Below are 72,089 nucleotides of genomic sequence, written 5' to 3' on the forward strand. Positions count from 1 at the left end.
GGTTACCTTCTGGAGGAAGATAATGGTATATACTACCATCCTCTCAGAAATTGTGTTGCTGCTGAGGAGAAGCCCTTTGTGGATGAGATGGAACAGTTAAGACTGGCTGCTGCAATGGAAGCAAACCCATGCAGGGATATGGTTATCTGGATTCCTGAGTATCCTGTTCTGCTAGGAGACTTCAAGACTCTCTTTGACTATCTGAGGGAAAACCCGTCTGAGAAAGATCCAAACTTGGTCATTCCAGAAGTTGTTTACCCACCAGAAGTTGAAGGTCCTTCTGCTCCCAGGAATCTTGCTGCCATTCTTCAGGCACTAGAGAATGGAGACTCTGAAATTCCTGCTGCAGAGTATGGAGATGCTTCTATGCAAGAAGCAGATGCTGAAGATCATGTTGCTGAATCAGACCCTGTTGAGGATATCCCAGCAAATGATACTTCTATGGAAGCTGCAGATCAACATGCCATTCCTGTGGTTGAAAGCGGTGAAGCTTCTTCTGATGAACCTTCTCGTCTTGCAAGGACTCTAGAAGCGATTCAGAGGAGACAGGATGAGCAAAGCTCACTCAATGACAAATATGATGCTTTCATTGAAAGGCAAGAAGGACACAACAACGAGATGAAAGAGATGCTGGCCAAGATCTTGTCAAGACTAGGGCCATCTTAGATTGAGTCTATGCTGTTTCTTTCTTTTCTTTGCATCTGTTTTGTTTCTGTGCATCTGATCTTCTCATTTTGTACTTCTGTACCCAATGGTTGAACCTTAATGAAATCATCTTCTTCCTCCATGTGTTCTGTTTTATTCATCTGAATCTTTTCTATTTTTTGATGATATGACAAAAAGGGGGAGAAGATAAATGATAAATGATTTGATTAAATCTATCAGTTGCTGGGTAAAGGCTCCCACACATTCACTAACAAGAACTGCAAGTTCTATATGGTTTAAGTGTTTTGCAGGTACAGAGAAGTGAAGTGAATCTTCAGAAGCAAACACTAGAAGCAAAACCATAAGGAGCGTTATTCTGTAAAAGGAATAAGCTCTTGGAAACTGAAGCAAGCTGAGTGCTGTCAAGCTTCAGGAATCAGAAGCACGATCAGAAGCACTGATAATAGAATTTGAATATCATTGTCTATCTTGTTCTGACAAAATTCTATTTGCTCTGATACATATAATGTTATGGCTCTGATACATTATTTGCTCTGATACACGTTTTTAGCCTAAATGCTCTGATACATTTGGCTCTGATACATTTTATGTTCTAACTCGTTCATGCTGACTTTTGTCGTTTAGTTTTTGTTCTGTAACATTTCAGGATGTAGAGATGCTCTGATGATGCTCTGGTACATTCAACAATGTTCTGATACAAATCTAGCATGAAGTGATGTTGGTAGACATTCAAAGTTCTGAAGCTATCCGAGGGAAGCAGAAATCAGAAGATGTGAATGTTCTAGAAGATCCAGAAAACTCAAGTTCTGAAGCTGTCCTGAATGGAAGCAGAAATCAGAAGCTGTGAATGTTCTGAAGATCAAAGAAATTCAAGTTCTGAAGCTGTCCTGAATGGAAGCAGAAGTCAGAAGCTGTGAATGTTCTGAAGATCAAAGAAATTCAAGTTCTGAAGCTGTCCACGATGGAAGCAGGAATCAGAAGCTGTGAGTGTTCTAAGGATCCAAAGAAATTCAAGTTCTGAAGCTGTCCAATGGAAGCAGAAGTCAGAAGCTATGAATTCTCTGAAGGCAGAAGCTTATATGATCGTCTCTACCGAAATAATCAGGGAAGTCTTTTATTAAAGTTCTTCGAGTATTTATTTCAGGGGGAGATTATTTATCTCAGGGGGAGATTGTTAATCTCAGGGGGAGACATATTCATATGCTTATGCTATAGCTGTGTAATTTGTCTTTTGCCGTCTACTCTTTCTGATCGCAAATTCATATCATTTATATATGTTTTTGTCATCATCAAAAAGGGGGAGATTGTTAGAACAAGATTTGTTCTTATCAATTATCTCAGTTTTGATGATAACAATAATATGAATTTTGCTTAAGATAATATGGTACTCTAATCCAATGCAATTTCCCTTTCAGGAAATATATAAAGAGTATGCATAATTCAGCGCTCAGAAGTTGTGTCTCAAATGGTTCAGCATGCAACATCAGAACATGGTCTGGCAAGACATCAGAAGATGGTCGAAGCAGAATCAGAACATGGGTCTATGGAAGCATCAGAAGAACATGAGATCAGAAGCACTGAAGATCAGAAGATGGTATCACGCTCAGAAGCACTTCAAGATCAGAAGATGCTATGCACCAAGCTGTTTGACTCTGATGATATTCAAACGTCGTATTCACAAACATCAGATCAGAAGGAAGTACAGGTGGCAGACTACGCTGACTGACAAAAGGAACGTTAAAGCTACTAAAGGCTACGTCAGTAGACACAGCGTGAACAAGGCTCGAGGTAGTTGACAAAAGCGTATAACATTAAATGCAATGCTGTACGGAACACGCAAAGCATTAAATGCACTCAACGGTCATCTTCTCAACGCCTATAAATATGAAGTTCTGATGAGAAGCAAGGTTAACGATTCTGCACCAAAACAACTTATATCAAACTTGCTGAAACGCTGTTCAAATCTAAACTCAGAATCTTCATCTTCATCAAAGCTCACTACATTGCTTTTGTAATATCTTAGTGAGATTAAGCTTAAACGTTAAGAGAAATATCACAGTTGTGATTATCGCTTTTTAGAAGCATTTGTAAACTCTTGAATAGATTACATTAAGTTGTAAGGAACTAGAGTGATCGTGTTGATCAGAATACTCTAGGAAGTCTTAGGAGTGAACTAAGCAGATTGTAACTAGAGTGATCGTGTTGATCAGTAGACTCTAGAAAAGTCTTAGAGGGTATCTAAGCAATTGTTCCTGGAGTGATCAGTGTGTGATCAGAAGACTCTGGAAGACTTAGTTGCGGACTAAGTGGAGAACCATTGTAATCCGTGCGATTAGTGGATTAAATCCTCAGGTTGAGGTAAATCATCTCTGCGGGGGTGGACTGGAGTAGCTTCGTTAACAGCGAACCAGGATAAAAATAACTGTGCAATTTATTTTTATCGTCCAAGATTTAAAGTCACACTTATTCAATCCCCCCCTTTCTAAGTGTTTTTCTATCCTTCATGCTTTAGAAAATGGGGGATTTGAAATTGCATTGGCTGGTTTCGAAAATTGATAGGGGGTTGTTTGAAGGATCTGGTTTTGGAATCCTTTAGCTTGGATTCAATTAGTTTGGTAAGGCCAATAGCTTGGTAAAATGTGGTAGGTTTGAGAATGGCCATTTCATTCCTAATTTCTGAGTTTAAACCAAAAATAAAGCAATTCAAAATAGCATCCGAACTTAAGCCGAAGACTTGAGTACCTAATTTCTCAAATTGAGTTTGATAATCAACAACAGACCCAACTTGTTTTAACTTGAATAATTCAGCTTGATGATTTTCATAAGAAGAATGACCAAATCGTAATTCAAGCGCTTTAGTGAAAGAGTACCAATTAGTTAACAAATTAGTTTGATGCATCCACTTAAACCAAGATAATGCATCTCCCTTCATATAAAATGAGATTAATGACAACCTATGTTCAGGGGGTAAATTGTAAAAACTAAAGAATTGGTCAGCTTGAAATAACCAATCTAAAGGGTTGGACCCATCAAACAAAGGTAACTCAAGTTTAGGGCTTCTCAATGGGGGTAAAGGAGGAATATTAGGGTAAGGGGGCTGCTGTGTAAAGGAGGGTAAAAATTCTGGGCAGAGGGTGTACCGAGTGGGGTAGGGTTGAAGGGAGGGAAAGGGGGCGGTGGTGGTTCAGAGTGAAAGTGAGGTGCTACAGTAACAGTAGGTTGTGGGGGGTTAATAGTGACTGTAGAAGAATGTCTAAAAGGGGTGTGTGTGGGGGGTATAATTTTTGTAACAGGTGCTGTTACCATGGAGTGAAAAGGGGAAGTTTGTGTGATACCTGATGGTGTTGCTGCAGAAATTGCAGTGGCTGTGTGAGGCTGCTCCATTTGAGTAGTAATCTTGTTGAGGATTGACATGAGTGATTCATGTCTAGAGTCAGCAACACGCCTTTCTTTATCTATGAATTTTCCCTACTTGCTGAGCTAGTTCTTCGGCAACCAAGCCAAATCTTTCATCCATTTGTTGTTGAGTATCTTGCATTGCATTGTTCAAATGGAGATGAGCTAGTTGGACAACCTCTTCCACAATTTCTTTAGAAGAGGGGTTTGGGGATTTTGGGGGAGCCATGAGTGTAGGTTAAAGAAAGAACCAATGATAGGTTATGCTAAACTATAATTCTAGATCTATGTTGCATAAGAGATAAAAATGATAAAATAACTTTTCTTCATATCCTCTTTCAAACAGCATACATAATATATATATATAGCTAGGGTTTAAGGTGCTGCATAATAAAATGGGTCATGGGCCCTTACACACTAAAATTTAAATATTCAAAAGTTACTTATAAAAATTACTAATGCTGGCTGCACCCCTACTGCATAATAAAGTCTTTGAACAGTACCGATTTCTTCTTGTTCCTAGTGGGCCTAATTAACTTCTTAACAAATTATGGCCTTAGGTCATGAGATTGGTGAGAGAAAATTTGAGAAAGATTTTATTGAAAAATCATCATGAAACCTTACTATAATTGATTCAATCTCCTTTCAATCAAGATATTTTATTTATTTGAATCCCAAGGGTGACATTTGATTGAAAAAAATTAAATCATGCACCAATTAGATATTTATTTTTATTTTTTTAATTTAAATTGAATAAAATCAAGAAATAAATGAAATAAACATCCAAGCCTTGTTCCAACGAAATCCTTTGGTCCCAAAGTGTTTCTTGGGCTTTTATATGATCCAAAACAGAACCCCATGATTTAATTCATTATTTTACTATTTTATTTGATTTAATTTCGGTTTTAAATGAATAAAAATCCAAATTTAAAGAAATAATAATAATAATAAAAATAATGGAATGGGCATATGGACGTGGGATAGGCTTAAGATCATATTCCAAGACCAAACTTTAGGCCCATGGGTTTAAAAGATCAAAATTCTTCACTTTGCACTTCATGCATTTTCCTGAAATTTCCCAACTTTAGCAATGCGTATCTCTCTCAATTTTAACCCTATGAAGGCGTTATTGACCAATTTAAAAGCTTAGAGTGTCCTATAGATGACCCTTTTGGTTTCATCTCAATTGAGTTTCCCATTTGCAAGTTACGAGCCTTGACCCAAAAGGTGTTTTTGTTGACTTTTTGGAGGACCTATAATGTATTGGCTTATATCTTCCAAATGAAGAACTTTTGGACTTGGCATGTGAGAGACAAAGTTGTAGAGAATTCAATTTCCTTCAAAATGAGCTTTGTATGTGTAGCGGTAAAAATGTGACTCGACGCGTTTTCACGCGCTCGAAGTATCAACAGAGTCACCACCGAACTTTATTTATTCCAAAGAGGAAAGGGAAAATATCGATAAAACCCACAGATAGAAAAGGAAACGGATAAGATGGTCGTTCGTAACCAAATTAGGGTTCGGGAGTCGGTTAAGCAAGGGGAAGGTATTAGCACCCCTCACCTCCATCGTACTCGATGGGACCCATTTAGTTAGTTTCGTGTTTGAGTGTTAGCGTAATGTTTGTGTTCTTTAGCTTATTAACCGAGAAAAGATGAAAGAAATATTTTTTAGGGTTTTCTATTATTATGAAGAAAAAGAAAAGATTTTTTTATTATTATGCTCGCCAAGACGTTTGTATCTTGTGCCTACGTATTCCCTAGTGCAATGGGAAAGTCAGAGCAATCGTAGTTCGGGCGAAGAACCACGAAAAGTTTGTTGGTTGATTTTAGCGAGAGGTACTCGATCGCTTTCAAATGGAAATACTACGCGCACATGGATATGATATCACTACAAGAATGGATGACTAAATCAAGATAAGACATGATTTTGGCCATCATCGCATTCGAGTGGAAGATATTCGATCCTCACATGTGGAAGTATGTTCGCATTTGAAATTGGACAAGTGTCTCGTTTATGAAAAAAAGAGGTTTTAATATGAAAAGGCCATAAGGCAAGAAGGTTGAATGAAATTGAGGTTGTTTTGTTTACGAACGTTTAGCAAAGGATTGAGCATAGGTGTTCACCCAGCGCGTCTTTACCCAAGGTATTCAACAGGAGCGAGCCCCATTGTCACTTGTTGTCCTTGTTAATTAAAGTGTTTTAATTCAAAAGATCAAGGTATTCAAGAGGTGTGCACTTCTTGTCACTTGATCACTTTGATTTTATTAAAGTATTTTAATTCAAAAGATCAATGTATTCAAGAGGTGTGCACTTCTTGTCACTTGATCACTTTGATTTTATTAAGGTGTTTTGATTCAAAAGATCAAGGTATTCAAGAGGTGTGCACTTCTTGTCACTTGATCACTTTGATTTTATTAAGATGTTTTGATTCAAAGGATCAAGGTATTCAAGAGGTGTGCACTTCTTGTCACTTGATCACTTTGATTTTATTAAGGTGTTTTGATTCAAAGGATCAAGGTATTCAAGAGGTGTTCACTTCTTGTCACTTGATCACTTTGATTTTATTAAGGTATTTTAATTCAAAAGATCAAGGTATTCAAGAGGTGTCCACTTCTTGTCACTTGATCGTTTTGATTTGATTTAGAAAGGTTTAAAAAAAAGGTGTTAATCCAAAAGAATCGAGGTATTCAAGAGGTGTACACTTCTTGTCACTCGATCTTTCGGTATGGTTTTAAAAAGATTTTGTAAAAAAGAAACTCGACATTCGATCGAGAAGTTTATTTGTATCGACTTGGCGTTGGACCAAGGTTTATTTATTTTTGTATTGAAAGATTAATCTAATATTTTTTGTTTTATAATATAATATATAAAAAAAAAGAAACTATGATTAGATATTTTTGTATTTTGTTCAATTAACATAAAAAAACGATAACAAAAATAATCAAAACAAAACTAAATCACTAATGGGCTAAAAGAGAAAAAGTAAATAAAAAGGGGGTGGTAATAAAAAAAAACAATGGGGTTAAGGCCCAAGATATAAAAAAAATTACCAGTAAAAAGAATAAAATAATTTAAAAAAAAAAAACTAAACTAGTTAGGCCGAACCGGGTCGGGTCAAATGGAACCCGGGTCCGGCTCCAACTCTAGCAACAACAAAAACCTAAAAAAAACACAAAGCAGCGGCACCTATACCTTTCTCCCTCACTCACTCGGTTTCCATTTTTCTGCAGAAAGAACCGACTCTCATTCAGTCTACATCTCTTAAAATCTCTCAACGAAAATCCCCCTCTCTTGTTTCTAAAATCAAAAGCACAAGCTACAACTACCAAAACCCCAATCCTTACCTAAAGGCGAAGAACTCTATTTCACAAATTAGATCTAAAACAAGTGCAAATTCAGTGAATAATCATGAAGAAAATATTCAACATTATTACAGAATCATTATCATGTCAAACAGCGGTGAAACGTTGAGATTTTGAGGTTACCGTATGATGAAATTTCCGCCGAAGTCGACAATCAACTCAGGTAAGATGCTGGATTGCTTCGTTCATAAACTCTCCCTCGCTTCTTCTTTGTCTTTCTGAGATGCGTCGTTGTAACGAAGCTTCGGTGTTGACGAAGCTCGTACGCGTGGTGTTGCGTTTGGTGCGTTCGTCGGAGTTGTGAAGTTTGTGTGTTGCAGTTCGAGTGAGTGAGAGGGTCACGGTTTTGGGTGGGAATGGCTTGTGGACATGGTGTGTTGTGTTCAATGATTGTATGAAGGTTTTCTCTGTGAAGCTGAGATTTTTCGCTGTTGAAGCAATTTCAGCAGAGGTTTGGCTAAGAGTCTTCCCCTTTTTGTGCTGAATCTCCCCCTTTTATAGGTAAACTGAAATGAGTTTTAGGGGGAAAATGTTTGAGAATTTTGAACTTTTGTAGAAGCTGCTTCGATGCCTTTCTAATGCAGGAACATGTTTTGCCAAACTGGTGAAATTTTCAGACTGAAACATGGTTTTGTTTGCATATGCAGGGTGATAGCAGAGTTTTTGGACCGTTGCCATTGGAGTCTTGGAGACGTGGGAACAAACCTCTTTTTTTGACAGCAAGAATTTTGTTGTGAATTGCCTCAAAGTGGTCCCAACCTTTTTTCTATTTTTTGATTTATAAAAAATGCAATAAAATAATAATAATAATATAATAATAATAGTAATGAAAGAAGAAAAAAAAGGTTAGTAACAAATTAATATACAAAATAAAAAGAAGACAATTGTTAGTAATAACCAAATTAAAGAATATACAAATAAAAGAAGATATTAAAATTGATTTTAACTTTAATAATAATTCAAATTTAAAATTAAAATTAGAATCAAATCAAAATTAATATTAAAAGAAAGAAATTAAATTATGATGACTAAAAGAATTAAAATAAAAGAAATAATGATGAGTGCATATGAAATATGAATGCGACATGGTCAAATGAAAATGCGGGTCAAAAATTGGGGTGCGACAGTATGGGCAATTTTTGATGTTCCATGTGAAAGTTACGGCTGGTCAAAGTTCCGTTGACTTTTAGTTAGAAAACCCTAATTTAGAAACTTTGAGTTTTGTTGATTTCTGATCTTTCCTTGATGAATCATGATCAATTCTTGATCAAATGGTGAATGATACTTCATAATAAGGATGTTGACCAAAAATCAGAAGTTTTGACTGTGGTTTGACCATAGTTTGACTTATAGGTCAACCAGTCGATCGTTTGAGCAGTAGACTGAGCAATCTTGTGAATCAGAGCTTGAAACTTGGCATGAGGATACTTTGAATCATATGAGAGACCATGGAATCCACTTGAGGTATCAGAAGTTCAAATTCCTTTATTAAATCTGAAACCCTAATTTTGGAGGCTATTGTTTAGGAGAGATGTCTTTGAGTTTTGATCTTGACTTGAGTTTGAATAAGAGGAATGAGATGGGAAAATTTTGGGGTATGGCACACGCATAAGTTTCATTAAAAGTCAATTCGACCACTGCGTTTACTTCCGATTTCGACCTGGTAGTTCATTTTTTATTTTGTTGATTTATGTGGATGATATTCTCATAGCAAGCAACAATGTTAAAGATGTGATGAGGGTGAAGGCTGAACTCAATATGGAATTCAATATGAAGGATCTGGGAGCTGCTTCCAGAATTCTTGGAATTGACATTCGAAGAGATAGAAAAAATTCGAAGTTATGCTTATCTCAAGAGGCATATCTACGGAAGATTCTTGAAAAGTTTGGTATGTCAAATTCGAATCCAGTTGTGACTCCAACAAACCCTCAATTCAAGCTGAGTATTGATTAGTGTCCCAGTACTAATGTCGAAAGAGCCTATATGAATATCATCCCATATGCTAATATAGTTGGTTCACTCTCTAACATCTTCTGGAAAAACCTCAGGAAATTCACATACTACTGGTAATCCACTACCGGTTCACTTCCATAGATGCAATCAACATAAACACGGCAGCCCCGTCCTTCATTGCTTCATCCACTTGTCTAGCAGCCATCGCCAAGCCCTCCACACTCACATCTTCAGGAAAAATAACCGTCTTCGTGAAGCAGTTGATATGAACCTGATTGAATTGCAACTAGTTCATTCCCAGAATAATATCGAGTTGATCCAACGAAAGGCACACTAAGTCCATTCCGAACTCTCTACAAAAAATATCAATTGGACAGTTCAAACAAGCAAACGAAGTAGTCACTGAACCCGACACAGAAGTGTCAATAATTATACTTCCATTTTTATTAGATATTTCTAAATTCAACCTTTTAGCACAGTCCAAGTAAATCCAACACCAACAGCTTCCAGTTCGTCCCTACTAGCCATCCACCAATCACCAACTTCTTCAGACAACATGTGAGTACCATGTATCACCTTCAGATTTTCATCGCAATCAATCACCTGGAAGATCCTTTCAATTTCCTTCAGCCACTTTTGAGCGCCTTCAGGATCGATAAACCAAAATTATCCAGATAACATGTTAACACAGCGGAATATTCCTAACATCTGAATAATTAAACATCTGGAGTCGGAGACTCATAATTCAACCATAAAACAAATAGCCAAAAACAAGAGTTTATCAGGTAACTCTAAATAACGTTCCCAGTGTTACACGACCAGAGCATGACACAGACCCAACTAACTCAAATGAATTTACTCTACGAGCTAATCCTCACCACGCACAAAAGCTATTCCTCAATCTGAAAAATAGCAATAGTAAGGGTGAGTGTCATTCACATTTAACCAATGTTATAAGATATAGATAATAAAATATCAATCACATGTTATTCACCCAATTACAGCTATGATCAGATCCACAACAATGCAATTAGTCACAACAAATACACAATCAACATGTATTATAACATTGGACAATCTTCCATTCATGTCATAATAACACAAGTAGCTTAATGCAATGCAACTATATGCATGTGGTACCAAACATGGGATAACCCATCTCACCGATCCACCACCATAAATATTCGGCTACTTCTCTCACTAATTCCACACAATGGGAATTAGCTACCGATGTCCCACCACCATAAGGGATACACCCCATAACATGATTATGAAATGCATGCATCACATATAGCATGCTAATCACCAACATTATTCAACCGGATGTCATAATCATTAACCAACACAACGATCAATAGCCACACACAGTTATGCTATTTCTCAACCATAACAAACACATATTTTACATCAACAATATATGTTTATCAATCACCAGTTACAACCACGACATCATAACACATAAAACATTCATCAATGTACCTGTACGCATAAACCATCACGACCAAATAAAATTGAGTGTTTTAAAATAAAATCTAGTCACGACTCAAAACACCATTTTATTGTATAAATCATTTAATTAGCTTTGCTATGCTCGAAACGGCACCAAGATCTGATTTACGGTTTGAAAGTTAGGAGCTTTTGAAGTTAAGTGAAATTTAGGAAAATCTGTGGAACCCGGTTCCTCCCCATTTGGGAACCGGTTCCTACTGAACAAAATCACCTCGTTTCGAGTTTTTACTATGGGAACCCAGTTCCTCCCACCTGGGAACCGGTTCCTGGCGCTGCTGTAGCAGAAAAACTTCGATTTTACAGCATTGTAGCAACCCGAATCCATACCAATTCGCACCAGAATGTATTATAACATCAAACAGCAACAACAAACACAATTTGGCACATTTATAACACATTTCAAACATTCAATTAACACCATACATGATCAATACAAACAATATTAACCAATTCCCCAAAACCTAACATTCTACAACCTAAACATAACTCAATTGATACAACACATGTTCAATCCATCCTACTACCTATCATCCCATAATAGAAGATAAATGGAAGAGTCCCCCCTTACCTGAAGGTTGATTCTTCGCTCTTTCTCTCTTTGTTTCTTTGCTCTTTCACGTTCAGACTTCTATTCCTCTTTTTCTCACAATCCCTTTATTTTTTGAAAAATAAAACAATTCCAATTAGTAATAGGGCCTACCAACACACCCCCTTTCCTTACTAATCACAGCTTAAGCCCATTTGTTTAATTCTCACAATTCTCAATAAATCCAATAATTCCCATAATTCAATTAGAGTAAATTAAATTAAATTATGAAAAATACTGGGTGTTACAATGACACTAAATTAGTCAGATTTATCTGACTTCCTTGATTCAAAACAATACTACCCTTTCTGGATAACAACTAGGGCAGTACACATTCTTGACCATATTTCACTGTGGTAGAGACACAGTATTCAACTCTAACAACTGCTTTATGGTTATGAATGACAAAACACATATCTGGTTCCATTGATCAGAGGAAAGTACCAGATGTAAGGTCTTCTTAAATTTAATCACAAAGAATCAAAAAGGAATACCTTCATGAGTTTTCTTGTGGCACTGAGATTTTACTTCTAACAAACTTTGAGTAGAAGTACTTGTTAATCGTGTCCTAATTAACTTAAAGTCAGATGTCTCCTCTTCCAGGCCAGGAGTAGGTTCCAAACCAATGTTCTCACACACCATTAGTTTAGCACCAAAACATCTGTTCTTCAGCTGGTAGCTGCATACCAGTACTAATGTCCCAACATCCGATAGGACGTCTGTTCCTTCTTCTAGGAACACTTCAGCCTTGAAATTTTTAGGGCACACACTTGCAGATAATTATGAATATCATTGATCAGTTGACATTCATCAACTCTAATAAACCATGCCATTATGAGTGGACTTGAGAGATTACTCAAGTATCTTTGACACTTTAATTATAGATGTCAATATATGCCATACATTCTGTTGAATATAACTAACCCTAGGGTTTCGCAGAGACTATGCAACGGAAAATAGTCATACCTTAACAGAATTCACACAATGCTTACTTTAAGTGTTAGTTGTAAGCATGACAACTACAGATTGATTTGTTGCTCAATCTTGCACAATGCTTGCTTCTGCACCAAGCAACAGACTAGACCTAACCAATATCCTGACCTGATAAGCTTACATAAATACAGAGGTTACCTTATCAATATCTTCACTCCCGCATGAAGTTTTTAATGTGATTCTTCTCTGTCCATAGGTACCAGTCGAATTAGTTCTGAAATTCAAATTCGTTACTCCCACATGAAGTCTTTGGATTTAGTACGCCTTGTTCCAGTAGCACAGCTTCTAGGTCAGGTTGGTCTAGTCTTCCACCCATAAGTCCATCCTCCACTTCAAGAGACCATACAACCAGAATATATCCCTCATGGATCTCATCCAGAAACAGACAGGATGCCTGCTCTGATACCAATTGAAATTTCGATATAACAGACTCAGAATGTCAATCACAATGTCAAGACATATGATATGTTATTAATGTAGCAGAGGCCGAACAGGAAGATCCCCCAACTTTTGATTACTACTAAGAAGGAGTCATTGAGACCTGGGATCACATATATTCAGTCAACATAACCAGATTAAAGATTATATGGTTCTGTATAGGAACAACTAACACTTCTGAACCTGATGTTATACACGATGTCATAACATCCATGACTGAACAAAATAATGCAGAAGTGAATAATATAGTTAATTGTTAACTCAGTTCGGTCTAACTACCTACTCTAGGGGCTACCAAGCCAGGAAGAAGATTTCACTATCAATAGTACTATTTTATATAAACAACCTCAGGTTTACAGATAAACAAACTTTGGTTTACCTAGTCACTACCCAATGCAACCTTTACCTCAGACATCTATCCAAGACAAGAGAACCTCTACTCACTCCCTAGTGATACCTAACTATTACAACCCTACAACAGTTATTTACACAATTAACAATGCACAATAACTTGATCTTGCTTCACAGCTTCAATCAAGATTATAATACTCAACTCTTACCTATAGGTTTCGAGTGAGAACAATCACTTCTCTTACCTACAGGTTTCGAGAAGGACATAGCAGCCATCCCACAACCTGGGTGGTCTACCTATAGAAACCCTAATGACTACATCGTTTCTAAACAAGGTTTTCTATGTAAAACTAGGTTACAAAGATTTCTATTTATAACCTGATCCCAATTGGACTTGGGCTTACAAATCGCAACACTCCTTGCTGTTACAAATTTGCATAAATCTTCTGCTACAAATAAGGTCTTTTAATCATGAGTTTCCTAATTTATCTCCTAAATTAGAAACTATTGAATCTTCAATCTTCTGATCTGATTCTTCCTGAATCTTCAATCTTCTGATCTGATTCTTCAAATATTCTTTTGACCTTTAAATATGCGCCACATAGGATTACAAAATATTCCACGAATGTCCCGTATCTGTTGAGTACAAACTGAATCTTCCTTCCAGTTCTGCAGGCGCAATGTCATGAGTTGATGTCATGACATTCCATATAACATCTTGCTTGTACCTATTTTGTTCTTTTTATAATTGCAAGATTCACATACAAGTTATGTTTTGCTGTTATTATGTTTTAGCCAAACATAGATGTCAATCAGCCAATAAAAGCACTAACAGGAAACAAATACAAGTGGTAATCATTAAATTAACTTTCCTATGAAGATCCAAACAATGTAAATTAGTTTTTTATTTTATTTACATGTAAATTTTATCAAGACCTAAAAACAAGATGATATTGTTTTGGTTGCCTCAATAAAAATTGAATGTCAATATATGATTCTTAAAATGTTATAGAAATAATCCAACCATAAAATTTACATAAAATTAAAATAACTTTACTGAAATAATAGTTTTCAATCAGAACAAAAACTGAAATTTGACGTCGTTATTAAAAACTAGTAACAAAAATGTGTGTTCGCATGGGTTTTGTGTGTAACGCGCATTTGTTTCAGATGTATATATTTTAATAAACAATATCTGGTTATCCGTAAAAAAATAATAATGAATGTATAATTAGTAAAATAATATTTTGATCAGTAATTTCATATCCCGTTAATAATCAATATTTTGATGAATAACTTCATGTTTCTGTGTACAAATATTATTTTTGATTAGGTATTGTTATAAAAAATATCTGGATCAATATTAAATTTTCGTATATAAAAATTTAGATCAATAATAGATTTTTTTTCGTATACTATTTTTTTATCAAAAATATTTAGATAATAAATTCCATTTGAACGAAGCATAATCAAATAAAATTCTAAATTTTGCTTTTTCTAAAATATGAAACTTAATTAAAAAACCAATATAAAAAACATTTTGGATTGAAAAATAATATTTAATGTTGTAATTTCAAAAATAAATAGTATTTATTAGGATATAATTTGATTGTTTGAATTTTTGCTTGTATATTAGAAGAAATTTAAGTGGGAGGTAAAGTACAAAGAGAGTGGTGAGAGTATCGAGGAAAATTGCTGTACATTCAAACAATACAATTAAGCCAAAAAATATGCATATAATACAATTGAATAATATATGACAACTTCGTCCTATCCTTTAATCACTTTTATTATAGGTGTCTTCATTTTCCATTCATACACACTTGTCAAATCAGAGTTAATATTTGTACAATCAGTTAGGAATGGCAATTTGGCCCATCCCCAATGGATACCCCAAAATACCTCATACCGAGTAGGGTAAATACTCATAAAAATGGGTATGGACACAAGCACAGATAATTACCCGTTAAAATATGCGGGTATGAGTGCGGGTACAGATACCTTACTACCCAACCTGCCCCATATACACACTACATATTTCTATAATGTCATTTATATTATTATATAAAAATACATGATTCTAATTTTTTTTTAAAAATATATCGCTATTAAATCATTACACATTTTAATAAAAGTGTTTATTTGTTTCTTAACTCAACAATAACATACATAATTTTTTTAATATTGTTAAAAAGACTTAAATTATATGATATTTTGTAATTAAACAATTTAATTTTACTATAAATACGGGTAAACGGATACAAGTATGAGCATTGATGTACCCACAGGATACGGGCATGAATATTGATACCCACGCGAGTTTGGGCTCAGGTACAGGGATTTTTTTAAACTGCAGGTATGGGACGGATACAATAAGATCCTACCCAAACTCTGCCCATTGTCATCCCTACAATCACTCTATTTATTATTATTTAATATTTAATTTATACTATTTATAATAAATTTCTAGTTTAAAATCTATTTAACGTTTTAAATATTTTTGACGAATAATCATAATAAAATTGTAATTTTATTAATTTTAACTGATAAAATTAAAAAAAAAAGAAGAGTAGTAATCGTCCTTAAAAAAGATAAAATAAAGAAGAAACAAGAATAATACGCATCTATGTCTTTCTTTGTTATATATAAACAATTTTATGGTAAATAGTTTCTTGGGGACTGATACATTGTAATTGAATAATATTCAATTATTGTGCTTATTCTCACCGTCGCTTCATATTTCATTATCAATTGAGAGGAGTTTTATAATGAGAGTGTTAAATCTTAACCATTAGATTAAATCAAAAGTTTATAAGTAATAATATTTAATGTTTACAACTTTTTTTAATTGATTTCTCCATTTTCTACCAAGACTTTTGAATCTTCTTCTTACAAACATACTAATTTTTAATTAAGTTCTAATATTAACTTTGAAATATTAGATTTTCAAACAGGTTATAAAAATAAAATTTGGAATAATTATTTTTATAGTACGGTTGTTGCACGGTTCAACATTTGATTTTGAAATTGATTGTAAAAAAAAGTGAAATAGTCATTTAATTGTCCACGGAAAGGGAGGGTAAATATATATAAATGAAAGTTTTTTTTTTTGATGGCAACCAAATAACATTAAGAAGAAGAAACAGAAATACAGAGATGGTGATCAACACTTGGTATGTGGCCAGTCCAAATTCTAGAGCCTAAGGACTTGCCAAGACCAATCAAATTATGGGCATCACCATTGAGAGTTCTTCTAATAAACACGATGGTTACACTGTGAAGATCAGAAATTAAATTCCTACAATCAGCCACAACAGGATCTAGGTCCGCATTGAACACTATAACATTGATGCAATCCACCACAACCAGAGCATCCGATTGCAACACAAAGTCCTTGAGCCCCAAGCTCTTCGCAACCTGCAACGACCACCGAATGGCCAACAGTTCTGCAGTAGATGGGTCGGTAATACTATCAATTCTTTTAGTGGCAGCCAAAAAGATGTTTGAAGTAGGATCCCGAATAATACACCCAAAGGTTACGACGCCATCGTCAAAACAACCTGCATCAGTTTGCACGACCCAGCCATGGACGCTATTGGAACTAATCACAGAATTATTGTCCACATTCTCAACTATCAAACAACCACCTGTTTCTTATTGGACAGTGTTCCAAATCTCAGCAGCTACCGCACAAGGATTAGGCTTGATACCCTTAAAAGCGACACAATTGCAAACCTGCCATATTTTCCACAAGCAAACCGCAACAGATTGCAAGAGAAGAGTATCCTTCTTTGAGCAAATCTCACACAGCCAGTCCAAAAGGTCACCCTCGTCAGGAAGCCGAATACCCAGCGGACCAACAAAGAGTGCACTCTTAACGAAATTGCATCGGAGGAAAAGATGGGAAGTGCTTTCGGTATCAGAATTGCAAAGAGGACAAAGACCGTCAGAAGGCGTACCTTTTCGTAGCAGATTAACTTTTGTGGGCAGAATATCTTTTGTGAGCCTCCATAGAAAATTCTTAATCCTTGGATTTACCTTGAGTTTCCACAACTGTTTCCAAAGCTTGAGATTGCCATTAGATGAGGGACCCGGGGTATCATTGCGTCTCTGCTCTCTTAACCAATGATAGGCCGTTTTGACCGAATAGTTGTCGTCAGCTTCAAAATGCCACATTAGTTTGTCTGCTCTAGAACTTAAGGGCAGGGATATGCTGCTGATGTGGGTGACTTTAACAGGTCCAAAATTCTCCCGTAAAAGCTCCAGGTTCCAACGATTGGAGTCTGCATCGATAAGAGAGCTAACCATGGAAGACGGATCAAGAGCACGGGCTGGACAGGATGTTTGGAAGCCTGGCAATGTAGGAATCCATTTATCCCCCCCGATCCTCACTTTCTCACCATTACCAATTCGCCACCTAGATCCCTTTAGAACAACGTCCTTCGAGCTTAGAATGCTATGCCATGCAAAGCTTGGCCGAAAACCACTCTGAGCCTCAGCAATAGAGCACCGGGGATAATAACGCCCTTTGAAAAATCTCTCCATCAGTGAGCCATCCGCTTGCAGCAGCCGCCAAAACTGTTTTCCCAAGAGACTAGTGTTAAAATCACGAATACCCCGGAAACCAATACCTCCATCACCTTTGGAATGCGCCATCCGGTCCCAACTCATCCAATGAATCTTCCGCTCACCTTCTTTGGAGCCCCACCAGAATTTAGCAAGCATGCCCTCAATCTCTTTACAACAGCTTTCCGGTAACCTATAACAACTCATTATATACGTTGGGATTGCTTGCGCCACGGCTTTAATCAAAATTTCTTTCCCCGCCTTAGACAAGAAGCTTTCCTTCCATCCCTTGACATTCTTCCACACCCTCTCAACCACCAGTTTAAAAACCTCCTTCTTTGACCTCCCAAAAACAACAGGAAGTCCTAAATACCGGGAATGATTGTTCACACCACGGTGTTAGAACAAGATTTGTTCTTATCAATTATCTTAGTTTTGATGATAACAATAATATGAATTTTGCTTAAGATAATATGGTACTCTAATCCAATGCAATTTCCCTTTCAGGAAATATATATAAAGAGTACGCATAATTCAGCGCTCAGAAGATGTGTCTCAAATGGTTCAGCATGCAACATCAGAACATGGTCTGGCAAGACATCAGAAGATGGTCGAAGCAGAATCAGAACATGGGTCTATGGAAGCATCAGAAGAACATGAGATCAGAAGCACTGAAGATCAGAAGATGGTATCACGCTCAGAAGCACTTCAAGGTCAGAAGATCAGAAGATGCTGTGCACCAAGCTGTTTGACTCTGATGATATTCAAACGTCATATTCACAAACATCAGATCAGAAGGAAGTACACGTGGCAGACTACGCTGACTGACAAAAGGAACGTTAAAGCTACTAAAGGCTACGTCAGTAGACACAGCGTGAACAAGGCTCGAGGTAGTTGACAAAAGCGTATAACATTAAATGCAAAGCTGTACGGAACACGCAAAGCATTAAATGCATTCAACGGTCATCTTCTCAACGCCTATAAATATGAAGTTCTGATGAGAAGCAAGGTTAACGATTTCGCTCCAATACAATTCAAATCAAACTTGCTGAAACGCTGTTCAAATCTAAACTCAGAATCTTCATCTTCATCAAAGCTCACTACATTGCTGTTGTAATATCTTAGTGAGATTAAGCTTAAATTGTAAGAGAAATATCACAGTTGTGATTATCGCTTTTTAAGAAGCATTTGTAAACTCTTGAATAGATTACATTAAGTTGTAAGGAACTAGAGTGATCAGTTGATCAGTATACTCTAGGAAGTCTTGGCAGTTAGCTGAGCAGGAAGTCTTGGCAGTTAGCTGAGCAGGAAGTCTTGGCAGTTGGCTGAGCAGGAAGTCTTGGCAGTTGGCTGAGCAGAAAGTCTTAGGAGTGAACTAAGCCTAGAGTGATCGTGTTGATCAGTAGACTCTAGAAAAGTCTTAGGAGTGAACTAAGCAGTTGTTCCTGGAGTGATCAGGTTGTGATCAGAAGACTCTGGAAGACTTAGTTGCGGCTAAGTGGAGAACCATTGTAATCCGTGCGATTAGTGGATTAAATCCTCAGTTGAGGTAAATCATCTCTGCGGGGGTGGACTGGAGTAGCTTCGTTAACAGCGAACCAGGATAAAAATAATTGTGCATTTTATTTTTATCGCTCAAGATTTTAAGTCACACTTATTCAATCCCCCCCTTTCTAAGTGTTTTTCTATCCTTCAATTGGCATCAGAGCGCCGGTTCTAAGGTGCAAGCACTTAACCGTGTTTAGAAAAGATTCAGGAAGAGAAAAACGCTTCATCTAAAAGATGGTTGATGAAAGTGAAAGGACTATACCTACACCTGCATCTACATCTGGCTCTGCTGAGCAATACAACGGTAACAATGGTTATACTAGACCGCCGGTATTTGATGGTGAAAACTTTGAATACTGGAAAGATAAACTGGAAAGTTACTTTCTGGGTCTAGATGGTGATCTATGGGATCTTCTGATGGATGGTTACAAACATCCAGTAAATGCCAGAGGCGTGAAGCTGTCAAGGCAAGAAATGAATGATGATCAAAAGAAGCTTTTCAGGAATCATCATAAATGTAGAACTGTTTTGCTGAATGCTATCTCTCATGCTGAGTATGAGAAGATATCTAACAGGGAAACGGCCTATGACATATATGAGTCCTTGAAAATGACTCATGAAGGAAATGCTCAAGTCAAGGAGACAAAAGCTCTTGCCTTAATCCAGAAGTATGAAGCCTTCAAGATGGAGGATGATGAAGACATTGAAAAGATGTTCTCGAGATTTCAAACTCTGACTGCTGGATTAAGAGTTCTTGACAAGGGATACACCAAGGCTGATCATGTAAAGAAGATCATCAGAAGCTTACCCAGAAGATGGGGTCCGATGGTGACTGCATTCAAGATTGCGAAGAATCTGAATGAAGTTTCTCTGGAAGAGCTTATCAGTGCCTTGAGAAGCCATGAGATTGAGCTGGACGCAAATGAGCCTCAAAAGAAAGGTAAGTCTATTGCATTAAAATCTAATATCAAGAAATGCACTAACGCTTTTCAGGCTAGAGAAGAAGATCCTGAAGAATCAGAATCTGAAGAAGAAGATGAACTGTCCATGATCTCCAGAAGGCTAAATCAACTCTGGAAGACCAAGCAAAGGAAGTTCAGAGGCTTCAGAAGTTCAAGGAAATTTGAACGTGGAGAATCTTCTGATGAAAGAAGATTTGACAAGAAGAAGGTCATGTGCTATGAATGCAATGAGCCTGGACACTACAAGAATGAATGTCCAAATCTTCAGAAGGAAAGTCCCAAGAAAAAGTTTCATAAGAAGAAAGGTCTTATGGCAACCTGGGATGAGTCAGAAGATGATTCAGAAGATGAGCAAGCCAACTGTGCGCTGATGGCGACAGAAGATGACGGATCAGAATCTACATCAGAATCAGATTCTGAAGAGGTATTTTCTGAACTTACTAGAGATGAGTTAGTTTCCGGTCTAACTGAACTTCTGGAACTCAAGTCTCAGATCAGTCTCAAATACAAAAAGCTGAAAAAGCAATTTGAATTTGAAACAAAGAAACTTGAGTTGGAGAATTCTGAATTAAAGGAAAAACTTTTAAAATTATCCAATAATGTTGGATCTCCTTCTGATTCAGAAAAATCCACTCCCAGTCTGAACCATATTCTGAAAGAATATGATTTAAGTTTCAGAAAGTTCTTATCTAGAAGTATTGGCAGAAGTCAGCTAGCTTCTATGATATATGCTGTGTCTGGAAACAAAAGAGTTGGCATTGGTTATGAGGGTGAAACCCCATACAAACTTGAACCTGTTGATGAAATGAAAATTACATACAAGCCATTGTATGATCAGTTCAAGTATGGCCACTCACATGATATTAGGCACACTTCACATGCACAAAGTTTTCACATTACACACACTAAGAAGCATGTGACACAACCTAGGAAATATCATGAAACTCACATTAAGAATTATCATGCTGTTCCTCCTATTGCTTACAATGTTAAACCCAAGTTCAATCAGAACTTGAGAAAATCTAACAAGAAAGGACCCAAGAAGATGTGGGTACCTAAGGATAAGATTATTCCTATTGCAGATATCCTTGGCTGCAAGAAGGACAAAGCACAACATGTCATGGTACCTGGACTCTGGATGCTCGCGACACATGACAGGAAGAAGGTCTATGTTCCAAGACCTGGTGCTTAAGTCTGGAGGAGAAGTCAAGTTCGGAGGAGATCAGAAGGGCAAGATAATTGGCTCTGGAACTATAAAATCTGGTAACTCTCCTTCCATCTCTAATGTACTTCTTGTAGAAGGATTAACTCATAACCTTTTATCTATCAGTCAATTAAGTGACAATGGTTATGATATAATCTTTAATCAAGAGTCTTGCAAGGCTGTAAATCAGAAGGATGGCTCAATCCTATTTACAGGCAAGAGGAAGAACAACATTTATAAGACAGATCTGCAAGATCTTATGAGTCAGAAGGTGACTTGTCTTATGTCTGTTTCTGAAGAGCAGTGGGTCTGGCACAGGAGATTAGGTCATGCTAGTTTGAGAAAGATCTCTCAAATTAACAAACTGAATCTTGTCAGAGGACTCCCTAATCTGAAATTCCAATCAGATGCTCTTTGTGAAGCATGTCAGAAGGGCAAGTTCTCCAAACCTGCATTCAAGTCTAAGAATGTTGTTTCTACCTCAAGGCCATTAGAACTCTTGCACATTGATCTGTTTGGACCAGTCAAAACAGCATCTGTCAGAGGAAAGAAATATGGATTAGTCATCGTAGATGATTATAGCCGCTGGACATGGGTAAAATTCTTAAAACACAAGGATGAGACTCATTCAGTGTTCCTTGATTTCTGCATTCAGATTCAATCTGAAGAAGAGTGTAAAATCATAAAGGTCAGAAGTGATCATGGTGGTGAATTTGAGAACAAATCCTTTGAAGAATTCTTCAAAGAAAATGGTATTGCCCATGATTTCTCTTGTCCTAGAACTCCACAGCAAAATGGGGTTGTAGAACGAAAGAATAGGACTCTTCAAGAAATGGCCAGAACCATGATCAATGAAACCAATATGGCTAAGCATTTCTGGGCAGAAGCAATAAACACTGCATGTTATATTCAGAATAGAATCTCTATCAGACCTATTCTAAATAAGACTCCCTATGAATTGTGGAAGAATAGAAAGCCCAACATCTCATATTTCCATCCCTTTGGATGTGTATGCTTTATTCTGAACACTAAAGATCATCTTGGTAAGTTTGATTCCAAAGCTCAAAAGTGTTTCCTTCTTGGATATTCTGAACGCTCAAAAGGCTACAGGGTATACAATACTGAAACATTGGTTGTAGAAGAATCAATCAATATCAGGTTTGATGATAAGCTTGGTTCTGAAAAACCAAAGCAAGTTGATAATTTTGCAGGTTGTGATATTGACATATCAGAAGTTGTTGAGCCAAGAAGTAACGCATCAGAAGCAGAGCTCCTCAGAAGCAAAGAATCTGAAGATCAAGTAACAGCTTCTCTGGAGGATCTAAGTATTTCTGAAGAACCATCTGTCAGAAGATCATCCAGACTCATCTCTGGTCATTCAGAAGATGTCATTCTTGGAAAGAAGGATGATCCAATCAGAACAAGAGCATTCCTTAGGAACAATGCAGACTGTCAATTAGGTCTTGTATCTTTGATCGAGCCAACTTCTGTTGATCATGCTCTAGAAGATCCAGACTGGATAATTGCTATGCAAGAAGAACTAAATCAGTTTACAAGGAATGATGTTTAGGATCTTGTTCCTAGACCAGATGGATTCAATATAATCGGTACAAAATGGGTCTTCAGAAACAAGCTCAGAATGAGAAGATGAGAAATTCTTACGTATGAGTATCCTTTGATATGAAATTTTTTTTTAAGAAGTTCTGATAGAAATCAATTAGATATTGTGATTCAGTTATTACTAACGTTTCAGTGTCTAAGTTGATTCAGAATCTCTCTTCAAAGCAAAACAGCTGTAACTGACTATCCAGATGGTAAACACGTGTTCACTATTCCTGGACAAGCGTGCGTGCAGTTGAGGGGACGTCTTCTTAGGTAACTGTGCAAATCACGTCTTTTGTCATTATTATCTCTCCTCATGTCACGTAACATTAAATGCTTTTCATCATTTACTCTCTTTTCAGTTTTCTTTTTATACTCTTCAAACGTTTCTTTTCCCTCTCATATTTCTCTCTCTCTGCATTCGGTTTCTTTTTCATCTCTCTCTTTTCATATCATAAACCCTAGCTATTTCCATTATCCGAAAGTTCATCATGAATCCATCGTCAGGCTCTGGAAATCAAGACTATGATAAGAAACAAAAGAGAAAGGCATCTGCTGAACCTGAAACCAAACCTAAAAGAGTTAGGATCTCCTATGACCCTCTCAAAATATATCAACCCCTTGACGATTCTCGTCAATCACCTCCCTCTTCAAAGACCTCCACCACCTCTTCCTCCTCATTCATCCTCTCGGAACCACCTTCTTCACCATCTGATATCTCCTCTCCTTTAACCCTTCCCTCAGATATTTCTTCATCCCTCTCATACCCTTTTCCCACCAGAACACCTAATCCCTATAGTGTTGTTCTTCCCGACTCAAGGATCACTGTCAACCCTCCAACCCCTACCACTCAAACATATCTGGAGCTCTTACATGCTGATGTAAGTGGCTGGTTGGAGATTCTTGGTGCTGCTCACCTTAATCATCTGGATGAGTATGCTACAAACAACCTCTGGAATACCTTTCGTCAGGATTTTCTGGAGAAGGCTACAGACACTCAGAGAAGGATTTTGTCTGAAGCTCCTGGTGTTCGTGGTCTCCGGTTGGAAGTTGGTGAGAGCAGCCACCACTGTCTCATCAGGAACAGAAGAGTTCTTGAAGAGAAGATACCTGCAGATGAGTTGGAAGAAGAAAATCTCTGCAGAGATATCGTGGTGTGGAAACCCCGGTCTTCTGTGCTCTGGTTTCCTGTGCTAACTGGAGATTTTCAGTGGCTGTTCAACTGGTTCAGAATGAACCCTTCTGAAAATGCACCTCACATGGTCTTTCCAGTAGTGGTTTATCGTGCTGAAGTTGCTGGTCCTACTCCTCCAACAAACCTTGCAGCTATTCTTCAAGCATTGGAAGATGGAACTTCTGAGCTGCCTGAACCAGAATATGCTAAGGCTCTTTCTGAGTCAGACTCAGATGAGGAAATGGGAGATGCACAAGCTGAAGATCTTCCAGAAGATCACTTTGCTGAGATTGCTGTCCCTCTGGGCAGAAATACTGGTGCTTCTTCTTCGGGTGAAACCTCAGCTCTGATGGAGACCTTGGAAACTCTTCATCAGAATCAAGATACGCTGGCTTCTCGTTTGGATGCGCAAGAAGCAGCCAATGCTGAGTTTCGTTCCTTCATGACAAGGCAAGCTGCAAGCACTGACGGGATTCATGCTGTTCTGGCGCGGATTTTGCGTAGGCTAGGATCTTAGTCTTTTAGTCTTTGTAGTCTCCTTTCCTTGTTGCATCTGTTTTCCTGCATTCCTGTCTTGTAAAACTTTGATTATTCAATGAACAAGTTTCTTTGTGTTTTACATTCCAGTAAATGTCTTCTTTTGTCGTTTTATACATCTGAATCTTTTTAAAATATTCTTTTTGATGTTATGACAAAAAGGGGGAGAAAGATAAATGATAAATGATTTGATTAAATCTATCAGTTGCTGGGTAAAGGCTCCCACACATTCACTAACATGAACTGCAAGTTCTATATGGTTTAAGTGTTTTGCAGGTACAAAGAAGTGAAGTGAATCTTCAAAGCAAACACTAGAAGCAAAACCATTGAAACTGAAGCAAAGCTGAGTGCTGTCAAGCTTCAGAGATCAGAAGCAAGAAAGAAGAATGAATCAGAAGCACTGATAATAGAATTTGAATATCATTGTCTATCCTGTTCTGACAAAATTCTATTTGCCCTGATACACATAATGTTATGGCTCTGATACATTATTTGCTCTGATACATGTTTTTAGCCTAAAATGCTCTGATACATTTGGCTCTGATACATATCATGTATTTGAATATACATTTTATGTTCTAACTCGTTCATGCTGACTTTTGTCGTTTAGTCTTTTGTTCTGTAACATTTCAGGATGTAGAGATGCTCAGATGATGCTCTGGTACATTCAACAATGTTCTGATACAAATCTAGCATGAAGTGATGTTAGTAGACATTCAAAGTTCTGAAGCTATCCGAGGGAAGCAGAAATCAGAAGATGTGAATGTTCTAAAAGATCCAGAAATTCAAGTTCTGAAGCTGTCCTGAATGGAAGCAGAAGTCAGAAGCTGTGAATGTTCTAAAGATCAAAGAAATTCAAGTTCTGAAGCTGTCCTGAATGGAAGCAGAAGTCAGAAGCTGTGAATGTTCTGAAGATCAAAGAAATTCAAGTTCTGAAGCTGTCCAATGGAAGCAGAAGTCAGAAGCTATGGATTCTCTAAAGACAGAAGCTCATATGATCGTCTCTACCGAAATAATCAGGGAAGTCTTTTATTAAAGTTCTTCGAGTATTTATTTCAGGGGGAGATTATTTATCTCAGGGGGAGATTGTTAATCTCAGGGGGAGACATATTCATATGCTTATGCTATAGCTGTGTAATTTGTCTTTTGCCGTCTACTCTTTCTGATCGCAAATTCATATCATTTATATATGTTTTTGTCATCATCAAAAAGGGGGAGATTGTTAGAACAAGATTTGTTCTTATCAATTATCTTAGTTTTGATGATAACAATAATATGAATTTTGCTTAAGATAATATGGTACTCTAATCCAATGCAATTTCCCTTTCAGGAAATATATATAAAGAGTACGCATAATTCAGCGCTCAGAAGATGTGTCTCAAATGGTTCAGCATGCAACATCAGAACATGGTCTGGCAAGACATCAGAAGATGGTCGAAGCAGAATCAGAACATGGGTCTATGGAAGCATCAGAAGAACATGAGATCAGAAGCACTGAAGATCAGAAGATGGTATCACGCTCAGAAGCACTTCAAGGTCAGAAGATCAGAAGATGCTGTGCACCAAGCTGTTTGACTCTGATGATATTCAAACGTCATATTCACAAACATCAGATCAGAAGGAAGTACACGTGGCAGACTACGCTGACTGACAAAAGGAACGTTAAAGCTACTAAAGGCTACGTCAGTAGACACAGCGTGAACAAGGCTCGAGGTAGTTGACAAAAGCGTATAACATTAAATGCAAAGCTGTACGGAACACGCAAAGCATTAAATGCATTCAACGGTCATCTTCTCAACGCCTATAAATATGAAGTTCTGATGAGAAGCAAGGTTAACGATTTCGCTCCAATACAATTCAAATCAAACTTGCTGAAACGCTGTTCAAATCTAAACTCAGAATCTTCATCTTCATCAAAGCTCACTACATTGCTGTTGTAATATCTTAGTGAGATTAAGCTTAAATTGTAAGAGAAATATCACAGTTGTGATTATCGCTTTTTAAGAAGCATTTGTAAACTCTTGAATAGATTACATTAAGTTGTAAGGAACTAGAGTGATCAGTTGATCAGTATACTCTAGGAAGTCTTGGCAGTTAGCTGAGCAGGAAGTCTTGGCAGTTAGCTGAGCAGGAAGTCTTGGCAGTTGGCTGAGCAGGAAGTCTTGGCAGTTGGCTGAGCAGAAAGTCTTAGGAGTGAACTAAGCCTAGAGTGATCGTGTTGATCAGTAGACTCTAGAAAAGTCTTAGGAGTGAACTAAGCAGTTGTTCCTGGAGTGATCAGGTTGTGATCAGAAGACTCTGGAAGACTTAGTTGCGGCTAAGTGGAGAACCATTGTAATCCGTGCGATTAGTGGATTAAATCCTCAGTTGAGGTAAATCATCTCTGCGGGGGTGGACTGGAGTAGCTTCGTTAACAGCGAACCAGGATAAAAATAATTGTGCATTTTATTTTTATCGCTCAAGATTTTAAGTCACACTTATTCAATCCCCCCCTTTCTAAGTGTTTTTCTATCCTTCACACGGAAGCCAAGCTTCTCCCTGATCCTGCCCCTAGCATCATCATCAATATTGCTACTAAAAGAAACTTCAGACTTGTCAGCATTCACTACCTGTCCAGAGGCCAATTGGTATGCCGTGAGAATGTGTTGGATTCTGTCCGCTTCCTCCACACTGGCCCTCGCAAAAAGAAGGCTATCATCTGCGAAAAATAAATGGGAGATTATTGGAGACCTTCGAGCCACTTTGATACCATGGATATTTCTCTCATCCACTTCATTCCTGATCATTCCAGATAGCACATTTGCACAGATAACAAACAAATAAGGTGAGAGAGGGTCCCCTTGACGGAGACCCCTTTCGGGATGGAACCGCTTGCTTGGCTGACCATTGATAAGTAATTGGTAGGAGACAGTAGAGATGCATTTATGTACCAGCGAGACAAAAGCAGGGGTAAACTCCATTCTAAGCAACGTTTCGGTCACAAAACTCCACTCAATCCTGTCGTATGCCTTAGACATATCAAGTTTCAACGCCATAGTACCTTTCCTCCCTTTCTTCTTATGTTTCATCCAGTGAAAACACTCCATGGAAATAAAAGCATTATCAGTTATGAGGCGTCCACGGATAAAAGCGCTCTGCTCTTCACTAATGACTTCCGGGAGAAACAACTTCACTCTATTAGCAATTGCCTTGGTCACAGCCTTCATAATGACATTGCAAAGACTAATCGGCCGAAAGTCCATCGGAGTTGCTGGATTCTTTTTCTTGGGGATGAGAGTGATGAAGGTATTGTTGATGGCAGCAGGGTCACCCTGGTTGTTAAGAATATCCAGAACAAACAGCACCACGTCGTTACCTACCGTAAACCAGTACTTTTGATAAAACAAGGCTGGAAGCCCATCCGGACCTGGGGATTTAGTAGGATGCATATCAAAAATTGCCACACGAACCTCTTCAGCAGAAAAAGGTCTAACACAAACCAGCTTATTGTAATCCGAGAGTCTCCCCTGAACGAAGCTACAAACTTGAGGGATTTTTCAGGGTTTGAAGAAGTGAAAATTTCATTGAAGTATTTGACAAGGATTCCTTCACAGTTTGATCGCCCGTGCTTCCAAACCCCAAACTCATCCTTCAATCTTTTGATTGAGTTATTTCGTCTCCTTTGGCTAGCTTTGCAGTGAAAAAACTTGGTATTTTTGTCCCCATCTTTAAGCCACACAGCCCGGCTTCTTTGTCTCCACAAAATCTCTTCCGTTTTAAGCAATTCATCTCTCTGTCTTTCAATTGCCTTATACTGCTTAATCTCCCCAATATCTCCCGACCACCTTCTATCTTCCTTAATCATCTCCTCTAGTCTCAGAATGTCCTTTCGAATACTGTTAGTACGAATGTCCTTGAAAGAAAACTGTAGATCTTGCATGGATTTAATGCGATGCAGAGCTGAACCCGGAGTCATGCGTCAGAGTTGCTTCATAATATCACCACAAGCTGCTTCCTTCGACCAAGCTTCTTCAAAACGAAACAAATATCTTCTTTTGTCTGCCTCAACCTCTTGCTGAATAAGAATCAGCAACGCTGCGTGGTAATTATTTATAAATCAACTTTTTTTACAGTGAGAGATGACAACATAATCATGAAACAAATCATGAAACAACACATTACATTTGTTGAAGATGTATTATATCTTTTAAAATCATTTTAACAAATATCAATAAGTTGATCATTTTTAATCAAATCCAAAAATAAAAAATAAAAAATATTTGAAAAACAATATGATAGATTTTAATAATATTAATCTTAAAGTGTCAATTCATGTATAACAAAAATTCAAAAAATAACAAGCATGTGGGAACTCCATAAATTTTAACATCTCCCAATAATTCCATCAAACTACAATTACTTTCTCACCTTAACATCAACCACAAAACTAATCATGCAAAAAATTAATTAAAAAAACAACATTTTATATTGCAATGCTAAGTTTATTCCAAAATTCACTTTTCATAACAATCCATTAATCATTAGTTTTTACAAAAATAATTAATAGAAGATAGCAAGATATAAATACGTAAAATCAATAGAGCTAGAAAAAGGAAAAAAATTCTTGATGAAGAAAGAGAATTGGAAAAAGAACATTTATAATGAGTAAGATCTAACTTGTCTAGTGTTACTTTGTTAAGTGCAAATTAAAATTTATACATGTTTTATTGTTTGGATCTAATTTGTTGTGTTCAAAGACAAGTGCAAAGTTATAATGAGTAAGATGTATTATGATTTTGAGATAGATATTATAAAAATCATAACAAAACTAAATAATGATCTTATTTGTCATTCATTTGTGTATTTATATAGAATTGTTTATTAAAATAAAATAGGCATCGTGTTGACAGTGTCCCGTAATAAAAATAAAAATTTTGACATTTAAAAATAAGAATTGTGTCTCAAGTAATGATTAATTAAAATAAAATAGGTATTTTGTTGATAATATCCCGAGAAAAAGATAAAAATTTTGACATTTGAAAATAAGAAGACACTTTATGTTCTGTGAACATGAGATGAAGATAAAATTGCGAAGGGAGTAGTGCGAGAATTGAAAAAAACTATGGTGACGATGAGAAGAAAGTGTCGGCGAACAAAGGAGGGTGGTTTCGAAGTGGGCGGTTTCAACAGAAGAAAGAGCGGTGGTTTCGGCAAAAGAAAGAAATTATTTGTGTTTGTAAGGAGGACTAAGGTTTTAGGAAAAAATGATGCCATACATTTTCCATCGGTTGCTTAATGGACCGATGTAAAGGCTATCCTTTAAACTGTCACATTCTTATTAGTGGATTTTTCACATCGGGTAATATCTAGATCTGATAAAATTTCTTATAACAAAATTTCATTTTATTTACAAAACTGTCACCATGTTATTTTTCTCATCAGTGGAAATAAATCTCTGATGTAAAATTTTTTGACAAATATTTTTTACATCAGTTATCTTGATACTTGATGTAAAATCCTGTAACAAAATGTCTTGTTTTTAGTAGTGCAAGTGTTAACATTTTATTGAATAGACAGTGTGATAATATTGATCTTTATGTAAATACTCATTTACCCTTTTTGCTTTTTAAATTTTGAAATAATGAAGAATATTTTTGATAGAATGGTGGCATCTCTCAATAATAGTTAGAAAGGAGAGAGATGAACTCGTTTTCAAATGTTTATTGTTTGTAATATTTCAAAATAACCTATCACTAGTCTGTTTATAATGGAATCAAAATGATTACTAGCTAACTTTAATATTTTCTTTGACACAATAAACAAATGTGATTATCATTATTGACTGACTATCAATAGGAAATTGAAGTAGTGGACACAATCATTCCTCCACTAATTCTGCCTTTTTCTTCTATATCTTCCATCACTAATTGTTGCTTTTTTGCTATATGTTCCACCACTAATTGTAGCTAACAATTTCAAACACATTGAATAAGAAAAAACGAAAAGTTTGTTTACCTAGTTTGATTAAAAGATATACTCCGGGGGCGAGAGCAGCTCTACAATTTACTATACTCTACAAAAAACGTTCATTAGTGACGTGGTTTTCACGCCACAGCGTGTAAAATCATGTCACAACCTGTTTTTTGCGACGTGAACATCTATGCCGCAAGGGAGTGCGTAGCAACTTTATAGTGACATGATTTTAATGTCACTAATTAGTAACGTGACAATCACGTCGTAATATCCTGCACGCAAATTAGGGTCTGATATTAGCAGGTTGCGACGTGATCTACATGTCACTAATTTGTGACATGTATTTCATGTCACTAAAATTAATTTTAAAATAAAAAATAAAATCGGATATCAAATTAATAAAAAGGTTTTAATTAATAATTCAGATTCAAAATTAATTATATTAATAAAAAATATTTATTTAAATATAAAATAAATTTTTTTAATATAACAATTAATAAAATATAATTAATAAAAAAACTATGAATTAAAATTAAATTTAATATCTTACATTAATTAAAATAAAACTAATCTTTATGGGTTTTCTGGGTCAGGAAAATCATCAATGTTAATGTCATCATTATTCTTCTTATCCGTCGGTGCACCACCAATAGACAAAAATTTGCTCCTCTATCTTTGCTTGCCTCTTCACCATGTCTCTTTAAGGTGACCCCTTTTTCAAATGTCCTATTTTTTGCATTTTCAGATTTACCGCATTGGTTTGATTGGTTTGGTTTGGATGACTTTTAAAAAATTAACTGAACCAAACCGAACCGCATGCATTTTTATCTCGCGGTTAGGATGACTTTTATGCTCAAAACCGAATCAAACCACACCGCGAACACCCCTATGTACATGTGATCTAACTGACTCTTTGGGGGAGGACACAATGTCAACCGAGGTGACGACATACTACTATCCTGGGCATTCGGTCTTTTTACCCTTACGCTTTTCAGATTGGAGTAGCATTTTGCCTATATTTATTATAGAGAATACACAATTAATATATATTCATCAACACAAATAATAAATTTACAAAAACACATTTAATAGATGGTTTGTTAAGTAAAATTATAAAAACACATTCTCATAAAAACACATAAAGTACTTGCTATCTGATGAGCGAAAAAAGCCGACTTGAACCTCCAAATTGAAAAATATATAATCGAACCAAAAAACGACTTGAACCTCCAAATTATAATTAACTTACAAATAGGACTTTTTAGCCTAACCAAAATAAAAGTTGGGTCCGTCAATTTTAATTATATCATTTCAAAGTGTGAACATGAAATCTTTTCTTATAAACATGCATTGGGATTTGGGACAAGAAAGATAGACTTATACCTAACGATGGAACGAGAAATCATTTTAAAGTATTTTTGAAATGATTATGATGGAGAAAAAGGAAATACAACGGGTAATTATTTAATTAACTTTTCTACAATGTTTTAAAAATCGGACCTGTCATCAAATTGGTGAGGATGTTGGATCGTTGGTCGAACCGCATGACTAAATTAGATTAAATTAGATAACTCGGTTGAATAAACCGGTTTCTATTGCAATACTATATACTTATTAAATCGATCGAACCGACTGACTTAGTCTCTAAAAAATATCACAACACCTACAAAATTTTAAAATTTTAAAATATCATAGTTTCACATGTTTATTCTTTACATTTAAATTCTAAATATAATCATCACTCACAATAAAATAATACGAAATATAAATTTTAATAAATTTTAAATCAGGTCTAATTGCAAAGAGGAAAAATTGTTTCAAATAATGTTTGAATAAAGTCTAATTATATTTTAATTATATATTTTAAAAAAAAATCATGAAAACGGCGTCGTTTTGTGCGAAAAAAATAGAGCATGCATTTGAACCACCAATTTTCTGAAACCGCTGGTTCACCGGTTTTTTCCAATTTTGATTGGTTTTGACCGGTTCTCACCGGTTCAATAGCATATCTGGTCTAGCAATCAGACTAGACCGGTGACCCCTCTGATTCTCGGTCCGACCGGCCGGTTCGGTCCGATTTTTAAAACACTATTTTTCCTGTTTCTTCTTTTTATCTATATATCATTTTTTTTAATCAAGGAAATATATATAAGGGAGAACTATTCTTCAACCCAATTACAAAGAAACGGGATAATCCGACAAAAAAAAGATTACACACCAATTAAAATTACGAGAGAAATATTAGCGGGTCTTTACTAAACTCGTAAAAGGAATAATTGAAGTGTGTAATTTTCCCACACTTAGACCACTTCCAAACTAAAAGCTTAATGTTTCAAGCATCATTCCGACAACAAATTCCGTTCTTCACTAACCATAACGTCCAAGAAGTGGCGACCCAAACTACTCCTAACTTAGTATCTTTATTCTTATAAAACCGAATAAAGGAGTACCAATCCATAAAAACAAGCCGATATTTTATTGGTCGCCTCAATAAAAATTGAATGTCAATATATGATTCTTAAAATATTATAGAAATAATTCAGCCATAAAATTTGGATAAAATTAAAAGAACTATACTAGAATAATAGTTTTCAGTCTGAAGAAAAACTGAAATTTGACTTCGTTCTTAAGAATTGATTTGGTGTTATAATCACTCTTTAAACATTATTATGAAGTTGTATTTTATTTATAAAAAAAGTTATGTTTCTAATGTTTTCATTCGTTTTATGTTATATGAACTCTATTTCAAATGTTTATTGTTTCTAATATTTCAGAATAATCGTTGCAGTGTATTTATTTTGAATACTAACGTATCACTAGTCTGTTTATAATGGAATCCAAATGATTGCTATATTTTCTTAGACACAATTAAAAAGTGTAAACAAAAAGTTTGCAAGTAATTATCATTGTTGACTATCAATAGGAAATTGAAGTAGTGGATACAATCATTCCTCCACTAATTCCGGCTTTTTCTTCTTTATCTTCCATCACTAATCATTCTTCTATACGTTGCATCAACTTAATAATTCTTGTTAAGCTGCATTTTCTTCTACCTTGCATTTCATTTCTACACCAATTTCTGAAACTATTCTTACTCTGTTGAACTACGTTATGGCGACTATTTTTGGAGGAGCGCTTCTTACAGCTTCCATGGAGATGTTGGTGAAAAAGGTTGTTTCTGGTGAATTTTTTGATTTGTTTCGAAGGACTAAGCTTGACGTTGAGCTGTTGGAAAAGCTGGAGATAACACTGCTGAGTCTTCAATCTGTACTTTATGATGCTGAAGACAGACAGATCGCTAATCCTGCTGTCAAGAAGTGGCTGGAGATGTTGCAAGATGCTGTCTTTCAAGCTGACCAACTTTTCGACGAGCTCAACACCGAAGCTTTAAGGTGCCAAGTTGAAGCTGATCAGGTTCTTAAAAAATTTTTAGATTATTTTAAAAGGTTTAATAAAAAGATCAATTCTAAATTGCAAAAACTATTTGGAAGATTAGAACATTTGAGAAACCAAAATCTTGGATTGAAAGAAGGTGTTTCCAGTTGTGTTAGGAATATAACTCCTACAAGCCCTTTTTTAGGAGATGAATCTGATATTAAAGGCAGAGATGATGACAAAAAGAAACTTAAAGAGTTTCTGCTGTCAGAGGGTGGCAATGATGGTGGAAGTAAAATAGGAGTGATTTCCATTGTGGGTATGGGAGGGTTAGGAAAAACAACCCTAGCTAAACTCCTTTACCATGACCGTGTTGTGAAGGAGAAGTTTGATGTCAGAGGGTGGGCACATATTCCAAAAGATTTTGATGTTATCACTATCACTAAAACCATTCTTAAATCTGTCACTTCAGGAACAATTACAGAAACTGACTTAGTTAAACTCGAAGATCAGTTGCAGCAAAGTTTAAGTAACAAAAAGTTTTTGTTAGTACTTGATGATATATGGTATGGAAACTATATTGGTTGGAATAGTCTAAGTGATATCTTTAATGTTGGACAAATAGGAAGTAAGATCATCATCACAACTCGAGATGTAAGAGTCGCACTACCCAAGCAAAAATCTCTCCATGTCCACCATTTAAGATCTTTGGAAACTGAAGATTCATGGTCTTTACTAGCCAGACATGCATTTGTAGAAACAAACTACCAACAACATCCCAGTTTAGAAATAACTGGTAGAGAAATTGCCAAAAAATGTGGCGGTTTACCATTAGCTGCAATAGCACTTGGGGGTATTCTCCGGTTCATGTCACCGGATCGTTGGAGTGATGTGTTAAAAAGTAGTATTTGGGAACATACAAGTGAAGTTGTGGAACCATCTCTGCTACTGAGCTATCATTACCTTCCAGCTTCTCTAAAAGGATGCTTTGCTTATTGTGCAATTTTTCCAAAGAACTCAGTCTTAGTGAAAAAGACGATGGTTCAGTTGTGGATTGCAGAAGGCTTAATACCTCAGCCAAAAAATGAGAATAGTTGGGAAAAAGTAGCTGAAGAATTCTTTGACGAGTTAGTGTCTAGGTCTCTGATACGTCAACGGTTCCTTGCTCATGAGCAAAACAACTTTGAAATGCATGATCTAATCAATGATTTAGCTATGGCAGTTTCATTTCCGTATTGCATTAGGTTGGACGAACATAAGCCAGATGAAAGGGTGCGACACTTGTCATACGACACAATAGAATATAACTCATACAGTAAAATTGAAAAATTGCATGGACTAAATGGTCTACGAACCGTTTTACCGTTGAACTTCCAAGCCTCATGGGATTATGACAATTTTGGGTCGTGGAAGTTATTTTTTGACTTGTTGTCAAAAATGACACACTTACACGTGTTGTCACTTTCACCCTACAGAAATATCACTGAGTTGCCCAACTCAATTGGAAATTTGACGTATCTGCGATACTTAAATCTCTCTGAAACTTGGATTAAAACGTTGCCTTTAGAAACATGCAAGCTTTACAATTTGCAGACTTTGTTGTTGTCATATTGCTGTAGACTCGAAGAATTGCCAAAAGACATGGGGAAATTGGTAAAACTTCGCCACCTTGACATCATAGGCACTAATTTGAAAAAAATGCCTGCACAACTATCCAAATTAGAAAATCTACAAACATTGTCAGATTTTATTGTGAGCAGCGTTAAGGATGTAGGATTAAAGATTGAAGATCTTGGAAAATTTCCCCATCTACGAGGAAGCCTTTCCATCTCACATCTTGAAAATGTAACTGACTCATCTCAAGCTTCTCAAGCAAACTTGGAGATGAAAAACGAAATTGACGAGTTGGAACTAGGATGGTCTTACACTGCTCCTTCAAACTCAGAAATACAAGTACTCGAACGGCTGCGTCCGTCGACAAATTTGAAGAGTTTGTCCATCTCTAGATTTGGTGGAGATAAATTATCAAATTGGGTGGGAGATCCTTTATTTATAAACATGGTGTGTTTGATGATCACAGGGTGTAAAAACATTTCAGTGCTTCCATCCCTAGGGCAACTCGGTAATCTAAAACAACTTTATTTTAGTGAGATGGAATCTGTAAAGAGTGTTGGTATCGAGTTTTATGGAAGTGGTTCTTCTTCATTTCAACCATTTACCTCTTTAGAGATTCTAAGCTTTGAAAAGATGCCAGAGTGGGAGGAATGGGAGTTGATTGGAGGTACATCTATAGAGTTTCCTAGTCTTATAAACTTGTCTCTAAATTACTGTCCAAAACTGAAAGAAAACATACCTGGCAACCTTCCTAAGCTCGAAAGATTGTCACTTCAAAATTGTCCAGAACTTGAAGGGATGACACCCGACAATCTTCCTTCTCTTGCCGTTCTTAGATTAAAGGTGTGTCCCTTATTGATGGGGTCAATACATTCTATTACAAACCCACCATGTGACGTATTCAGCCAATTGGTGATTTGTCTCAATTCTCTTCAAGAGCTGAAGTTATACAGTATTCCATCTCTAACATCATTTCCGATAGATGGTCTTCCCAAAACCTTACAAACTCTCTCTATTGATTATTGTGAGAATCTGGAGTTCTTTTCTCATGCATCTTTTCACAATTACTCATCACTCGAGGATTTGCAAATACGCAATAGTTGTAATACAATGACATCATTTACCTTGGGCTCTCTCCCTGTCCTCAAAAGTCTATATATTTCCGATTGTAAACATTTAAAATCCATATCAATAGCAGAAGATGCATCAGAACCAAATCTAGTGTTTCTCAGAACCATCTATGTAGGGGATTGCAATGAACTGGAGTCAGTTTCTCTAAATGGATTACCCATTCCTAAACTCACTGATTTACATTTATGGGACTGTAAGAAGTTACGTTCTCTACGTGAATCAATAAATACTTTAACTAGCCTTCAACATATGGGAATTAATGACCTTCCAAATCTGCAATCGTTTTCCATAGATGATTTGCCTATCAATTTGCGGCGGCTGTCGGTCGGCAATGTTGGAGGGATTTTGTGGAATAAAACTTGGGAACATCACACTTCTCTTTCAGAGTTATATCTTAAGGGTGGTGATATTGTGAAGGAGCTGATGAAAAGGCAAGCTCCGTTTCTACCCACTAATCTCGTTTCCTTACATATCTATGGTCTTGAAATAGAATGCTTAGATGGGAAGTGGCTTCAACATCTCACCTCTCTCCATAAACTTTGTATTTTTACTTCACCCAAGCTCAAGTCATTGCCTGAAAAGGGGGAATTGCCTTCCTCTCTTAAACAACTGTATATCAGTTTGTGTCCGTTGTTGAAAGCAAATTTGCAGAGGAAGGAAGGGAAAGAGTGGCGTAAGATTTCTCACATTCCCTTCATTTCTATAAACACCGAAATCATCAAATGAATATTACATAAGGTGAGTCACCAAAATACTTGTTTATTGTTTCTGGTTATAAATGTCATCAATAAATATTTTTAATTTCACATGTTTATGGATAACATTTTCTTCCTAATCCAGGTTGGCGTTCAAAACCTATTTTATTCTTGGTGCTGACATGGGTTGCTGAAAAGGTTTGAGAATTCCAACAACAGACTAGTCACATTCTCAAAGAAGGTTAACAATTTAAGTTCTGAAAAAGTTTGAAAAAAAGACAAGTGAATAAATGAACTTTGAGTATGTTTTATGTGATTGTTGCAGTTCTGTGGCATCATTCACTATATCAGAAACAATAAGCTTATTATTGCAAATTTGCAATGCATTCCAGGTTTTATGAATTACGTAGAAAAAGATGCAGCTATCTATCAAGAAATTTTGTTGCTTTGCGGATTCTTTAAAGTGGAGAATATGAGAGAGCGTATGGACCTTTTCATTGGGTTGGTTGGTGTTGACCCTCCGAAAACGGGTAAGCAAACATAAACAGTAGCTTTTGTTCTCTCTCAATTCTAATACTATAATCTATGGTATTGATTGTTATGTCTAATAAGATATTTTTATGGGATAAATAACTGTTACCCCAGCTTTTGTTCTCTCTCAATTCTAATACTATTCATATGGTAGATTTTGAGATGATGGAGATTCTAAGAGAGGAAATTACAAAGCTAGAGACACTACAATTGTATGTGTTTTCTCAATCTGTTTTGGATTACCTCTTTCTTTTTCGGTTGTCTACTACTTATAAATAATTTACTTCATAATGAAGGATTATTCCAAACAGCTTTGCAAGAAAGTGTTTGTATTCCCTATGAGACATTTAACCAAATGATGCACACTCCAAGACAACATGGCTGTGAGTATCTTTTAAGAAGATATCAATTAGAATGATGGCTAACTTAGTGCTATGAATATTGTTGCATGTCATTTCTATTCATTTTAAAGCCAAATTATATTACTATAACAGGGCATCCTCAACATTGATGTGCATTGTTTTGGGATTGCTAGTACTCTTCCGCAAGAGGTTATAATCCTGCCTCAGCTGCAGTTTATGGATCAGTTCAAATTTTCTACACATAGAATTCTTGGATGGAAGTGGCTTCAATGTGGTTGCCAGGAGAGGGGAAGTTGCATTCCTCTCTTAAAGAAATGAAAATCAATTTGTGTCCATTAATTGAATCAGGTATGCAGAGGAAACGAGGGAAAGAGTGGCTTAAGATTGCCAAATCTATTCTTCGTTGTTTTCTTTCCCCTTACATTTATTGTGTATAAATTAATAATATCCTTTTGTTGAAAAGGTAGATTTCTAAGTTGTTGAAGATTCTAAGAGAGCCATTTGCAATGCTAGAGACAAAACAAGTGTATGTGTTTTCTCAATCTGTTAGATTACAAAACAATTTAGAGATTGTTCATTGATGGATAAACTTGAATCTGATGCTAAATTGTGATAGGTCATGCTAGCTAGGTGTTTCACCTTTAGATTTAGAGATTTGAGATGGTTAAAACCAAAAAGAAATGACACTTTTTAATTCTTAAAATCTAATGATTTTTGTGTTGTTCTTCTGTCAGGTCGACTTCATATATAAAAGATGTTTAAGTGCTGTCTGGCTTCTCAGGTATATATATTCTCTTTGATAAGTTTTAAAATTCTCCTTTTACTAAATGCATGATCCAAGACTCATCATTTATGTGCAAAACTATTTTAGTCACAACAATTAATACTAAGATCTCATCCATTCTTAATCTTATTTGCTTTTGATTATACCACTTTGTTCTATTATAAATGAACACCATCAAGTTTTACACAATATTCCCATTTTTTAATGTTAGGTTTGTGTCTACTCAACTGGAGGTAGATTCACCCAATGGTTTACTCTACTTCAAAGAGAACAAATTGCAAAACGAGAGACAAAACAATTGTATGTCTTTTCACAATCTATTTTGCATTACTTCTTTTATTTTTCTGTTGTCTGCCCATTACAAATAGTTTAGTGCTTTTTCCAGGAAGGAAAGGTTTTATAATCTTGGAATAATATTGATGTCACAAACAAATAGGATTGCAAGAAAGTGTTTGTAGTATCCCCTATGAGGCCTTTAACCAAATGTTTAACTCTGCAAGGCAACAACATGATTGTGACTGTGAGTATTCTTTAATAAGATCTCAATTTCTATTTGATGTATATCTGTTTACTCCTACCTGAGCGGAAATTTTGAAAGACGTGTTTGTGTCCTAGTAAGTTATAATGCTTTGAATCATATGTGTAGACGAATTTGAATCCCAACTTTCAAAGCATGGAAGTCTTTAAGAAGCAGTACTTTTATGACTAGCATGCCATAGATGTGAGTGTCCCTAATCCGTTTTCATTAGTACTAAGAATACTGCTCATGTCGTTTTTATTCATTTTAAAGCCAAATTATGTTTCTATAACAAGGCGTTCTCAACATTGAGCTGCATGGCTTGAGATTTCTAAAAGAAGTGAAAAATCATGCCTCAGCTGCAGTTTATATGGATTAGTTTTACACATCTCTAATCATAAAGATATAGAATGCTTGGATGGAAAGTGGTTTAAACATGGTTATCAGAAGAGGGGAAGTTGCCCTCGCGCTTAAAGAACTGAAAATCAATTTGTATGGAAGAAACAAAATTGATCATATTCCCAACATGCTTATAGATTATGAATTGATCACATTCAAAGAGTATCATGTCTCGGTGAGTCGCTGAAATACTTCTTCTTTCATGTTTCTTGTTATAAATATGCAATTAATAAATATTATAAATATGTTGGGCACAATCATGGAGAAACCAGGAGGAATTGCAAAACTGCTCATGGATCAACTGGACCTCACAAACCAAAGGGGATTGCAAGAAAGTCTTTGCACATGAGGTAATGGTTTAGTAGCAGGTCTGGCATAGTGGTAGATGAACTTCCATTTGTGTTGAACCTATTAATCTTAGTCTTCTAAATCCATTAAGCAACATTCAGTTAGATATGTTTGTGTAGAGTGAGTTAATCAAATGAAAAGAAAAAAACTGATTTTGTGTATTGAATATAGATAGTCTATTATATAATTTTGTTATTTGGTTACTGACATTTTATTTTTGTTTCTCTCCATAACTATTATGTTAAAATTCCGTCAATCGTGCTCTTCGATGTTTACTTTTCTCCTTAGATTCGTTATGGGATTGATTGTTATGTTTAATAATATATTTTTGTTCACAAGGTTGATTCAAAGATGAAGGAGATTCAAAGAGAACAAACTGCAAAGCGAGAGGCAAAACAATTGTATGTGTTTTCTCAATCTGTTTTGCATTACTTCTGTTAGTTTTCTGTTGTCTAACCCATTACAAATGGTTTTCTTCTTAATGAGGGGATATTCTTTGTACAGGAAAGAAAGGTTTTATAATCTTGGAAATATGGACGTCACAAACAAACAGGATTGCAAGAAAGTGTTTGTATCTCCTTTGAGGCATTTGACTCTCCAAAACTACAACATGGCTGTGAGTATATCTGTTCACTTCTACATGGCAGTAAATCTAGTGAATGTATTTATATTGGTTTTCTATATGCAAAGATAACATGTAGTTTCTCTCCTCTCTTAAATTCATGAACAATGATTTATTGCTTTGAAATTTATGGATCAATATTCATTTTTACACATCTCTAATCATATAGATATATAATGCTTGGACTTGGATGGAAAGTGACTTAAACACGGTTGTCAGAAGAGGGGAAGTTTCCCTATCTCTTCAAGATCTGAACATCAATTTGTGCGGAAGAAATGAGGAAAAAAGTGGTGTAAGATTGCTCATATTCCCAGCATGTTTATGTGTCCCGGTGCTCACATTTGGGGTTGAAGTTCAGAATTCCAACACAGACAAGTATGTGTCTCAATTTTGTGATTTTGTTTTACCTGCATGCATGTTTTTTATTGTTCTCCTTTTAATATATACAATGATATTTTTCTTTTCTAATAGAATCATGAGGGTATTGAAATTCCTGATTTTTTCATGAAAGGAGTCAATCCTACGCCCGATTTTCCATTAAATTTTTTGTTCTTGTGTATTCATGTTTCATCCACTTAATATTTTTGAAACAAGAATGTTTTTGAAACCTCAAGTGTAATTATACCAAATGAAGAAAAGTAAGAAATGGTTTTATATTTTGAATTTCAATAGCCGTTTAGACTATCTAATTGTTTGATTATCTTATTTCAATTTTTTTTGTCTCAAGATGACTTGCATGATGTTCTTTGTTGTTTTCTTTTCCTCTTAGATTCGTTATGGGATTGTTGTGTTCAATAATTTATTTTTATTCAAGGTAGATTTCTAAAATGGTGAGATTCTAAGAGAGCAAATTGGAAGCTAGATATAAAACAAGTGTATGTGTTTCTCAATCTGTTAGATTACACACATAAACACAACATTTTGTTCATTGAATTGCCTCTTTTCTTAACAGATACAATTGTTGTTGGGCACACTCATGGAGAAATCTGGAGGAAATGCAAAATTACTCATGGATCGGCTGGACCTCACAAACCAGGAGGATCACAAAAGTAATAGTTGCAGGTCTGACATAGTGATATGATATCACCGATGATGCACTCTGCAAGGCTTCGTTTCATGGCTGTGAGTTTTTTATAATAATATATGAACCTCCATTTGTGGTGAACATGTTAATCTTAGTCTTTCAAAATGCAAAGATTTTGTTTTTGCTACTTTTCTAAATGCAATGATAATGTGTAGTTTCTTCTAAGTATAAAAGATATTTTTTTGAACTAGACCATATTAGCACGAGCCTTTTGCACTCATGTGTATTATTGAGCATCCACATATGTTTTTGATGGGATAAGTGGAATCCCTACTTCAAAATGTTTGTTTTGTGTATCCACGTTTCATAGATTTAATTTTCTTGAAACTATTAAAAGAATGTTTTTGATATCTCAAGTGTAATTTTATCAAATCAAGAAAAGTAAGAAATGGATTTGTACTTTTATGTGTTGAATTACAAGACTCCAACAATTGCAAATAGTCTGTCTATCTGATAAATTGGTTATCTTGATTGCAATATTTTACTGTTTCAAGACTTCCTCCATCACTCTCTTTGATGTTTTCTTTTCTCTTTATATTCATTATGGGACTGTTCAGAAGATAGATTTCTAAAATGGTGAAGATTCTTAGAGGGAAATTTGCAATGCTAGAGACAAATTAAAGCAGGTGTATGTGTTTTTCAATTTGTTAGATTAAACACACGATTTTGTTGTTTGAATGACCTCTTTTCTTTCTTTCTTTGTTGTTTGAATGACCTCTTTTCTTTCTTTGTTGTTTACTTACAATACTTTTCTATTAGATTGTAGATTAAAAAATTATGGGCCTCACGATCCAAGAGGATCACAAAAAAGTCTTGATATGTGTGGTAACAGTTTGACATAATGATATTTGTGATTAAGGTACAAACTTTCATTTATGCAAAAGATATGCTTTCTGCATCATACCAACATGAGCCTTTTACATTCATGTGTATTATTGACTGACATGTTTCTGGTCACTTACTCACTTAGTATGATGTCTATTTGATTAGTTAATATAAATTTTCTAATTACTTTTGAAATATTAAAAGATGTGTATTTGTCGTTATAAGTAGATTATAAATTGATCATATTCACATTCCTTGCATCATATTCACATTAGTAGCTGAAATACTTCTTCTTTCATTTTTCTTGTTATAAATATATAATTAATAAATATTATTAATTCTCAGATTGGGGGCTGAAATTCAGAATTCCAACTGCAGACAAAGTCAGATTTCTAAGATGGTGAAGATTCTAAGAGAAAAAATTGCAAGCTAGCTAGAAAACAAGTGTATGTGTTTTCTCAATCTGTTAGATTACACACTAACACAAAATTTTGTTAATTGATACTTTCTTGTTGTGTCTTAATAGATGCGTTCCTTTCTATTTACCGTAGACAACTGTTGGGCACAGTCATGGAGAAATCGGGAGGAATTGCAAAATTACTCATACCGTAGAACCGTCCAATGATTTTCCTACGAATCTGAATGATTGATATCCGGAAAATTTCCATACGTCTGCAGAGAGATCCTCCACATCAGTCAAGATACATTCATCCTATATTTGAGGCATTCAAAAATGGAGTATCCCGCCACCTTCAAGGAAAAGAAGAGAGCCATCTTGGAAAGACTCAAGAGTTTAGTTGTGATCATAGCAACAACTTTGCCTAGTTTTGTTGGATACATTGCAACACCTTTTTATTCATTTTTGTTGTCTGATAAGTGAATACGTGAGTTCAGTTGCTGTAATAAATTGTAACATGTAAAACATAAATATGATTAATAAAACGGAACTACAGCTGCTCTGTAGTCGGAGACGTAGGCACACAATTGGCCGAACTTCGTTATCAAATATTGTGTGTTCTCTTTATGTATTTTTTTTTTTTGTATTTGTTTAGTTTTGAACTCCTTTCTTGACCTGTAAAGATGTCATGAGTTTAACAAAAGTATATCACAACTTGGATGAAGAAATGGCAAACATGTGTGTTTACTAATGCAGTTCTCTGGTGAACATTGATCTTGAGAAGCAAGGGAAATGTCATATAAAATGAATATTTTTCATAGGACTGGTAAACATGCAGGCATGACATTTTCTTGGATGCATGTTGCTTCTAATTAAGCTTCCTTAGATTTTTAGGAGGATAAAGATGTAACCTCGAAGAGGAGTGACTCAAGGACTTATTTTGTGTATAACACGTGATGGGTATAGTTGGATTCTTTTTGGAGAGGCTTAATATTTGTAGGTGAATGTTGTAGTATTATAAATTTATCCATCATAGACACATCATAATTTAAGAGTACTTTTATGGTTTTCCACGGTTTGTATCTACTAATTTATATAAGTTAATTACATTGTAAAGTTCTTTTTATGTTTTATGGTTTTACCCAATTTTATCCGTATGATTATTCATTCTTCATAATAATAATAATAAAGCCATGACGTAATAGTCTCACACAATAATAGACTTTATATTTCTATTTTATTTTATTTATAAATTGAATAAATGGTTAAATATGAGACTTTGACACATGCAGAACCAAGATTGTAACTGTCGAAAGAATAAGATGAAGATGATGTCGACCAAACCCAGTGCAGAAGATTTATTGGTTCATTGAGATACCTTTGTCACACAAGGCCTGACTTAGCATGTAATGGGGGTGTGGTGAGTAGATTCATGCAGAAGCCAAAGGTATCACATCTAGCAGCGACGAAGAGGATACTAAGGTATCTGAAAGGAACTCTCGATTATGGCATTTTGTTTTCGACAGCTGACAAGGGAAAAGAAAGCAAGTTAGTGACTTAGACTGACTCAAGTTGGTGTAGTGATGCTGAGGATCGAAAATCCAGAGCTGGTTATATGTTTATGCTAGGTGGAGCACCAGTTGCTTGGAGTTCGAGAAAAGAACCAATAGTGGCACTATCATCGTGTGAAACAGAGTACATAACATGCTTCCCTTTGTGCATGTCAAGGTACATGGATGGTAAATCTGGTCGAAGAGATTATAGCAGAAGATCATGGAGCAATTGCCATGATGATCGACAACATGTCAGAATAAGTTGGCTTAGGGAGAAAGCAGCCTAAAATTATAAATAGAGGGAGTAACCCCTATTTTGTAATAAGTTGAGTATTCACAATTTTTGCATTTACAGTTGCAAGTGAATAAGAGATTTTCCACAGTTTGTGAGAAGAGAGAAACTCTACAGAAAATCACCATCTTCTTTCTTTTATATTTTCGTAAACCTTAATCTGCTTCCCAAATTTTCTTTCTTGGTTTCATTCATTTTTATTGTGTGGTCACTACAGGAAAAATGGCCTCCTGCCACGCCCAAAAAACCGAGGCTATATGCAAAATAACCGTGGCGTAACGCTGAGGCCACGGTTTGGCCACGGAAATCCAACTGTGGAGTATACGGCCGTGGCCTAAAGTAAAGTCCACGGTTTTTTGGTATAGACCACGCCTTTTTGACAACCGTGGCTTTTTTAGGCCACGGTTTAGGTAACTTGATTAAGGCCGCGGTTTGTATTTGCCATGACTGCAAAACTGTGGCTATATGATAAAGCCACGGTTTCAATTTGACGTTTAGCATACCGTTTTGGTTTAAGATATAGCCACGGTTTGATTATGACCACAGATTTAAAACTGTGGTTATATGTTATGCATTCTAAACCATTAATCTTGCCACGATTTATTTCTGTATCATTACATAAATATGTCATTATATATATCAGATGTCATTCAATACTATTTCAACATTAATACTATTTTTTTAGACATTAATACTCATTTCAACATTAATACTCATTTCAACATTAATAACTTCCACTTAAGTGTCCTCATTAATATAGTAATTGCCATTATTTTACATAAACATTTTCCTCCCTCATTGATACATGTATAGGTAAGAGTGTAGTTTTCTTTGATAATAATCCCTTCATAGAATGAAAGTACTATATATCTTCATGCAGAAATAACACAAATCCAATCCAACCACCATACGTGTCAGAACACTGCTTCCATTTAGTGCCCATTAAAGAATAATCATTTTTTCTGTTTAAGAATTTCCTGGATGTTATAATTGCAATCCTTTTTCCTATCTGCAGAGCTGGAGTCCATTATATGTACAGCTGAGACTTGGGACTCTCTGAAGATCATAATAACTCTCAACAAAATTTTATAACTAGGATGGTTATGTTTCAACTTTCTCCAGTAGAACCAGCATGTCTGCACTTCCATATCATTGGAGCTACCAGCATCCATACTATCAAAACACATTGTTGTTAGAAAAATAAGCCAAACAAATTACTTTTTAAGCATCTGACAATTAAAAAAATGGAGAGAACATTGATTTTCTTACAATAAACACAAACTGCCAGCCATTCATTTACTATTCTGACCCAAGTGTTGGTCCAGCCCACATCAATTGTCCATCTGTAGAAGAATCAAGGCATACCAATGATATCATCAAATGTAATTGACGAATAGGTACATATGACCCTGCAGAACAAATAATTAAGAAACAATTAGGAATGCGGATGAAAATACTACATGTTGAAGAAAACTTTACTTAAAATTTAAAGGCATATGTAAAATATGGTAGTGATCTTCAAATTGAAAAGATAAGGGGCAGTACTTAAACCTATTATGATGTTACCATTTAATAACAAGTTATCACCATTCTATTACATGAATAGGAATGTTTTCCTGGAGGGCACAGTTAAAATCTTCAATTAGGACCTAAAGGAAAAGATAAACAAATAAGAAGTGGCTTCAATTATGAAAAAAGAAAAGAGGAATCAAATCACTTGAAGTTCATAAACATATGAAACAAAAAACTTATGAATAATCACATTTCTAACAATATTATTATAATAGTAGTATTAATGGGTACATGTAAAACAAGTTGTAAGAACATGGTATGTTTTCCAATTATCATATTAATGGGGTACAAGTAAAACAAAGTTGTAATATACGTGGTATGTTTTCCAATTTATACCTCAATGCTAGAATAGTGTGCTTCCAACAAAAATTGCATTTCATATTCTATCTAATAAATAAAAAAATCATAATCTATCTTCTGCCTAAACAAAAGTTATCTGCTCAGAAAGCTTATGTCCACTCCACAATTCTAAGTCTAACTTCTACTTAAGCTCTCTCAACTATTCAACTAAAACTATTAGTGTATGTACAGTACTAATGTATCAGTGTGCTAAAATTACTGATGTAGGCATATCTAAGGCCTTCTTTGACCCTAATCTGTGACTTCCAATATATTATCTACAAAAAATATTAAGCAGGGCACCAGTTATTAGATATGTTCAGTAAGCACACCCAATACCAAGGTAAAATGACAAGGTCTCATCAAAGTTGGCTCATGGAACACAGTCCTATAGTTATAATTATAAAGAAGTATTTTGTGGACCCGCTTTATATTCTGACACAGAATGATAGATTATGAGTTTGTTGTGATGCATAATACAACATTTCAGAGAACTCATAGTTGCATACCCAAATGATTGGAAGAGTTTAATGAGTTCAAATAATTTTGGTGAAATGTATCCCATGTCCACTGCCTTTGAAAAATCAAATTCAACATCCAAAACCACTTTATCAGCTGCAGAAACAATAGCAACAAAATTTAGTGATCTCAAATAAATAAGGTGAAGTTTTATAATGTACATCAAAATAATCCCCACCATACATACAACATATACAGTAGTTGCAAACAACATCACATGAATTTGGCTGCATAGAATTTGATGATTAATGCAAGCACTTCAATAAAACATAATCTTACACCTAATATCATCTTCAGAATATATTAATCAACTTGTTTTGTCAGGCCCGTGAAAGCTTTACAGGTGAAATAGGATAAAATGCACAAACCTAATGTTCAAACAACAGATACACCCTAATGTTCAAACAAATACTCTGTCTTCCATCAATTGGTAAAGGTGCCAAAATTTGTTAATTCATTTAATTAACACACCATTAAGAAACATTAGACTAAAATTAACACATGTAATTAATTTAAAGAAGTAAAAGCACAGGCACATACAGGAACATGAGAGTCTCTGGCACTACGTTTGGCATCAGTGGCGGAGAAGACGGTGTAGACAAGAACAAAGGTACCGATAATCTCAGCACCAAGTCCATCTCCTTTTGTGTACCCAGGAGCAACAAAGTTAGCATCACCGTTTTTTTCTCCGAAGAATTTTTTCCCCTCAAAACCCTTAACCACACCAGCGCCGCAGATAGCACTAAGAACCTACATAACGATGTAGAACACTGCTCTTGTTAGAGACAGTTTCCTCGCCAAGAACAAACTGAATGTCACTGCTGGGTTTATGTGACCCCCTGCAACCACAACATCACAAATTAATACCATAAAAAACATAACAATCATGTTAGATCTAACTAGTACTAAACTGAAGAGAGTGTATACCAGAGATTCCGGCGGTGCAGTTAACTCTGGCTAAAGAATATAGGTCACAAAGAAGACAAAAGAATATAGCGAACAGAGCGAGAAAGACGAAGAGAAAAGTTCACAGACAGAACCAGAAAGACGAAGAACAAGAAATATCTCACCAAGTGGTAAAAAGTGCAAATCGCGAGTTCTTTCTTCTCTTCTCTCATTTGTTTTTTTCTTCTTCTTCATCAATTTCGGCCATTGAATCGTGTTTTCAAGATTAGGGTTTCGTTTTCCCCCTTTCATGTTTTCCTTCAGATTCTGAAATTAACACATAATAATCGATTAATCACAAAACAAACAAGCGATTAAAATAAATCAAACACAGATAATCGAATAAATGGTAGGATCGTAGAAGAAGTCAAGGAAATCGCAAGGTCACGGTGGCTCCGCCACCACCACCCTAAACACATCGCTCTTTCACGACCACAGAGAAGAGAGGAGAGGACGAATCACAAGAAGTTATAAGATAAATCGCGTTCAGAGAAGAAAGAACCAGAGATATGAGCGGCGGTGCGATGAGATAGAGGAGAAGAAAGTCGTTTGTGAGAAAGGAAATGGGACGAAAAAGTTGTCTGAAGAATGTATTGGCTATTTTTATTTTTTTCTTTTTTTAATCTAAAAAAAATTAGAAAAGAAATTAATTAACTGAGAGGGAAACAAAAAAAAAGGGGGGGGAATTTTGGCGGTATATTTTTTTTTGGTATATGCCACAGTTTGAAGTTAAAATTATAATGCCGCGGTTTTTTTTTTGTGGCTTTAAATAACTACAGTTTTTTAACCGTGGCTTATGAAGAAAAGGCCACAGTTTCACACTCCGGATTCAATATTTTAAAACATATTTCTACGATTTGAAAACCCTGGCAAAAGCATGTATTTGGCCGCAGTTTCAGAGTTGTGGAAAAATTTAGCGTGGCCGTAGGCCAAATTTCTAGTAGTGGGTGATAAGGAATTACTCTAAGGCTTGAGTTTAATTCCAACATCTGGTATTTAGAGCTCCGGTTAAACGATTCAAGACAAGAGAGCGATGACAATGAATCATCTGAATGGGCATTTTCTAAAATCTCTTCCAATTATGAAAGTTGATAACTATGAGAATAGGTGCAAGCAGATGAAGATTGTGTTCTGTTGTCAAGATCTTTGGGATCTTGTGAAAGAATGGTTGAAACCGCTTGGAAGATTCTTGAAAAGTCCTTTGGAAGGGTAGAAAAGGTGAAATAGGTGAGGTTACATACTCGGAAAAGAACGTATGATTTGCTTCTGATGGAAAAAGTGAAAGCATAACTGATTTCTTCACTAGAATTACGAAACAGGTGAATCAAATCAAGGTATGTGGAGAAGCTTTAACAACAACATCAGTTGTTGCAAAGATCATGAGATCTTTGACTCCCAAATTCGACCACATAGTGGTAGTCATAATATTGGTCTACTCCATCATTATTTCCTAAGATCTCATGCACTCTTAATATGGTTACTACTTTGTTCTATTATAAATGAACACCATTAAGCTTGACACAATATTTCCCTTTTTATGTTAGGTTTGTGTTTTCTCAACTGGAGGTAGATTCGTCCATTGGTTTATCCTAGAAATCTAAATGATGTCCAGAAAATTTTCAAACCTCTATAGAGAGATTATCCACATCATTCAAGGAACAGAAGAGAACTATCTTTGAAAATTTTACCTAGTTTTGTCGGAGACACTACAACACCATCTTTTTATTGATTTTTGGTTTCTGATAAATGAGCAGATCGCTCAAATTCAGCCCCTCTGATAAATTCTAATCTATAAAACATAAACTTGATTAATACAACAGAACTTCAGCTACTCTGCAGTCGGAGACGTAAACACAATTGACCAAACTTCGTTATCAAATATCGAGGGTTCTTTTTATGTATTTTTTCCATATCTATTATGATTTAAATTTTGAATTTTGAACCCCTTTCAGGCTGTAAAGATGTCATGAGTTTAGCAAAATTATATCACAGCAAAATGATTACAAAGTGGCTGAAAACTTGGATGAAGAAATAGCAAACATGTGTTTTTATTAATGGCAAACATGTATACTGAATTAGTTAAAAAGATTTAGAAATTGGAAAGCTTTCTCCATAAGATGAAATGGAAACCTTTAGCTGGAGGGGACATATAGAAAACAATTTTTTGTTTATTCATACACATTACCTTACATCTGCCCAATTTTACTATAAATTCTCGCATTCTCCTCACAAATTGACGTTTGCATTTGGTTGGTATTTGAGCCAAGCTTGGTCAAGAGTGTTAACCATGCTAATTTTTATGTGAGATTTGCTAGCGTGACACCATTTTTTTACATCCATGCTTACACTATAACAGTGTTATTTTAATAAAATAATATATTTTTTAAAATTTGTTTAAAATATTTATTTTTAAAATTTATTTTATAACAAAAAAATTTTCAATTGTGTTAACCAAAAAAGGTACCATTACTAACAAATTATTTTACTTATAATTCATCGGTCAATTTCACTACTTTATTACTCCCTCCGTTCCTTTTTAAGTGTCGTTTTAGGAGAATTTTTTTTGTACCTATTTAAGTGTCGTTTTATAATTTAATGTTATAATTTGTCATTTATACCCTTATTTTCTCAATAACTCCACCTCAAATTTTTCAATTAGTTATTGGAAATAGAGAGTGTATGATTGAATTTATTTGGAAAGAGAAAAATAAATAAGGGTATAATAGAAAAAGTAACTCTAATAATCCACTATCTTGGTTGAAGAGTTTTTTGCTAAAACGACACTTAAAAAGGAACGGAGGGAGTAATATACATACTATTAACCATATTCTGACATTAACTTATAAATGTATTAATTAACTTTTATATTTTATTAACCAACTTTATTTTATTAAAGTACTAAATATTTTTTTTGTTTGAGATTTAATTCAAGTTATGAACTGTATTAAACAACTTTATACATAATATTAACCAAAGTTATTTTATCATGTAAGACTTTTTTTTTTTTTATGTTTGAATATATTAATCAAACTCTGAATTTTGTTAACCAGTTTGTAATATTTCATTAATTAAAATAGTTTTAAAGAAAAATATATAAAAAAAGTCAAAATAATATAAAATATTGTTTACATGTTTTTAAACAATGTATATGATGTAGTGTAAAAAAAATAGGGACAAAATAGAATTTTTCTTTTTTATATAAGTAAAGTCAACCAAATTTAACCCATAAAAATTGTTCATTCAATACCGTGAATTGAGTTCTCCCATTGGGAGAGAAAGAACAAAACTAACAGAAAAAGAAAAGATTTTATTTATAATAAAAAGAGATTAGTGTTTTACAAAAGTAGAGAATTTTATTTTTAAAGAGTCAGCAACTCACAAATTATGCTCAAAAAAAGAAGAAAAAAAAACAAATAAAATAAACTAATGCAATCTAGCAACCCCCTCTAACAGAAATTAGAGATGCTAAGTAATATTAGTTTGTTAACCAAAAGTAGTGAAGGGACCAACATGAAGAGTTTTAGTAAGCACATATGCAAGTTGATGGTTGAATCGACATATATTAAGTGAAATATTTCATATTACAGTTTGTCCCGAACAAGGTGGCAATATAGTTTAATGTGTTTGGTCCTTTCACGGAAGACCGGATTTGCAGTGATGTAGAAAGCACTTTGATTGTTGCAGAATAATGTTACATGAGCGGAATGATGTAGAGTAAAATCCTACATTAAATAAAGTAGACATTGAGCCTAACATGTTATATATGTTTGCAAGAGCCTGGTATTCCGCTTCAAATAAAGATCGAGATATAACGCGTTATTTCTTGCTTTTCCAACTGATTAATAAAGATCCTAAGAAGAAACAGAAGTCGTTGGTGGACCTTCTTGTGATTAGGCAAGATCCCCATTCAGAATCTAAAAAACCAGTCAGAGTTGTAGGGGAAGTGTTGTTGAAGAATAGGCCATGAAAGGGATCATTCTTTAAGTACTTAAGTATCCTAAAAGTTGCTTGTATGAGTTTTTATTAGGGTTACACCAAGTGTTGACTTAACCTACCTACATACATCAAAACAAATATCAAGATGCGAATGGGTTAAACATAACAATTTACCTATTAAACTTCTAAATGAAGTTAGATCGAGGGAAGAGTGACATTGTCATCTAAAAGTTTAGACGTGGGATCCATGGGCGTGGAAGTCGGTTAAATATATGAGTTTTTTAAAAGTTTAAGTACTTAAGTATCCTAAAAGCTGCTTGTATGAGTTTTTTTTAGGGTTACGCCAAGTGCTGACTTAACCTACCTACATACATCAAAACAAATGTCAAGATGCGAATGGGTTAAATATAATAATTTACCTATTAAACTTCTGAATGAAGTTAGATCGAGGGAATAGTGACATTGTCATCTAAAAGTTTAGACGTGGGATCCATGGGCGTGGAAGTCGGTTTTATTCCAAGTAAACCTTTTTGCTGCAAAAGATCTAAAGTGTACTTTCGTTTGCATAAGGAAACACCGTTTAAGGAACGAGCAATTTCAAAGCCAAGAAAGTACTTAAGATTACCCAAATCCTTGATACTAAAATTATGGTCCTGAATTTGTTTGGTGTGATTTATGTCTTGAATGTCATTACCTACAAGAGTCAAATCATCAACGTATACAAGAACAAGAGTAAAGTAATTTTCCCTTTTCTTTGTAAAAAGAGAGTAATTCAATTTATATTTGGTGAAACCTAGATTGGATAAGGATTGAGTTAATTTGTTGTTCCACCGCCTACTAGCTTACTTAAGACCATATATTAATTTGTTTAATTTACAAACAAAATTCTTATGTGAAACTTTCAAGCCAAGAGGACATTCCATATAGACCTTGTAGTCTAGATCTCCAAGTTAAAAAGTAGTGTTTAAGTCTAATTAATGTAAATACCAGGTTTTAGAAGATGCTAAGGAAAGGAGAAACCTAATTGTAGTCATCTTAATGACTGGACTGAATGTTTCATGGTAATCTAGACCCTAGGTTTGATTAAAATACTTTGCAACAAGTCTCGCTTTATAGCGGTTTATAGTGCCATTGGGTAAAAAAATTAGTTTGAAGATCCATTTTCACCCAATGAACTTTTTATTTGAGGGGAAAAAAGTAAGTTGCCAAGTTTTATTTGCAATAAGAGATTGGAGTTCATTTATAATTGATTGTTCCAATTAGTGTCTTTGATGGCAGTAGTGTAGCTAATAGGTTTGAAAGTAGACAAAATATTTATAAAATTTGTACGTAGGTTCGGAAGATAAGTCATCATAATTAACAAAGTTGGAAATGGGATACAGACTTTTACCTTTGATGGAAGAAGGAGAATATGTATTACTGAGGAAAAGAGCGTAATGGTAATCTTCTAAGTAGGAAGGAGTCTTGGAGATTCTGGTGGACTTCCGTAAGAGTTGGGGAGAAATGGGAACTTGGGGTGAAGTATTGGGGCTGGGGAGATTAGTGGGTATGATGTGGTAAACTCCATAAGTTTTAAACTCCATAAGAGGTAATTGTTTCTATCACCGATCATGCTTATTCATAAGAATCAACTTAAAGAATCTTTTTCGTTTTCGATGCGTATTGTATCACAATTTCCCTTCGCATAGAATTAAAAAGGAGTTTATTGTTGATATCATACAGAGTGTGTCCCTTTACACCATGTTTAATAAATACATGTTTTAGATCTAGATTCAAGTTTGGTGTTGTTTCTTTTTGGAACTGGATCAAGGGCGGATCCAGACAATATATATTGGTGTGGCTACATATAAAAGAAATTATGAACAAAATTATATTAAAAATGAAAAATAATATTGTTTAATGCAGTACATTACAATGATAATCGTCTATCATTCATTTTTTGAAAATGAGCTAAAATTACATCATTGTTAATCGTTCAAACAACATCTCTTTCTATAAAAGTTACAAGACAATCATTGAACCACTGATCACTCATTTTAATATTGTCGTGGCCAGAAATTTCACAGAGTCGCCAACATCATTTATTTATCCTAATGATCGGGAAAATAAGGGGAATACCTAAACTAATGAATTGCATAGGTGAATAGTCAGGGCCAATATTAAAAAGTAAGTTAAAATGAGTTTTAAAATTCAATAGTTTTAAAGGTAATTTATCGATAATTAGAAAGCATGAGATAGGGTGTGAACCCAAAAATGATTAGAAATTTTGGATTGAAATAGGAAAGCACGAGTCAACCCTAGAAGATGTTGGTACTTTTTTTCAACTATTCCATTTTGTTGGAATGTGTCAATACATGAGGTCTCATTCTATATCACATTAGTCATGAAATTTTATCAAGGTAGACTTAGGACAATGTTTTAACATAAGCTACACAGTATTTAATTAGATTAGATGTTTAAGATTTAAGTTTCATAAGAAAAATCAAGCAAAACTTATTGTGGTCATCAACAACAGTACAAAAATATATATGTCCTAGCTTGGGTGAGGTAGAGAAAGGGCCCATATATCCACCATGTAAAGAAGATGTGATATTGTTCCATAAAGATTCTCTTTGGTGCTTAGCATAAATAAAGTATTACAATGTAAAAAATTTCTAAACATGCAATATAAAGGAAATATTGTATTGATAAGATGTATAGTATCAATGAAGGGGTGACCAAAAACTTTACCCTGCATATTTTACTCCATATTGTAGGGGGCTAATTTGAAGGAAATGTTAGGAGAATGATTTGGTGATGAAAAAAAAAAGTTTATTCAGAAAACATAGCTACTGCCTGCATTACTCTTTGTGATGAAATCCTTCCACCATATTGTTGTCTTCCCTCCACTCAGAATTCTACCATCACCCATCCCATATTTGACACCTAAAATTTTAAACCATATATTCTTTTTATCAACTAAAATGTTTTACTACGAGTTTCCTAACAAAGAACGGATAAACTCTTTTACCCTTTGAATCGCCGAACCTCCATTAGTGTGATAGAAATAAACCTTCTCCTTTTTAATCTATGAATTTTCCAATCAATCTCCTCTCGTCCCACAAAAATTTTGTTTTTACTCAATTTTCCAAAGCAAAATAACAAACTCTTTATTTGTATACAACTTGTTTTAATAGGACACTTATTGTAGATATTTAAATATAGTCTGAATTTGATTAATGGTTTGTATGAATGAACTGTTGAAGAAACTCCATCCCACCTTTGAGAGCATCTCCAATAGATGGAATTTATTGACTCCTTAATTTTTAAATTATTGTTTATTTTTTTAATCATTAGAATGTGTTGATGTGACAATTACCATTAGAATAAAAATACTTAAAACTGTTAGAGATTACTTAAGTGCAATGTAGTCATTCGAAAAAGAAAAAAAAATCTTTGCTCACTTCTCAATCTTCTAGGTCACATCTGGTGAAAAACCACATATACCCCTGACTTCAGAAATGCATTTCTGAAATACAAGAAAAAGGTGTTTTCGGAGATACATCTCCGAAAGCGCCTTTTTTTTTTCAAAATTTGTCTTATTTCGGAAATGTATTTCCGAAAACAGCATTTCGGAAGTTCATTTCCGAAATACTGCGCGTTTTGCAGATTTAGCAAAACAACCCCTCTCCCCCATTCACTTTACCCTTATCTTCTTCCAAACTCAGTCTCTCTTCAAGTGTTCTGCAAAAGCAAGTGTGAAGCATCAGATATTGCCAAAATCTTCTTCTAATCTTAACCTAAATCATCTCAAACTCTATTAGTGGTAAGTTTATCATTTTTTTTTAATTTTTAGATCCATTATTCATATCTCTATTAGGGTGTTTAGAAATTGCAAAAATCACATTAAGGTAGGTTGGTAGTGCTATTTAGGTTGTTTACAATGAATAGAAGTAGTTTTGATTTAGGGTTTTGGGGTCTGCCATGGAAGTGGCAGAAAACTTCATCGCAGGGGTGTTTCGGAAGCTCATTTTCGAAAACACCTCCATTCCCAGTTTCGGAAATGAACTTCCGAAGTGTATCAGAAATGCAATTTTTTTTTTTTAGTTTTTTCTGTTGTCTCGCATATTAATCGATTTCAATTGTTTTCAGGAATATGTCAGACAACCAAGCACGCATCAGACAAGATAGAGAGACCCAGACTACGTCGGCTAAACGCGAGCAGGCGGCGGCGCAGATGGCGTCGACACAGGGCGGGGAGCAGGGCCGGGGACGACGTGTGCTAGTTCCCGTGGAGATGGACGAGGGTACCTCTACATCTGGATCGAGGAGTCTTCTGGCTCGGGTATCTTCTTCCCGCCAACAAGAGGAGGAGGAGGCGGAGGAGGAGGAGGAGGCAGTGAGGTACCACGAGGCGGAGGAGGTACCGGATGTTGACCCTCCACACGGGGAGGAGGAGGGCTACCCGGGAGGGCCCAGTGAGACTTCCGTGCCCGACTGTATTATTTAACTGTTTATAATTTAGCCGTTTATTCAATATTTTCTTAACGGTCTATTTAACATACTTTTTTATTTGTTTTTTTTTTTTGTAACAGGAGAGAGAACCTTTGACAATGGTGAACCACTCCCGGAAGGTTTTCAGTCTGTTTAAACCAACTGCTGAGTGGTTTAACGACGCGGTGAGAGCTTCAGGGCTTAGTGGGCTCTGTATGACGGGGTATACCACCATCAGCCACGGCATGCAGGGTGCCTTTGTGGAGCGGTGGCACAGGGAGACGTCTTCTTTCCACTTACTGGTTGGGGAGATGACGATCACCTTGCATGATGTGCAGTGTCTTCTCCACTTGCCGACCAGGGGGACGCTGTTGGACCACTCCCAGATCCAGAGGATCGAAGCCAGTCAGTGGATGACGCTCTTTTTGGGTATGGAGCCCGAGGTTGCTGACTATGAGTGCATCACGACATTTGGGCCTCATATCCGGTTCACCACACTGAGCACTTATTTCGAGCACCACCTGGTGGCGGCGGCTGAATCTGAGGAGGCGGATAACGGCCTATTTGTAGAGAATCACCGCGGCTGCGCTCTTCGGTGCTGGTACATGCATGTGGTAGGTGTTGCATGCTTTGTGGACAAGAGTGCAAGGTACGTCGACGTGACCTACCTCCGCTATTTCATGGACTTGACTACCGTTCACCAGTGGAACTGGGGGTCAGCTGTTCTGGCATACCTATATCAGAAGCTGAATGAGGCCTCCAATTGGAGGACCAGGCAGTTGACCGGATCCTGCACACTACTCACGGTACGTTTCATTTTAATTGTTTCACATTTATTTATGGTTCGTATTTATTTTTATCTGATTATCATGTTTGTGTTTCAGAGCTGGATCATCTCCTACTTCCCCCGCATCCACGGCTTCGGCCTTGATTCCGCGTACGAGGACGCCATGCCCAGGGCCGCCCGATACGTTCTCAAGAGGGGGAACAATGCAGTGGGACCATACCGTGGGTACCTCGACCGCACGATGCACAATGACGTCTGTTGGAGGCCATTCAGCGACAACACTGATGTTGTCCCCTATGACGGCATATCGTTATATTCTGGCTGGTTGGCATGCGGGACCAGCACCATGGTGCGGTATCTCCTTGAGTGGTGCATGCGACAGTTTGGATATGTGCAGATGATACCCAGGCCACCTTTTGAGGCTACTCCCGACACAGTGACCGGAGTGCAGCTCACTGGCATATTTGAGGTTTGGGAGCGTCATGTGGTCCCGGAGGAGTATCGTCGCATTCGGGTCACCCAAGACTGGCACAGTGTGGAGGGCTATGTCACATGGTTCTATCGGGTGTCACATCCTCTGATGACACCCGACGCTCCCGGCGCTCCTAGGCCAGCACACGAGGAGATCCTGGAGAACCAGCAGGCCGAGGATGACCACGCCATTGATGTCCTACCGATCTGCCAGCGGATAGAGATGCTTGGGCGGGATGCATTGGATCGAGGTATCGTTGATCAGGGCGGTCCAGAGGCAGTCGCCGTTATGGAGAGGATCGTCCCTGATGCGGGCCGTGCGGCGACATACAGGCGGCATAGGAGGTCCCAGGGAGAGAGGGTTAGACATACCCAATAGGGGTCCTGGTTTATTTTTTTTTGTTTTCGGATTGTATCTCTCGCACACTATTACTATTTGGATCGACTTGTATATATTATTTGGATTTGATTTACCATATTAGTATTTTCTGTTTATATGTCGCTTATTTTATTTAGCGTTTTCCTTTAATTAAAAATACGAGATTGTTTCGAAAGAAGAAAAAAAAACTCAGTTTCTGCATAATTCGGAAGTGCATTTCTGAAACTCCCTAAAATCTGAAAAAAGGTGTTTTCGGAAGTGCATCTCCGAAAACACCCCCCATTTGGTGTTTTTGGAGATGCACTTCCGAAGTCTGAGAAAATTTTTTAAAAAAAAACTTCGGAAATGCATTTCCGAAGCAGGGGTAAAGTGGGGTTTTCGCTGGGGGTGACCCCCATAGGAAGGTGGGTAAAGAAATTTTCAAAAAAAATTGAATAACCAAACTTTTTATAGAAAAATATTGAGAGTGTTTTATAGTAGGCATCATTCCATATGACGCCTCATATTTTTTTAAAATTTTTCCAATTATCTACGGATTTACTTGCGAATTTACCTGCACACCAAACATTAAATATTTTCGCAAATAAACTCGTAGATAAATCCGCAGGTAACTGAGGCCCACCTCAATAGAAGACTATCAAACATGGTTAGTGGGATTTTGAAATATGAGTTTATTTGATTTTTTTATTTTTAAATTTTATTATTAAAAAAAATCTTTACAATTTGATTCTATAAAATATGACACAATCAACCAAAAATATTTCTCCAATTGAAGATGCTTTGAGAATGTAAATCCAAAAAGAGGGACAGCAACTCAGAAAAAATCATGGTCTATGGTTTCCAGCTATGTCATTGCTCTGTCTTCTAGCAAAGAAAGAATTGCTTGAATTCATCAATTATCATCTCTATTTTCCTTTACATCATGAAAACCTAGAAAATATCTATACATACGCAATAAGTATCTTTTAAATAAACTCTGCAACCTCAATATGGACTAAGATATTCAAAACTTTGACAACTTTAACTTTAAATTGATTTACACAAGTACAAAAAAATTTGAACAAATATTATTTTTGTTTTAAACACAAACTTGACCTAACCAAACATTTTTTATTATCAGGTCTTTACTTTCTTTCCCACCAGTATCTGGTCTATTAGATTAATCTAATTCTGAAGTCAGTTCTGCATTAAGTAGTTTCAACTTTCTCTCGATCACAGTTGCAGGAGATTGAACCATAATTTTCACTATCAAATTCAACATCAATCATCACTGAACTAATTAATAATTGGTAAAATGTTCTACTTTTATTCTTGGGTTAAATAAATTTTTGGTCCTTATAAATATTGCAGTTTCACTTTTAGTCTCTCCTAAGTTTTGGCAACGGTTTTAGGTGGTTTTGTCGACGGTTTTTTTGTAAAAACTGTTGTCTAAAGATAGGGAGAGACTAAAAATAAAAACTACAATATTTATAAGAACTAAAAACTTATTTAATCATTTATGGGCATTATAACTTAAAAATTGTGACTTTTTTTAATCAATATCACCTACTAGCAATCTACCATCATCAACACTAGTTTATTATTAGATATCCCATGTGAGCAATGGGTTCTGCACTACTCTTGGAAATCATACTAAGAGCTTAAAAATATGTATTGAATCTTCTTCCATTATCTTGCTAGCCCACAAAATAACTTTTTCTTTAGAGCAAAATATTACATTATTCACCTAAAAATAATGTCCAAAACCATAGTATGTAATGGAAGGTGCTATTTACACACTAAATATATGGCACATGATTTAGGACCAGCAGAGATAGTAGCCTACAAAACCAAATGGACTACAGTCTGTTATCTTCCACTATCTTCCATTCAACTCCATTTCTAACACCCCACTATCCATACTCTTCCTCACCGACATCTCCTACTCCAAATAAAATCTTAGCCTAAATTATTTAATATGAGTGAAATGTAATTAAGACCCCTAAATATGGAGCTAATGTTATTAATTATAGTATCTTAGTACACCTACAAGGATATCATGTTTTTGTAATGTTGATTAATTAAAAGCTATAGTGATAATGCAAACATATTCAAGAATCAAAATCATGTTTTTGTAATATCGATTAATTCAAAGGCTATGTAGAGTGATAACGCGAACATATTCAAGAACTACAATCATGCTTTAAAAGTTACTACAAAGCCATTTTCTTTTTTATAGAATGTATGTAATTTATTTCATATTGGAATAATGAAAGATAAGTTGAAGAAGACTATCATGAAGATGTTTTTGTTATGGTGGTAACTTTAGTGATTGAATGAGACATTTGTAAAAAGTTAGTACTCTGACGCTCAAGTTAGTATAAGAGTGAGATGAAACTTTATAAATATGAGTTGAATTGTATATGGGTCTTACTTAGAGTAACATTTATATAAGAAGAACAATTATCGTTATCCTTGAATGGTCCAATGTAGAGCGGCAATAGCAGTTGGATGCAAATCAAATTTTTTTATGGAAAGGGGACTAGGCACGCCTTGATTGGATCAAGCTAGTTTTTATGGACTATTGTATAGCAAAAAAGGATAATTGCCCCTTAGTACTTATTATCATGTTTGAAGTGAGAATTGTTGATGTAGAAATAAATGAGGTCACGTGCCTAGAGATATGAACCGTTTAGATATTCTGAATCGTTTATAGATATAAATTGTTGAGAAATACTCTTCGGAATCTATTAGTAGGTTTTGTGTTCAATTTAGGTCATGATCAATATGATCCATGATGATTATGATGTTCTTACTTTCAAAATGATTATGGGACTGACGTATATAGACTCATCTCTCAAGGGTTTCATGGATGAAAAAATGATTGATGTCGTTCGATCTCAAGCTTTCCAAAATTAACAAGATGTTTATCCAATGTGTTAAGATCCATTGGCGCGTGTGTGACCTCATATGCTTTGAATGAGTTGAGTTTCATCTTGACCATGTCCAGATACTTCTGCCATAATGGGTATTTAAGTGTGTGTCTCCTTTGACTTGTGAGGCCACTATATGGGGATTTGTGAATAGATTTACTCCTCCTACTCTCATTTATAACTCCAAATTGAGCAGAACAATGAAGACTTCATATGAAGATTTGTTGTTGGTGGTGGAGAAGTCAAACCAAAGACAAACTTATATTAATAGTCATTTGTCGCTCTCGAGATGAGTTTAGTTTTACTTCCATTGTTATTTAATGATCCGTCTATGAAGATAATCCATTTAATGAACGATTCAATTGTGAATGGAGTGAGCTCTATGATGAAAACAATGAATACTTGTGTCATGAGATATTTTATAACCTCAAAGGAGATTTCAAACTCTTAGATCTCAATATACCATTTTGTCATCCGTCTTGCAAAATATTGTCTAAAGAAAACCTGCATTAATAGTTGGACAATGTATACCATTATTTAATGGGCTAGAAAGTAATGAGGTGAATTGATATACACAAGTGAACACAATAATGAGGTGACTTTTGTGTGGGTGCTTCTCCCCGAATTTGACAATTATGTCATTCATGTTGACTTCCAGCGTGTTTTCAGTCCCTTCCCTAAAGATCTTGTTTATCATTTACTGGTAGGTTACACCTGCAATTTTTAAACCAATGGGCATAATATTGTACATGTATTTGTTTTGTTGCGTTATGAATGTTTTCTTATTGTGTTCCTTCTCATGCATAATGATCTAGTTTTAGTAGGAGAGGGCATCATTGAAGTACAAAATGTTGTACCGAACTGTATTTTCTACCAAATTGTTTATGTGAGGCAAATGGTAGGCATTTTTGGAGAAGGTCTCGTTCATATCAATGCAATTGACACAGAGACACCATTTTCCACTTGCTTTCTTGACCAATACAATGTGTGATAGCTACTCTATGTAGTTGAGCTTTGACATCAACTTTTCTTAAAGACGTTTGTTAACAATGCACTTGGTGACCTCAACCTTCTCCGGTAATTAAATCAAATCAAGGTTTAGGACTAGTACCGGATGTGATACTTTGGTGAATAATTTTTCTGAGGCCTTCAAATATGTTTTTGTAACTGCAAGAGTCAAGCCAATTGTCATTATGCGTGAAGAAATAAGACTATATCTAATGCAAGGATGAGAGTCAAATAGGCAGAAGTTTTTCAAATATGAAGGTACAATTCTAACAAATATAAAAAAAGGATGGCAAAGGAATCACTAAAAACAAACAATTGGATTGTGATGTAATATGATTATATTGTGCTTTCTACATGTAATATCTCTATGATTAAATTGGCTTGAGAATATATTGTGGTCTCTACATGTATTATAGGCGTGCCGGTGAGTATGACTACGAGGTTAGGCATATATCATTGAATACGGAGAAATATGTTGTTGATCTGGCCAAAAAACATAATCATGTAGAATGTGGATGGTCACAAGGTTGACATGTTGTCATGCAATGTCTTGCATGAAGGATCAACACTTAGAACTTGATGATTTTGTTCATGACTGTTATAAAAAGGAACAATATGAAGCTTGTTACGCATCAATTGTTTATCTAGTCAATGAGGGGACTTTGTGGATAAAAACTGATGCAGTTGATTTGCAGCCTCCATCCATAAAGAAGAAATCTGGTAGGTCCGAGAAAAAAAGGACTAAAGATGTTGCAGAAATGGTAAGAGATGAGACACATCTGAAATGAGAAAAGCATGGAATCAAGTGCAGACGTTGCCATAAGAATGATTACAACAAGGCAACATGTAAACTGCCACCTTGACAAGCAACTTCAAGTCAGCCACCATAAACAGCTCCAAGTCAGTCACCACAAGCAAATCTAAGTCAAACACCACAATCAAATCAATTTCAAACACCACAAGTCACACTATTCATATCAATGACAGTTTGAATAACACTTTCATCTTAGCAAAAACACTTCACCCTCCTGTTTCTTGAAGCAAGATCCTGTTGTGCCAAAGCTTTGATTATTTGACATGAAACTGCTCGCATTGTTTAACGTTGAAGCCCAAATAGTGATTGACCCTGTAAGCAAACGACACCAAAGTGAAAGCTTGAATATGGAGCGTAAAAAAAAAACAAAAGATGAAACAAGAAAGACAACAAAAATTTGCAACCCTAGAAATCTGAAAGTGGAATACGAATGAAAACGTCAAGCTAGAACATTCAATCCTAAAGACGTTTATAACATATTTTCTTAGTCAAAATTTTACTATTTGTTTGCCTGGCATACCAAGTAATCCATACTTTTAACGTTTTTTTCCAACAAAACTGGCGGAAGGAACAATTCCATATAATGGAATGTTAGTTATGAAACTATTATATAATATTTTTTAATTAAGAGACTAAAGTAAAACTTTAAATTAAATTAAGAAACTTTGAGACTAAATATGTCAAATAATTATCACATAAGTGCAAAAGTTAATCATAAATATTTATTTGAATTTTTATGATGAATTAATAGTATAAAAGTTTTAAAGTTAAATTAGTCTAATATTCTAAGAGAGTAAATGTCGTCTTGATTTTAAGGAATGATGGTCAATTAACAGGAGTTTAAGGCTTAGCCTACACAAAAAGTTTTATAAGTCTATTCTGCTTATTAGGTTAGGCCACAGGCTATACAAAAAGTTTTATAAACCTATCAGGCCGGCATATTTTAATAAATATGAATGAATTTATTATTTTTTATATTGTATTTTATTCTTTATATTAAAATATAATAGTAAAACTTACTTATGTTGAAGAATTTTAAGGAAAATCTATGTATAACTTCACAAAACTTATGATTCTCTAGTTTAATTGCTATTAGGTAAGCTCAGTTAAGTCAATGCAAACAAATATTCAGTCTCATTGTACTTTTGATTCTCTAGTCTATGTAAATATTAGTTGAATTGATCATGTATATATGTTCCAATGATATAGACTTTTTAAGTAAGCTAATAGAACAATCAGACATTCGAAAAGATCAGACTTAGGTCGAAAAATAAATCTATAACAGACTACAGATCAAACTTAGGCTTTGAATTATCTAGTAGGTCAGGCTCAAACTTGACAAAACCTAACTCGGTCCAGTCTATTCTCACCCCTAGTAACAACCACATATATAGAATTAAAATACTATTGAAAAAAGTCAAAGAATTCATTTTAGTCTTTCTAAATTCATCTTATATATTAAAATGTATCTGATTTTAGAAGAACATTGATGCTACGAATGTATCTGATTTTAGAAGAACATTGATGCTACGAATATTAACCTTTTGAAAAACATATTCAACAAAAAAAGTTTACCTTAGAATAAAAGCATTTTTAGAAATGCATATCACTCCGTTGTATGTTTTTAACATACATATCTATTCTTGAAAAAAATCTTACTCCAACTCACATCATGTTTGGGTCATAAAAGAAAAACAATTCACATCATACTTGGAAGAGATGGAGAAGTCTATGATCTAACATCACTAAACATATCTATGAACCCACCATATGCATTTGCTCTCCCAAGAGATGAAATAGGACCACCATATGAATTTGCTCTCTCAATAGATAAAATAGAGTGAGAAAAATAATAAAGATAAAGAAAATGAAATATATGCAAGATTTAAATTTTCATATAGGGACCAAATTGTCTTCTTATATTTTTGTCACATGTACCAATAATATAATTTTTGTATCAATTCACTTTTATTTTCCAAATTGGGTCTTTGCCCTTTCTTTTACCATATATAGTACTACTAACCAAGAAATGAATGAACCAAAACCTCACCTTAACATCATGAAACTCACACTCTCACTCTCACTCTTGTTCCTATTCCTCTCCTTAGTCCAAGGACTAAACCCTAAATGTGACATCCAAGACCATAGCTCAACACTCCAAGTGATCCATGTATTCAGTCCATGTTCCCCATTCAAGCCATCAAAGCCACTTTCATTTGAAGAAAGCATCCTTCAAATGCAATCAAAAGACCAAACTAGACTTCAATTTCTTGATAGTTTGGTAGCTAAGAGATCCATTGTGCCTATTGCTTCTGGTAGACAGATCATACAAAGTCCAACTTATATTGTTAGGGCTAAAATTGGTAGTCCACCTCAAACATTGCTTTTGGCTATGGATACTAGTAATGATGCTGCTTGGATTCCTTGTACTGCTTGTGATGGTTGCTCTTCCTCTTTGTTTGCTCCTGAAAAATCAACCACTTTTAAGAATGTTACTTGTGATGCTCCTCAATGCAAACAGGTAAAATTATACTCACTTTAATTTTTAATATAAGAAAAAAAATTATTTTTTAATGCATTAAATAATCAACGTATCCGATCCATATATACTTCAAATACATTGATTATTTAATATATTTAAAAGATCGAGAGAATAATAAACTTTTCACTTGTATAATAGACATTTTCTTTTATTATAATCATGGTAACATGGGGATTTTAAGAAATTTTAAAATTTAATTTTTATATGAAAAAAAAAGGGTTTATCATGATTTTGCTAATCTTTTAGTTAATTTAAATATTTAATTAAAAAATTAAGTTACTGTAGTAATTTTGCCTTTTTATTTTTATATTTTTCTAGATATATTTTCAGTGGGATGATTTATTATTGTTGAAAATGTTTGTTACAATGACTTGGTGTTATACATGATTTTAATAGAGGGAAGTTGAAATAATGGTGTTTGGCTTTTTTTTTATATAACTTTCATGATTATATGCAAAATCTAATTATTGTTTTCATGTTTAGTTTAGTAAACCGAATCTTAAACAGAACAAGAAAGTAGATTTATGCATGATTAAAATTTCAACAATTGTGGAATATTTGATTTGATGCGTCAGAAAATTATAATTCCAAAAAATACTTTTTAATTTTTTATTTAGTAGTTATAAGAATCATAACATAGGATACTATATTTTTAAAATTTATTGATAGTATCCTAAGATACTCCTTAGCTTGTCAATTGACATATCTTTATTTAAAATTAGAAAAAAGAATCACGTGAACTCAAAACTCAAATGCCCCAGCTGTACAAATCACAATAATGTGAGGTTTGTACTTTAGCGAAAATAAGATATAAAAATAATCGAGAATTTAAATTCGAGAATTTAGACTTGAGTAGTAAACGAGTTTTTATTAAAGAAAGAAGGTTTGAAAAATACTGAAATCGATAATGATTATGATTTGAGTAATAAATAAACTCCTGCTAAAGAAAGAAGATTCGGGAAATATTAAATTCGATAAGAATTTTGACTCGAGTGATAAGCAAACTCTTGCTCAATAATGAAGATTCGGATAAACCTAATTCTGAGTTCGATTCTTAATAGGATAAACTAATATCTATAATGGTGATCACATGTCCTACAATATGGCATGAATCTTTTTTACATATACTTTAGGGTAATTTTTTTTTACCATGAAAGGGACTCTAAAAAAGGACTATTATTATTTACATTGAAACATGTAACTTTTGTCCCATTGTAGGTGGGGTTGACTTACATTTAGCCAAATCTATAAATCCAAAATCTTGAAAACTATGTGCTGTTTATGGCAGGCAAAGGTTCACGAGACTTTGGAGTTTTCTAGATGTAGTTTTTCTATTATTGTCATTCTATTTTAAAACTTGAACCGAACCGATCCAAATCGATCAAATTAACCGATTAAAACGAGAATAGATCAATTCATTAATCGGTTTATTCTTAATTCTATTGAATTTTGTTTGAGTTAGAAGACTCTTTGGTGTAACGGTGAGAGAACATTTATTATATTCTAAGGAAGATAATACTATCGCGGTCTTTTAAAATCTAGTATGAATTTCTTTTAGTTGTTCGACTTTGAAGTTGATTGAACCGATTTTTATTAATTTTTTTAAAATATTTATTATTTGATCTAATATCATGAACTCACTTAAACTATCTGATCTATAATCTCGAAGCGAACCAATTAATATGTTAATTTCATTTAAAAATATATGGTTGTGAAGTAATTGCAAACTTTTTTTTTCATTTTGAAGGTACCAAACCCTAGTTGTGGTGTGAGTTCATGCAACTTCAACCTAACCTATGGAAGTTCCACTATATCATCCAACTTAGTCCAAGACACTGTTACCTTAGCCACTGACCCAATTCCTAGTTACACCTTTGGTTGTGTTTCAAAATCCACTGGAACTTCTGCTCCACCACAAGGTCTATTGGGCTTGGGCCGAGGCCCATTATCACTTTTATCTCAAACCCAAAATCTCTATCAGTCCACATTCTCTTACTGCTTGCCAAGCTTCAAGACTCTTAACTTCTCTGGGTCGTTAAGACTTGGGCCTAGTGCTCAGCCCAAGAGGATCAAGTTTACCCCTCTTCTCAAGAATCCTAGAAGATCATCACTCTATTATGTTAACTTGGAAGCTATTAGGGTTGGCCGGAGAGTCGTCGATATTCCTCCGACCGCATTGGCATTCAATCCGTCCACCGGAGCTGGTACCATCTTTGATTCCGGTAAATACTTTCACCCGAACATAAATACACCTTAAATATTTTAAAGTAGAGATTCTAACCAGATCCTAATCGTAAAACTTTTTTAGTTAAATATTTTTAATGATCTGATTATTATAATAAATAGATTTGTTTTAAAACAAATTTTTATTTATTTTTATCATAGTAAATATGATTTTACTATAATTTATTTACCTTAAACATCTAATGATTTTTTTTCTATCTACATTATTAAACATGACTAGGTACCGTGTTCACCCGACTAGTTTCACCAGCCTATGTGGCAGTCCGAGACGAGTTTCGTCGAAGAGTTGGACCAAACCTAACCGTGACAACCCTAGGAGGGTTCGACACATGCTACAATGTACCAATAGTTGTACCCACAATAACGTTCATGTTCACGGGCATGAACGTAACACTACCAGAAGACAACATTCTTATACATAGCACCGCCGGGAGCACCACATGTTTGGCCATGGCATCCGCACCCGATAATGTGAACTCGGTGTTGAATGTCATCGCCAACATGCAGCAACAAAACCATCGACTCCTCTTCGACGTCCCCAATTCTAGAATTGGAGTTGCTCGTGAGCTATGTACTTAATAAAATGTTCAATACACATGATCTTATGTCAATGTGACATTAGAATTGATGGATTTAATTTTGTAAGGTTTGAATCTAACCACATGGTGAAAGATTTTGAGCTAAGTACTCTATTGTGTGGGTTTAAGTTCTAAAGTTGAGTTATATTATTTGTAGCTTTGTAATGGTGTGAGTGTGTGTGTCACGGGTATATGTACCTGTTGCTAGCTATGTCCTTTTTATTCATGTTGATTGAATTGATGAGACTTCAATAATTAGTTGTTCGTGCAAGCTCACGGGTCATGCAATAAATTTCATCTTCTTTGTTTTTTTAGTAGTATAACATTATGGGCAATATTTATTTATAACATATAACTTTGATATAATTTTACTTAAGTAAGGATTTGAGATGATTACATTAATTACTAGATGATGTTTACCTATGTCATTTTGACATTTTTTTAATGAAATTTTTAAAAGGAAATGTTGTTAAAATACTCATTCTAGCACAAGAGATGCTTAAGAATGAGGGCACCAAAAAACAATACAAGTACATGAACAGCCAACTCAAAAAGCTATTAAGCTATGAAAAGCAACCCCAAATTCCTCTTACAAGCAAAATGCTAAATTGCTAATAGACACTAGGCAACCAAAAATTCTATTTTGATAGCCCAAATTTCACTATATAAAATGAAATTCTCATATTCGAATCTGCATCTCGAGGATTCTTTACTACAATGTCACAGACTAAAAAAAATAATAAATTATCGTCTTCTAAAATAAAATTATTCAGATGTCACACTTTATGCACGTGCTCGACTATTTATTGACTGGGCTAAAAAAAAATTCTTCAAATAAATGAAGCTTACGATAGGCCAATGATTAGACGAGCAGATGAATGCAAAAAAAAAAAAATAGTGTTCGGCCAATGGCTGATCGAGCACATGTATGAATTGTGACATTTGACTAATTTCATTTTAAAAGGTGACGATTTAGTTTTTTTTTAAATTTGTGGCATTCTGTAAAAAAAAAATCCGCATCTCGCGTCTCTATACGCATATGTTTTTATAGTAAATGATTTGACATTGTTGATTTGAACTTTAAAATTTCAATTTCAAATGGATGATTGCTCTTCCAACAAATCATTTGACAATTGATTTCAAATGAATGAGTTGGGAAAGGATTCTTTTGAGTGTAGATTTCATTGGAGGAAGAAAAGTGGAAATCTACACCCCTCAAACTCTGTCGCCCTATATTTTTTTGCATTTTTAGACTTTGGTTGTAGAGAATCTATCATGTCACCCTCCATTTTATACATGCCACTTTTTAAATAAGGCGTTTTATCAAATTATCTGTGTAAAATATCAGATTTTTTGAAATTTTTGGTACAGTACCGTAAATTTTATATAAATATCAGAAATTTTGTTGGATAAACCAATTTATCGTGTCTGATGCTACATACTGGAAATCTAAAATTTCTGATACCGGATATTTCAAATTTTTGGTATGTAGCAGCAGTTAAAATTAATATCGTAAATTTGAAATATCCGGTATATGAAAAAATACCAGATATTTCAAATTTCTTATGAAGCGGCCGCAAAGATATAAAACTTCATCTGTCACACCGGAAATTTGGAATTTCCGGTATTGGTTTTTTACCGGAAGTTCATGAAATTTTCGGGATGGAATAATGAGTTTTGTAAAATGACCTAATTTTTAGAATCTCCGGTAAATCGCACCGGAAATTTTAAAATTTCTGATAAATGGATAACGGAATTTTGTAAAAAACAAAGAATTTCCGGTATCGGCCAAAAAGAGGTATTGAAAATTTGCTATGGGGTTCCAGAAATATGCTTTTTGATGATTTCGGCAATAGTAATTTTTTTTTCAAAATAGATATAATTTTTGAGTAAATAGTGTGAGGAACATTTTAGTAATAATATAAAATAAGGGTGGTTGGTAAAATTTGGGGGTTGGCAAGATAAATTCTCTTTGTTGTATGGTGTTGATTTCACTGCATGATAGTTGACCCAAGACAATTCATTTTCATTAGTTTATATTAGAGATTTATTTGCGATTTTTGAAAATTGTGGAAGTTGATTTGAAAATTTTCGTAAAATATGAGAATAATCTTTTAAATTTCTCGTACATAAAAATATTTAGATCAATAAGAAAAAAATCCGTATACATACTTCATTTTTGTTAAGGTATCATTTACAAAAATATTTGGACCAATAGTTAATTTCGTATATAAAAATATTTAGATCAATAATAGTTTTTTTCCCGTATACCATTTTTGAATAAAAAGTATTTGGATCATAAATATCATTTTTTGTAAATAATAGTTTTTATATACGTATACAAATATTATTTTTGTTTAGGTATCATTTACAAAAATATTTGGATCAATATTAAGTTTTCGTATATAAAAATATTTAGATCAGTAATAGATTTTTTCCTGTATATCATTTTTGACAAAAATATTTGATCATAAATACCATTTCTCGAATATAAAAATATTTAGATCTATAATAAAAAAAATTCCTGTATACAGACTTTATTTTTGTTTAGGTATCATTTACAAAAATATTTGGATCAATAGTAAATTTTGTATATAAAAATATTTAGATCAATAATAGATTTTTTTCCGTATATCATTTTTAAATAAAAAATATTTGGATCATAAATATCATTTTTCCTAAAAAATAGATTTTTTTCGTATATGGATATTATTTTTATTTAGGTATCATTTACAAAAATATTTGGATCAATATTAAATTTTCGTATATATAAATATTTAGATCAATAATAAATTTTTTCCCGTATACTATTTTTGGATCAAAAATATTTGATCCTAAATACCATTTCTTGTATATATAAATATTTAGATCAATAATAGTTTTTTTTCCTGTATACAGACTTTATTTTTGTTTAGGTATCGCTTACAAAAATATTTGGATCAATAGTAAATTTCGTATATAAAAATATTTAGATCAATAGTATATTTTTTCCTGTTTACCATTTTTTAATAAAAAATATTTGGATCATAAATACCATTTTTCCGTAAATAAAAGATTTTTTCCATATACAAATATTAATTTTTTTTAATCAAAATGAATATATTAATTCAAAAAAACAAGGAAAACAAGGCGAACTCAAAGTTCCAGCCCACTAACTTGACAAGGAGCAACCTGCTCTACATCAAAAGATTAGCTATATGTCTCCTAAGGTGTTTAACCATCCACCCTCTATGAGTGAC

The 72,089-nt window shown here is 34.8% G+C and overlaps 2 protein-coding genes and 1 pseudogene across 23 annotated transcripts; 2 read left to right on the top strand and 1 right to left on the bottom strand.

Annotated features, from left to right (window-relative positions):
* Positions 1 to 33,501: 33,501 nt before the first annotated feature.
* LOC131593287 (putative disease resistance protein At3g14460) lies at positions 33,502 to 44,564 on the top strand. 22 transcript variants are annotated; one of them, XM_058865721.1, is made up of 20 exons: positions 33,502 to 37,660; positions 37,763 to 37,858; positions 38,010 to 38,147; positions 38,303 to 38,360; positions 38,445 to 38,531; positions 38,643 to 38,858; positions 38,974 to 39,036; positions 39,245 to 39,291; positions 39,506 to 39,594; positions 39,680 to 39,814; positions 39,941 to 40,015; positions 40,085 to 40,560; positions 40,898 to 40,959; positions 41,063 to 41,174; positions 41,350 to 41,555; positions 42,133 to 42,302; positions 42,822 to 42,890; positions 43,024 to 43,123; positions 43,435 to 43,535; positions 43,616 to 44,559. In XM_058865721.1, the coding sequence occupies exon 1, from the start codon at positions 33,914 to 33,916 to the stop codon at positions 37,646 to 37,648; it is 3,735 nt and encodes a 1,244-aa protein (XP_058721704.1). In that variant the 5' UTR covers positions 33,502 to 33,913; the 3' UTR covers positions 37,649 to 37,660; positions 37,763 to 37,858; positions 38,010 to 38,147; positions 38,303 to 38,360; positions 38,445 to 38,531; positions 38,643 to 38,858; positions 38,974 to 39,036; positions 39,245 to 39,291; positions 39,506 to 39,594; positions 39,680 to 39,814; positions 39,941 to 40,015; positions 40,085 to 40,560; positions 40,898 to 40,959; positions 41,063 to 41,174; positions 41,350 to 41,555; positions 42,133 to 42,302; positions 42,822 to 42,890; positions 43,024 to 43,123; positions 43,435 to 43,535; positions 43,616 to 44,559. The 22 variants fall into 22 exon arrangements, 21 of the variants coding, with proteins under 21 accessions (XP_058721704.1, XP_058721702.1, XP_058721698.1 ...); XM_058865719.1 differs by having other exon boundaries at positions 40,108 to 40,560; XM_058865715.1 differs by adding an exon at positions 41,995 to 42,055 and having other exon boundaries at positions 39,680 to 40,560; positions 43,616 to 44,561.
* A 1,423-nt stretch (positions 44,565 to 45,987) lies between these two features.
* Positions 45,988 to 53,498, bottom strand: LOC131659716 (aquaporin PIP1-1-like; annotated as a pseudogene).
* Positions 53,499 to 65,499: 12,001 nt separating this feature from the next.
* Positions 65,500 to 69,142, top strand: LOC131593288 (aspartyl protease AED3-like). Its single transcript, XM_058865731.1, has 3 exons — positions 65,500 to 66,007; positions 67,776 to 68,250; positions 68,493 to 69,142. The coding sequence occupies exons 1-3, from the start codon at positions 65,516 to 65,518 to the stop codon at positions 68,849 to 68,851; spliced, it is 1,326 nt and encodes a 441-aa protein (XP_058721714.1). The 5' UTR covers positions 65,500 to 65,515; the 3' UTR covers positions 68,852 to 69,142.
* Positions 69,143 to 72,089: the final 2,947 nt, after the last annotated feature.

Source organism: Vicia villosa, linkage group LG3 (genome assembly GCF_029867415.1).
Source record: "Vicia villosa cultivar HV-30 ecotype Madison, WI linkage group LG3, Vvil1.0, whole genome shotgun sequence".
In the NCBI taxonomy this organism is placed as follows: domain Eukaryota; kingdom Viridiplantae; phylum Streptophyta; class Magnoliopsida; order Fabales; family Fabaceae; genus Vicia; species Vicia villosa.

Excerpts from the sequence above, each read along its gene's own strand:
- LOC131593287 (XM_058865715.1), top strand. The coding sequence starts at position 33,914 with ATGGCGACTATTTTTGGAGGAGCGCTTCTTACAGCTTCCATGGAGATG.
- LOC131593288 (XM_058865731.1), top strand. The coding sequence starts at position 65,516 with ATGAATGAACCAAAACCTCACCTTAACATCATGAAACTCACACTCTCA. Across the intron at positions 66,008-67,775 it reads ATGCTCCTCAATGCAAACAG|GTACCAAACCCTAGTTGTGG; the intron begins GTAAAATTATAC and ends TTCATTTTGAAG. Across the intron at positions 68,251-68,492 it reads TGGTACCATCTTTGATTCCG|GTACCGTGTTCACCCGACTA; the intron begins GTAAATACTTTC and ends AAACATGACTAG.